General features: G+C 34.7%; 2 protein-coding genes and 2 pseudogenes across 2 annotated transcripts; 1 reads left to right on the forward strand and 3 right to left on the reverse strand.

Annotated features, from left to right (window-relative positions):
- Nucleotides 1-954: 954 nt before the first annotated feature.
- Nucleotides 955-2,154, reverse strand: LOC128156912 (uncharacterized; annotated as a pseudogene).
- A 42-nt stretch (nucleotides 2,155-2,196) lies between these two features.
- On the reverse strand, nucleotides 2,197-3,341 carry LOC128156870 (uncharacterized). Its single transcript, XM_052819193.1, has 2 exons — nucleotides 2,834-3,341; nucleotides 2,197-2,368 (listed from the first exon to the last, which is right to left on the reverse strand). Exons 1-2 carry the CDS (start codon nucleotides 3,339-3,341, stop codon nucleotides 2,283-2,285), a joined length of 594 nt encoding a protein of 197 aa, XP_052675153.1. The 3' UTR covers nucleotides 2,197-2,282.
- A 25,259-nt stretch (nucleotides 3,342-28,600) lies between these two features.
- LOC128191696 (uncharacterized) lies at nucleotides 28,601-34,021 on the forward strand (annotated as a pseudogene).
- Nucleotides 34,022-34,318: 297 nt separating this feature from the next.
- LOC128191206 (uncharacterized) lies at nucleotides 34,319-40,248 on the reverse strand. The gene is made up of 2 exons (XM_052863293.1): nucleotides 39,283-40,248; nucleotides 34,319-36,965 (listed from the first exon to the last, which is right to left on the reverse strand). Exons 1-2 carry the CDS (start codon nucleotides 39,770-39,772, stop codon nucleotides 35,917-35,919), a joined length of 1,539 nt encoding a protein of 512 aa, XP_052719253.1. The 5' UTR covers nucleotides 39,773-40,248; the 3' UTR covers nucleotides 34,319-35,916.
- Between the last annotated feature and the right edge of the window lie 31,841 nt (nucleotides 40,249-72,089).

Raw genomic sequence — 72,089 nt, forward strand, 5'->3', positions numbered from 1 at the left:
CATAACTCCAACAAAAAGTATCGACCAATGCTGATTTTCGAACTTGACGAAGGTAATAGTAGTATAAACATTTGGTATAAAGAACTATATATGAAATGAGTTGAATTTGGCCCCCATAATTTGCCATTTTTTAAAGTGTTTCGGGAACTATAAAATGTTGTGTTAATTTTTAGAAGAGTTGATATGAAATATATTTTTCGCCTATTTGTTTGATTTATTTGCACTCACTTGCAATATATGACGTCAGAAGTGACGCTATTGCTATAATTCAACCAAAATCAGTCAAAAATTGACATTTTTTCCATCTTTTAACCAATGGGAAAGATAGGGCACATGCCTGAACAAGGAAAATGTTTTGTCATTTATTAGTCTTGGGTAGTTACATCTCTGATTAAAATATTTGTTTGTTCAAGCATGAGCTCTATGTTTTCTGAAAGAAAAACTGCTTGAAAACAAGCCGTTTTATGCTAAAATTGGCAAAATGGAGGGAAAAGGTTGTCTTTATGATATCATATTTCTAAATTGTGGGCACTTGAATCAAAATGAACATAATGTAAAAACATCACATATATATCTGTATAAAGTGAACAAATATTTACAATAAAATGATGTTCATTTAAGGGGGCCATTTTAGGCCCATATCATATATAGTCCTTTCATGTAAATCTGTCAAAATTTGTAGGCATGAGAGCGCTTACAAGGTCAATTTTTGAATAAACGGAGTCATTATTGTGGACAAAGTCCCATTACTCCAACAAAACGTATCGACCAATGCTGATTTTCGAACTTGACGAAGGTAATAGTGGTATAAACATTTGGTATAAATTTAATGAAAATCTGTCAAAATTTGTAGGCATGAGAGCGCTTACAAAAAAGTGTGACGGACGGACGCACGGATGGACGCCCAGCATTTCCATGTCCCCGCTCCGCGTTGCGGCGGGGGACAATAAAAACTGACAAAGTTTACTTACAACCGCTTTGGTGCTTTACTGGAGACCATTAAGTTGAAATTCTCATTTAGCTGTGTGGATCCTATGTGTGAGAGTTCACTGGCTTTCTTTGAATACTTCTCAAAAAGGTCCTCTAAAGCAGTACGAAGAACAGTACAGGACAAAGGTTTACCATATGGCAGATGTTTGGGTTTGTAACCTGTTTTTTGACTTTTGCACCATTGACCACAAGACTGATGCTCTCCTATAAAAAATACATAAATTGTAGAATTGTTAAGAATTCTAATGAAAGAAATTAATCAATGTATAAAAGTTACATTTGTAGTAAAATTCTCTAACCATATAAGTGAGGAACAATATTTCTAAGATCAGTCTCAATCTGAGAAGGGTTGTCCTTATTCTGCTGAATGCAGTACATAAAGCATCGTTCCATGTGCCCCCTGACTTTGACATTTCTTAAAACTTTGTGGGCACTACTTAGCTCCACCAAGGTACCAGTAAATCCCTTCTTAGTGTGATTACTATCGGAACGTTTGGATATGTTTGGCAAGTACCCTGGCAATTGTTGTAGAGTCATTGTCCATTATCAAAGTATCTACCTAAAAAGAGATGCAATATGCCCTACACATTAAGCAAAATGTTAATAAAACTGTAAAATAAAATTCTCTGTTTTCATTATGTTTATTTTATGTCTGCTTTTAATAAATTGATAGAAATATATTGCAATTACCTTTCCCCCTGACGTCTCTACCTTCTCGAGCATCTCACATGCCATGGCCGGCTCTATTGCTTTCGCTGATCCGGTCCAATTTTTACAGCACTGGTGTACACGGGGAGGATTACCTTTGGATTCGGCAGCAGCACATATCCTGCATTTTTTCCCTTTTACAGAGAAACTTATGATTTTCTTTGACTTTTCTCCAAACAGAGATGCATGCCCTACATATGAATCAAACATAAGCAATGTACATCACTCACAAGAACACTTTGAACAAGATAAACATTATTGTATTTATATACAATGAATTATATTCATATATCTTCATGCATGATGCAGAACTCACCGGTAAGACTATTATAGGCTCGTCCAGTACCCCGTTTTCGCCATGGCACCATCAAAGCTGGCTGATAGACTCTCTCCACTCCTAAATTAATAGTATTTTGAATTTTAATTTTAAAATTCAAGTTCTGAATAAACTAAATGAAAGTATACATTTTTGTGGTAAAAAAAATTAATAATATATTCCAATCTTATTTTCTCTTGCAGACTTTTTTGGCATGTTTCTTCTGCCATTTCTCCAACTTGCTGTCCAACCTCCCTCTCTCTATTCTTTAAGTTTTCTGCGACACACATGGTATATTCAAGGCAGCCAGGAGGGTATTTACATGGGTTTCACCATATCCTCCATTAACCATACCTATTAATCAGAATTTATTTATATTAAAATTACAACCAAAATTTAAAAGTATCTAAGACAAATTTTCAGTCCTTGACTTTGTATAATTTCTTTGATACATTAACAATGAAAAGTGATAATCCAAATTAGAAAAAGTCTGAAGATTAATAATTGAGTCAGTGCGTGCATGTGTAGTGGGTTAGGTGTAAGGGTTGTCGTGTTGTGAAGGGAAGGGCTTTTTCATAAAATTTGATAACGTTAATTTGTCTATTTATGACTTCTTATAAAAAAAAAACCCAAACACCCCAATTTACATATATGTTGTTAATTTTAATAAAAATTTTTACATGTTTTATTAATGGATCCATGAAAACTAATGCCTGTCCACATCTTCAAGAGAATAGAATCTAATACTGTATAAAACATGATATTTATATAGGCCTATCTGTTCATATGTGAATAAAACTGTTAACAAAATTACATTACCTACTGCTAATTTTGTATTGACATCCCACATAGTTCTACCATTTCCAGCTTTGTGTTTACTGCCTGTTGGCACTTCGTTTAGTACCCCACAGTCACTAAAATTGCACCTGATGAGCAACACATGTGCGAGGCCATATTTCTGCTCCCCTTCACAACTCGACAATTGGAGTGGCTGTCCGCATAATTTGCAGCCCTTTAGTCCATCGGCGAGTGTCCCTAGCTCGACAACACGTCTTCCCACACGCCACTGATTTCTTGCACTTTCTTCTTCGACCGACACCGTCTGCTCTTCTCTCATAACTCCCTGAACTTTATCTCCATCGGCATCACTCACGTAACTGTGGTCTAGTTCACAAGTGGTTACCGGAATAATACGTTTGTCCTGGGGTGGTGATGACTTATCTTTTTCTTTCGTTGCGCGATTCAATCTTCCTTTTTTTAAACCTTCAATTCCTTTTAACAAAGAACTTCTAACAAATTTGCCCTTGTATGTCTCGGCGCTAAACATCGTTGTGATTGTACATAATAGGAAATGGCGAGCGCAATGAAAAATTAGAACCAAAAACGGTAAATCCGAACAATTATCGTGTTCGATTTTAAAGCTTATTATATCCACTAAATTGATGACGCGTCTGAGTAGGGACCTACCTTAACATAACTGTTTTATTTCAAATGATTGTATTCAGTTTCCTTAATCAATTCCAATATGTCTAGTGGTGCGATTTAATTTTAATATATTTCTTATCGATTTGAAAATATAATTTTGAATAAATTGAAAAGATTTGTATGTATTATAGTTTAAGAACGACGTTCTGTTCCCGTTCACTTGGTGGCTATTTTACATGCACAACAGTCACCACGCTCCGTTGAAGCAATTGGCACAAGCAAATCCTACGTTATTTGAATTGCGCTGTAGGAATATTTCTTCACTTCTTTCGCATGCATGATGTGCGGGGATCAGACTTGCTTTCGCCATGGTCGCTCGTATTGATCAACCACGTATTTTAAAACCTAACGCGATGGACTGTAATAAAAGGCTAGCATTTTAAATGCTAAAACATTAGAAAACTAGTGGGTATGGTTTTTTTTTTTTTTTTACAAAAAAACACGTCTCCCCTTCTCCCCAAGGATTGTTATATGGGGCAAATTTAACAATTGAAAAAGAATGATGTCAGCTATATGTTACCCAGACCCAGATAAAATTTTATTATCTTTTTCTTAATTTGACCTTGGGTAAAACACGGTCAAGGTCATATATAAATCAATAGTACACCTAAGTGTATTATTATTGCTCTTTGTTTAAAGATTGAATTTCTTCTGTCAAAGTATATTCAGGAGTTGAACAATGAAGTTTTTTCTAATTTGACCTTGTAAATTTTTTTTAGGTCAAGGTCAAAAATTTTGGTAAGGTTCAACTAGGTTATATACCATCTATCCATGATACAAGTTAAAAGTCTGTATAATAAAGGAGTCTTGTGTTATGGTCCGGACAATATTTTTTATGAAAATCTTGACCTTGAAGAACAAAATAGGTCAAGGTCAAAACTTTTGGTGGCGTGCACTCCTTTTCAATACCATCTACCTATGTTCCAAGTTTAAAGTCTTAATGTTAATGGTATTAAAGTTATGACCCAGACACAATTTTATTATTTATTTCTTAATTTGACCTTGAGTAAAACAACGTCAAGGTCAAATATTATTCAATAGTACACCTAAAGTGTATTATTATTGTTCTTTGTTTAAAGTTTGAAGTCCTTCTGTCAAAGTATATTCAGAAGTTAAAAAATGAAGTTTTTTCTAATATGACCTTGAAATAAAAATTCTAGGTCAAGGTCAAAAAGTTTGAAAAGGTTCAACTAAGTTATATACCATCTATGACATAGACAAGATCACATAAAACGCCTTTTTCAATGAACAACATTTGCAGCGCACAAATACCCCGTTTTTTCCAAATAAAATAAAAATACGTGGTAACAACCTTATTACACTCATATTAAGCAATACCCGAACAAAAAATGATTGTTAGGAAATTTATAAGATCATTATGAACAACATTTGCAGCGACAGCAATATCTAAATCTTAACCGTTTTGGGGTTATAAAGTGAAAACTTTCAAGGGTTCTAGGTCGCTAATTTAAATGACCAGCCCTTTTTCTTGATGTCAAACAAAAGATCTTGTAAATAAAAGTATTTCAAAAAATGTCTCAACAAAATAATTGCGAGAAAAGAGATACACTAAGAAAAGCATGCAAAATTACACCGCTTTTTTATCTCAATTTTCGTTCCCCATCAAGCTCCGTAATTCTTACGTAATTCTTGTGCTAGGCAAATATGAATGCTTTTGTACAAATTAACAATCTTTTATTAATCATCCTTAAAATTTTGAAATCGATATCATAAGTAGGTCATGAGAACATTCTTGCACAAACCAACACTCTGAAATTCCTTAAAATGTCAATATCTCAAAAACGGAAATGATGTCATCAACCAAAATATAAATTCCGTTAAGGTTCAGAACATCGTTAGTTAGATCTGAAAATGTCATAAATTTCGGTTAAAAAAAATATCGGCACCCGGGGCTTGAACACGGGTCGCCAGGGCACATGTCCACGACTCTAACGACTAAGCTATTCGGACTCTCGCTTCAAAACTTTGATGCTAGATATCTCGAGAATGCGTCGTTCAATTTTAAAACAAATTACATATTCTGAATCAGTGAAAGGGTCACTATCAACCCTACATAAAAATATCAACAACAAAAAAGTTGAAAAAATCGATTTTTTGTCTTTCCTTCCGGTGACGATCGGAAGTGACGGACGTTAATCATTTAACCTAAGGGCATCCTTCCAAAGGTAGATCTATCATCGCTGAAAATTTGAAGTTTCTATCTTCAACCATTTTTTAAATATTTGCTGGACAAAATGAATTTTTGAAAAAAGTAAATAGAACGATGTTGACGAACGGAAGTGACGTCATATTCGAAAAGATGCGTATGCATAGCTTTAGGTACTCCCTTCTATCTGTGAAAATTTCGTATAAATCCGTCAAATTGTTTTTAATATATATGGTTTTGAAAAATTTGGTGTAGGAAAAAAAACAAGAAAAACTAGACACGATCTCGTTGCGAGCAACGAGGAGGTCTTCCGTCCGATTTTTAGAAGAGGAAATGACCCTGCCTTTCATCTTCATCAACGAAACATATCAAGAAATGCTGATGTGATCTAAAAGAGCGATGGGTGAAGGATTATACACCCCATTGGATCACTACTGAGGGACCAACCCCATTTTATTTGATATCAAATAAGAGGTCTTTTGAATTCAATACATTTTGTGTAAAAAGTTTAGAAATTTGTTACCGTTCTTGATTTATCTGGAAGAGATCATGGGAATGGATAACAAACAAGTTTTGGTTGCAGATTGTTAACCTCATTTTTTTAGCGTGTTTTGTTCAATATTTCTTCTTAAAATTTATTTATTTATTTTTATTTTGGGACGTTGATAATAAGTTCGGACTAAAGTTATGGTTACATATTGTTGAATACTGCTTTTCAATTTTTTTTTTATTTTGAGATATTGAAGATCAAAATGTTGGACTATTGGTCCCTTAAAATCCCTAATTAAGGAACATAGGTGTAAACAATTTTCGTGTATAGGTACATCACATTTCGATTAACATAATTGCCTCTGTAATGTATTACTAAATATTTCATAATTAAAAGTTATGGTTAAAAGACTTTAGAGCCTTAACGGCCCCTAATCGAAGGACCAGCCCCTTTTCTTGATGTGAAAAGAAAGCTCTACTCATTTTACACACATTTTGTTCAACAAGTGTTTAGAAAGTATGTACCGTTCAAGAGAAATCTGGAGAAGATCATTTTAGGGGCCAACCTTTATAACTCCTTTACGGAAGTTATTAACAAATAAAGTTATGGTTACATATTATTGAATACTGCTTTTCAAATTTTTTTTTATTTTGAGATATTGAAGATCAAAATGTCGGACTTCTGGTCCCTTAAAATCCCTAATTAAGGAACATAGGAGTAAACAATTTTCATGTATAAGTACATAACATTTCGATTAACATAATTGCTTCTGTAATGTATTACAAAATATTTCACAATTATTAGTTATGATTAAAAGACTTTAGAACTCTATCGGCCCCTAATTTGAAGGACCAGCCCCTTTTTCTTGGTCTGAAAAGGAAGCTCTTGTCATTTCAAACACATTTTTTTCAACAAGTATGTAGAAATTATATACCATTCTAGAGATATCTGGAAGAGATCGTTTTAGGGGCCGACCCTATATCTCCTGTTAGGGACCGAATAACATACAAATTATGGCTGCAAATTGTTAACGACATTATTTGGAGCATCTTTTCTTCAACATTGCTTTTCAAAATTTCTCTCCATTTTCAGATATATAAGATCAAAATTTCGGACTGCCGGCCCCTTAAAATCCGTAATTACGTAACAAAAGAGTAAACAATTGTCATGTATAAGTACATAACATTACGATGAACATAATTGCTTCTATAAAGTATTACAAAATATTTCACAGTAAAAAGATATTATTAGAATACTTTAGAGCCCTTTTGGCCCTTAATTTAAAGAGCCAGCCCCTTTTCCATGATGTCAAATGAAAGCTCTTGACTTTTTAGAGTTTTTTTGTTCTACAAGTCTTCACAAAATACTTTTGAGAAAAAAGATATTCAAAGAAAACCACAAAAAAATCATGACGCTTTTTATCTCAATTTTTAGGCTCAGGCGAGCTTCGGTGTTTTTTGTCACAAAACAATGAAAATGCTTCTGTCATATCTACAATCATAGGTCTACAAACCCTGAAAATTTGAATCAAATATCTGTTTTCGTTTAGGAGAAAATCACCGGACAAGCCAACCCTTTAAATATCGTAAAAACGTCAATATCTTTAAAACGGAAATGACGTCATTAATATAAAAAATTTCCAATAAGGTTCAGATCAATATGTGTTAGTTCTGAAAGTTTCATTAAAATCAGTCAAGCCGTTCCCGAGAACTCGCGTGCACAAAAATGCGTAAGAAAAAAAAAAGAAGAATAACTAGATTCGATCTCGTTGCGAGCAACGAGTGGGTCTTCCGTCCAATTTTTGAAAAGATAAGTTTAAACTTATCAATTCAAAGATAAAATCATAGATCTTAGCGAAAAAAAGAGAATTTTTTTTTGCGGCACTCGAGGCTTGAACCCGGGTCGCCTGGGCCATGTCCACGACTATAACGACTGAGCTACTCGGACTCTCGCTTCAGGACTTTGACGCTTAATTTCTCGAGAATGCCTTGATCGATTTTAAAACAAAATACATATTCTGAATCAGTGAAAGGGTCACTATCAGTTGTAAAAATTTCAAAGAAAAATATTAAAAAATAAAAAAGTCGAAAAATTCAATTTTTCAAAATTTCTTCCGGTGACGACCGGAAGTGACGGCGGACATTCTCTATACCGAGGTGCACCAGGAAATTGACAGATCTATCATCTCTGAAATTCTCAGCTCTCTATCTTTGCTCGTTTTTGAAAAACCTGAGAGACAAAATTGACTTTTTAAAATCGTAAACGGACGATAACTTCCGACCGGAAGTGAATTTTCAAAATCTGTTTCAGCGGTATAAATTTCAGATAACGAGGCTTTAGTCCTGAAAATTTGAGAGAAATCGATCGTCCCATCTCTGAGAAATCGCCTGCACAAAATTTGTAAGACAAAAAAAGAATAATAATAATAACTAGATTCGATCTCGTTGCGAGCAACGAGTGGGTCTTCCGTCCAATTTTTGAATAGATTAGATTAAACTTATCAATTCAAAGATAAAATCGTTGATCTAAGCGAAAAAAATGAAAAAAAATTTTGCGGCACTCGAGGCTTGAACCCGGGTCGCCTGGGCCATGTCCACGACTATATCGACTGAGCTACTCGGACTCTCGCTTCAGGACTTTGACGCTAAATTTCTCGAGAATGCCTCAATCGATTTTAAAACAAAGTACATATTCTGAATCAGTGAAAGGGTCACTATAAGGTGTGAAAATTTCAAAGAAAAATAATAAAAAATAAAAAAGTCGAAAAATTCAATTTTTCAAAATTCCTTCCGGTGACGACCGGAATGGACGGCAGACATCCTCTATACCGAGGTGCACTAGGAAATCGATAGATCTATCATCTCTGAAATTCTCAGCTCTCTATCTTTGCTCGTTTTTGAAAAACCTGAGCGACAAAATTGACTTTTTAAAATCGTAAACGGACGATAACTTCCGACCGGAAGTGAATTTTCAAAATCTGTTTCAGCGGTATAAATTTCAGATAACGAGGCTTAAGTCCAGAAAATTTGAGAGAAAGCGATCGTCCCATCTCTGAGAAATCGCCTGCACAAAATTTGTAAGACAAAAAAAGAATAATAATAATAATAATAATAATAATAAGAAAAGTGAAAAAGAAACCGAAGAATAATAGAAGGGTCTTCCGCTGAAGACGGAAGACCCTAACTAGATTCGATCTCGTTGCGAGCAACGAGTGGGTCTTCCGTCCAATTTTTGAATAGATCAGATTAAACTTATCAATTCAAAGATAAAATCGTAGATCTAAGCGAAAAAAAAAAAAATTGCCGCACTCGAGGCTTGAACCCGGGTCGCCTGGGCCATGTCCACGACTATAACGACTGAGCTACTCGGACTCCGCTTCAGAACTTTGACGCTTAATTTCTCGAGAATGCCTAGATCGATTTTAAAACTAATTACATATTCTTAATCAGTAAAAGGGTCACTATAAGGTGAAAAAATTTCAAAGAAAAATATTAAAAAATAAAAAAGTCGAAAAATTCAATTTTTGAAATTTCCTTCCGGTGACGACCGGAAGTGACGGCGGACATTCTCTATACCGAGGTACATTAGAAAAACGGTAGATCTATCATCTCTGAAAATTTCAGCCTTTTATCTTTACTCGTTTTTGAGAAACCCGACAGACAAAATTGACTTTTTAAAATCGTAAACGGACGATAACTTCTGACCGGAAGTGTTTTATCAAAAATGAAAAAAAATGTATCAGCTTTAGATAAAATCACGTTTATATTGAAAATTTGAGCGAAATCGACCCAGCCATCTCCGAGAAATCGTCTGCACAAAATCGGTAAGAAAAAAAAAGAATAATAAGAAGAAAAGTGAAAAAGAAACAATAGAATAATAGAAGGGTCTTCCGCTGAAGACGGAAGACCCTAATAACTAGATTCGATCTCGTTGCGAGCAACGAGTGGGTCTTCCGTACGATTTTTGAATAGATTAGATTAAACTTATCAATTCAAAGATAAAATCGTAGATCTAAGCGAAAAAAAAAACAGAAAAAAATTTGCGGCACTCGGGGCTTGAACCCGGGTCGCCTGGGCCATGTCCACGACTATATCGACTGAGCTACTCGGACTCTCGCTTCAGGACTTTGACGCTTAATTTCTCGAGAATGCCTTGATCGATTTTAAAACAAATTACATATTCTAAATCAGTAAGAGGGTCTCTATAAGGTGTAAAAATTTCAAAAAAAAATATTAGAAAATAAAAAAGTCGAAAAATTCAATTTTTCAAAATTCCCTCTGGAGAAGACTGGAAGTGACGGCGGACATTTTTTAGACAATAGTGCACCAGAAAAACGTTAAATTTATCATCTCTAAAAATTTCAGCTCTATATCTTCAGTCGTTCTTGAGAAACGTCGCAGACAAATTTGACTTTAAAAAAATCGTTTAATGACGATAACTTCCGACCGGAAGTGAAATTTTAAAAACCGTTCCGGCGGTACAAACTTCAGTTGACAAGGCACCATCCCTGAAAATTTGACTGAAATCGAGCAAGCCATCTCCGAGAAATCGCCTGCACAAAATCGGTAAGAAAAAAAAAAGAATAAGAATAATAAGAAAAGTGAAAAAGAAACATTACAATAATAGAAGGGTCTTCCGCTGAAGACGGAAGACCCTAATAATAACTAGATTCGATCTCGTTGCGAGCAACGAGTGGGTCTTCCGTCCAATTTTTGAATAGATAGGATTAAACTTATCAATTCAAAGATAAAATCATAGATCTAAGCGAAAAAAAAGAGAAAAAAATTTTGCGGCACTCGAGGCTTGAACCCGGGTCGCCTGGGCCATGTCCACGACTATAACGACTGAGCTACTCGGACTCTCGCTTCAGGACTTTGACGCTTAATTTCTCGAGAATGCCTTGATCGATTTTAAAACTAATTACATATTCTTAATCAGTAAAAGGGTCACTATAAGGTGTAAAAATTTCAAAGAAAAATATCAAAAAATAAAAAAGTCGAAAAATTCAATTTTTCAAAATTTCTTCCGGTCACGACCGGACGTGACAGCGGACATTCTCTATACCGAGGTGCACCAGGAAATCGATAGATCTATCATCTCTGAAAATTTCAGCTCTCTATCTTTGCTCGTTTTTGAAATACCTGAGAGACAAAATTGACTTTTTAAAATCGTAAACGGACGATAACTTCCGACCGGAAGTGAATTTTCAAAATCTGTTTCAGCGGTATAAATTTCAGATAACGAGGCTTTAGTCCTTAAAATTTGAGAGAAATCGATCGTCCCATCTCTGAGAAATCGCCTGCACAAAATTTGTAAGACAAAAAAAGAATAATAATAATAACTAGACACGATCTCGTTGCGAGCAACGAGGAGGTCTTCCGTTCGATTTTTAGATGGAAATATGACATCATCGACTTTGATTTTCGACAACAAAACATGTTATGATAAAAAGGAGTGAAGTACTAATGCTTTATTGTATCGCTTTTTATAATTTCTCTTGCTTTTTTAAATACTTGCATTTCTTTCAATTAAGATAGAAAAGATCAAACTTGTTTACCTCTGGTCCCTCAAAAACCCTAATTGGGTAACGCAAGAGAAAATCATTATATTGTTGGGATATATAAACGTATTTTACCTAACCTAGCTTTAATAACCTTTCACAAAATATCCCTCAATAAAGGGCTATAGATAAAAGATTTTAGAGCTCTTTGATCCCCTAGTTTAAGGGGCCAGCCCCTTTTTCTTGGATTCAAATGAAAGGACATTTAATTCTGAACACATTTTGTCAACAAGTGTTTAGAAATTCGTTACCGTTCTGGAGATATATGAGAAAGAAGGTTTTAGGGGCTGATCCCATAACTCTTTATAGGGACCGTTTAACGAAATTTTGAAGGTTGCATTTTGTTGAGAACATCATTTTGAACAACTTTTCTTCTGTATTGCATTTCAAAATATATTTCCTTTCTGAGATATGGGTGATCAAAATTTTGGGGTTTTGGCCCCTAAAAACCTTAATTACGTAACACATGATAAAATCATTACATTGCTTGAATACATAACTATAAGATAAACACATTTGCTTCTATAACATTTCACAAAATATTTCTCAGTAAAGAGCTACAGATTAAAGACTTTAGAGCCCTTTGGTCCCCTGATTTTAGGGGCCAGCCCCTTTTTCCTGATATCAAATAAAAGGTCATTTAATTCTACACAAATTTTGTTCAACAAGTGCTTAGAAATTCGTTACCGTTCTAGAGATATATGTGAAAGAAGGTTTTAGGGGCCGGTCCCTTATCTCCTTTTAGGGGGCGTTTAACGAAATTCTGACGGTTGCATGTTGTTAAGAACATCATTTTAAACAACTTTTCTTCTGTACTGCATTACAAAATATTTTTCCTTTCTGAGATATGGGTGATCGAAATTTTGGACTTTTGGCCCCTAAAAACCCTTAATTATGTAACACATCATAAATTCATTACATTGCTTGAATACATAACTGTAAGATTAACATATTTGCTTCTATAATCTATAACAAAATATCCCTCGGTAAAGAGTTATGGGTAAAAGGCTTTAGAGCCCTTTAGGTCCCTTATATTAGGGGCCAGCCCCTTTTTCTTGGTATCAAATGAAAGGTCATTTGATTATAAAGACATTTTGTTCAAGAAGTGTTCAGAAATTCGTTACCATTCTTGAGATATCTGAGACAGAATGTTTTAGGGGCCGGTCCCTTATCTCCTTTTTGGGGCCGCTGAACCAAATTTTTTAGGTTGCATGTTGTTAAGTGCATCATTTTGAGCATATTTTCTTTTATGCTGCATTTCAAAATATTTTTCCTTTTTGAGATATAGGTGATCAAAGTTTTGGACTTTTGACCCCTAAAAACCCCTAATTACGTAACATATGAGAAAATCGTTATACTGCTTGGCTTCATAATTATAAGATAAACATATTTGCTTCTATAATTTATTACAAAATATCTCTCGGTAAAGAGTTATGGGTAAAAGACTTTAGAGCATTCTAGGTCCCTAATTTGAGGGACCAGCCCCTTTTTTTTGATATCAGCAGAAAGGTCTTGTAAAAATAAACTTTTTTTACATTACATATTTTAACAAAATATTTTCCAGAAAAGAGATAAAGAGAGAAAAGCACAAAAATTCACGACGCTTTTTTAATGTCAATTTTCGAGCCATAGCGAGCTTTGGCGCCAGTAGTGCTAAACATACAAAACAACAATCATGCAAAACTTCAATCTTTCCTTTACCTACCGTAAAAATTTGAGCTTAATATCTCTTATAGTTTAGGAGAACAACAGAAGACAAAATACCCATATAAAAATTAGAAAAATCTCAATATCTCAAAAACGGATATGACGTCATCAATACAAAAAATTTCCAATCAAGTTCAGACCACTATCTATCACGTCCTAAAATTTGATTGAAATCGGCCGAGCCATTTCTGAGAAATCGCGTGCACAAAAAAAGGCAGAAAAATAATAATAATAATAGGGAAAAAGAAACAAAGCAATAACAATAAGGTCTTCCGTTGGAAACGGAAGACCTTAATAACTAGAAACGATCTCGTTGCGAGCAACGAGGAGGTCTTCCGTTCGATTTTTAGAATGAAATATGACATCATCGACTTTGATTTTCGACAACAAAACATGTTATGGAAAAAGGAGTGAAGTACTTATGCTTTATTGTATTGCTTTTCATAAGTTCTCTTGCTTTTTTAAATACTTGCATTTCTTTCAATTAAGATAGAAAAGATTAAACTTGTTTACCTCTGGTCCCTAAAAACCCTGATTGGGTAACGCAAGAGAAAATCATTATATTGTTAGGATATATAAACGTATTATACCTAATCTAGCTTTAATAACCTTTCACAAAATGGCTCTCATTAAAGGGCTATAGATAAAAGATTTTAGAGCTCTTTGATCCCCTAATTTAAGGGGCAATCCCTTTTTCTTGGATTCAAATGAAAGGACATTTAATTCTGAACACATTTTGTCAACAAGTGTTTAGAAATTCGTTACCGTTCTGGAGATATATGAGAAAGTAGGTTTTAGGGGCCGATCCCTTATATCCTTATAAGGGCCGTTTAACGAAATTCTGAAGGTTGCATTTTGTTGAGAACATCATTTTAAACAACTTTTCTTCTGTACTGCATTACAAAATATTTTTCCTTTCTGAGATATGGGTGATCAAAGTTTTGGACTTCTGGCTCCTGAAAACCCTTAATTACGTAACACATGATAAAATCATTACATTGCTTGGATACACAACTATAAGATAAACACATTTGTTTCTATAACATTTCACAAAATATCCCTCAATAAAGGGTTATAGATAAAAGACTTTAGAGCCCTTTGGTCCCCTAATTTTAGGGAAAAGCCCCTTTTTTATTGATTCAAATGAAAAGACATTTAATTCTGAACACATTTTGTCAACAAGTGTTTAGAAATTCGTTACCGTTCTAGAGATATATGAGAAAGAAGGCTTTATAGGGGCCGTTTAACGAAATTTTGAATGTTGTATATTGTTAAGAACATCAATTTGAACAAATTTTCTTCTGTACTGCATTTCAAAATATTTTTCCTTTCTGAGATATGGGTGATCAAAATTTTGGACTTTTGGCCCCTAAAAACCTTTAATTACAAAACACATGACAAAACCAATACATTGCTTTGATACATAACTGCAGGATAAACACATTTGCTTCTATAACATTTCACAAAATACCCCTCAAAAAAGGGTTATAGATAACAGACCTTAGAGCCCTTTGGTCCCCTAATTTTAGGGGCCAGTCTTTTTTTCTTGATACATGTATTAAATGAAAGGATATTTAATTCTGAACACATTTTGTTCAACAAGTGTTTAGAAATTCGTTACCGTTCTGGAGATATATGAGAAAGAAGGTTTTAGGGGCCGATCCCATAACTCCTTATAGGGGCCGTTTAACGTATTTTTGAAGGTTGCATTTTGTTGAGAACATTATTTTGAACAACTTTTCTTCTGTACTGCATTACAAAATATTTTTCCTTTCTGAGATATGGGTGATCAATATTTTGGACTTTTGGCCCCTAAAAACCCTTAATTACGTAACACATGATAAAATCATTACATTGCTTGAATACATAAGTATAAGATAAACATATTTGCTTCTATATCATTTCACAAAATATCTCTCAATAAAGGGCTACAGATTAAAGACTTTAGAGCCCTTTGGTCCCCTAATTTGAGGGGCCAGCCCCTTTTTCTTGTTATCAAATAAAAGGTCATTTAATTTTACACAAAAATTGTTAAAAAAATGTTTAGAAATTCGTTACCGTTCTGGAGATATCTGAGAAAGAAGGTTTTAAGGGCCGGTCCCTTATCTCCTTTTAGGGGCCGTTTAACGAAATTTTGACGGTTGCATTTTGTTGAAAACATCATTTTGAACAACTTTTCTTCTGTACTGCGTTACAAAATATTTTTTCTTTCTGAGATATGGGTGATCGAAATTTTGGACTTTTGGCCCCTAAAAACCCTTAATTACGTAACACATAATAAAATCATTACATTGCTTGAATACATAGCATTAAAATAAACATATTTGCTTCTATAATCTATTAAAAAATATCCCTCGGTAAAGAGTTACGGTCAAAAGATTTTAGAGCCCTCTAGGTCCCTAATTTGAGGGGCCAGCCCCTTTTTCTTGATATCAGCTGAAAGATCTTGTAAATATAAACTTTTTTTACATTACATGTTTTAACAAAATATTTTCCAGAAAAGAGATAAAGAGAGAAAAGCACAAAAATTTACGACACTTTTTTAATGTCAATTTTCGAGCCCTAGCGAGCTTTGGCGCCAATAGTGCTAAACATACAAAACAACAATCATGCAAAACTTCAATCTTTCCTTCACCAACCGTAGAAATTTGAGCTCAAAATCTCTTATAGTTTAGCAGAACGGCCGCAGACAAAATACCCATATAAAAATTAGAAAAATCTCAATATCTCAAAAACGGATGTGACGTCATCAATGCAAAAAATTTGCTATCAGGTTCAGACCACTATCTATCACATCTGAAAATTTAAAGGAGATCGGTTGAGCCGTTTCTGAGAAATCGCGTGCACAAAAATGGGAAGAAAAAAAAAGAATAAAAATAATAGGGAAAAAGAAACCGAAGAATAACAATAAGGTCTTCCGTTGGAAACGGAAGACCTTAATAATAATAATAAGAAAAGTGAAAAAGAAACCGAAGAATAATAGAAGGGTCTTCCGCTGAAGACGGAAGACCCTAATAAGAAAAGTGAAAAAGAAACCGAAGAATAATAGAAAGGTCTTCCGCTGAAGACGGAAGACCCTAACTAGACACGATCTCGTTGCGAGCAACGAGGAGGTCTTCCGTCCGATTTTTAGAAGAGGTAATGACTTTGCCTTTTATCTTCATCAACGAAACATATCAGGAAATGCAGATGTGATCTAAAAGAGCGATGGATGAAGGATTATACACCCCGTTGGATCCCTAATTTAGGGACGAGCCACATTTTATTTCATATCAAATAAGAGGTCTTTTGATTTCGATACATTTTGTGTAAAAAGTTATTTGTAACCATTCTTGATTTATCTGGAAGAGATCGTGGGAACTGATAACAAACAAGTTTTGGTTGCAGATTGTTAATCACATTTTTAGCGTATTTTGTTCAATAATGCTCCTTAAAATTGCTTTTTTTTAATTTTGGGACGTTGATGATAAGTTCGGACTTTTGACCCCTTAAAATCCCTTATTACATAACATAGGAGTGAACAATTTTCATGTATAGGTACATAACATTTCGATTAACATAATTGCTTCCGTAATGTATTACAAAATATTTCACAATTAAAGGTTATGATTAAAAGACTTTAGAACTCTATCGGATCCTAATTTGAATAGCCAGCCCCTTTTTCGTGATATAAAAATAAAGCTCTTGTCATTTTAAACACATTTTGTTCAACAAGTATGTAGAAATTATGTACCGTTCTCGAGATGTCTGGAAGAGATCGTTTTAAGGGCCGACCCTATAACTCCTTTTAGGGACCGGATAACAAAAAAATTATGGTTGCAAATTGTTAACGACATTATTTGGAGCATCTTTTGTTCAACGTTGCTTTTCAAAATTTCTCTCCATTTTCAGATATATAAGATCAAAATTTCGGACTGCTGGCCCCTTAAAATCCCTAAATACGTAACAAAGGAGTAAACAACTGTTATGTGTAGGTACATAACGTTACGATGAACATAATTGCTTCTATAAAGTATAACAAAATATTTCACATTAAAAGATATTATTAGAATACTTTAGAGCCCCTTTCGGTCCTTAATTTAAAGGGTCAGCCCCTTTTCCCTAATGTCAAATGAAAGTTCTTGACTTTTTAAAGTTTTTTTGTTCTATAAGTCTTAACAAAATACTGTTGAGAAAAAAGATATTCAAAGAAAACCACAAAAAAATCATGACGCTTTTTATCTCAATTTTTAAGCGCAGGCGAGCTTCGGTGTTTTTCGTCACAGAACAATGAAAATGCTTCTGTCATATCCACAAACATAGGTCTACAAACCCTGAAAATTTGAATCAAATATCTGTTTTCGTTTAGGAGAAAAACACCGGACAAGCCGACCCTCTAAAAATCGTAAAAACGTCAATATCTCTAAAACGGAAATGACGTCATCAATGTAAAAAATTTCCAATAAGGTTCAGATCAATATGTGTTAGTTCTGAAAGTTTCATTAAAATCAGCCAAGCCGTTCCCGAGAACTTGCGTGCACAAAAATGCGTAAGAAAAAAAAAGAATAATAACTAGACACGATCTCGTTGCGAGCAACGAGGAGGTCTTCCGTCCGATTTTTAGAAGAGGAAATGACTTTGCCTTTTATCTTCATCAACGAAACATATCAGGAAATGCAGATGTGATCTAAAAAAGCAATGGATGAAGGATTATACACCCCGTTGGATCCCCAATATAGGGACCAGCCACATTTTATTTCATATCAAATAAGAGGTCTTTTGATTTTGATACATTTTGTGTAAAAAGTTATTTGTAACCGTTCTTGATTTATCTGGAAGAGATCGTGGGAACTGATAACAAACAAGTTTTGGTTGCAAATTGTTAATCACATTTTTTAGCGTATTTTGTTCAATATTGCTCCTTAAAATTGCTTTTTTTTAATTTTGGGACGTTGATGATAAGTTCGGACTTTTGACCCCTTAAAATCCCTTATTACATAACATAGGAGTAAACAATTTTCATGTATAGGTACATAACATTTCGATTAACATAATTGCTTCCGTAATGTATTACAAAATATTTCACAATTAAAGGTTATGATTAAAAGACTTTAGAACTCTATCGGCTCCTAATTTGAATAGCCAGCCCCTTTTCGTGATATAAAAAGAAAGCTCTTGTCATTTTAAACACATTTTGTTCAACAAGTATGTAGAAATTATGTACCGTTCTCGAGATGTCTGGAAGAGATCGTTTTAAGGGCCGACCCTATAACTCCTTTTTGGGACCGGATAACAAAAAAATTATGGTTGCAAATTGTTAACGACATTATTTGGAGCATCTTTTGTTCAACATTGCTTTTCAAAAATTCTCTCCATTTTCAGATATATAAGATCAAAATTTCGGACTGCTGGCCCCTTAAAATCCCTAAATACGTAACAAAGGAGTAAACAACTGTCATGTATAGGTACATAACGTTACGATAAACATAATTGCTTCTATAAAGTATAACAAAATATTTCACATTAAAAAGATATTATTAGAATACTTTAGAGCCCTTTCGGCCCTTAATTTAAAGGGCCAGCCCCTTTTCCCTAATGTCAAATGAAAGATCTTGACTTTTTGAAGTTTTTTTGTTCTATAAGTCTTAACAAAATACTTTTTAGAAAAAAGATATTCAAAGAAAACCACAAAAAAATCATGACGCTTTTTATCTCAATTTTTAAGCGCAGACGATCTTCGGTGTTTTTCGTCACAGAACAATGAAAATGCTTCTGTCATATCCACAAACATAGGCCTACAAACCCTGAAAATTTGAATCAAATATCTGTTTTCGTTTAGGAGAAAAACACCGGACAAGCCGACCCTCTAAAAATCGTAAAAACGTCAATATCTCTAAAACGGAAATGACATCATCAATGTAAAAAATTTCCAATAAGGTTCAGATCAATATCTGTTAGTTATGAAAGTTTCATTAAAATCAGCCAAGCCGTTCCCGAGAACTCGCGTGCACAAAAATGCGTAAGAAAAAAAAAGAATAATAATAAGGGAAACAGAAACAAAGCAATAACAAGAAGGTCTTCCGTTGGAAACGGAAGACCTTAATAAGGGAAACAGAAACAAAGCAATAACAAGAAGGTCTTCCGTTGGAAACGGAAGACCTTAATAATAAGGGAAACAGAAACAAAGCAATAACAAGAAGGTCTTCCGTTGGAAACGGAAGACCTTAATAATAGGTCAAAAGAAACCTAACGAAAACAATAAGGTCTTCCGTTGGAAACGGAAGACCTTAATAAGAAGAATAATAAGAAGAAGAATAAGAAAGTCGACAAAAACAATATGTCTCCCCTTTGAAAGGGGAGACATAACTAGACATCATTGAGATGTTGACCATCTCAAAGGGCCCGCTTAAATAATGGAAAATAAATAAACCTTTCAGATGATTTTGCCTTGACATTGACCTTTGACTTAGAAATGTTTGGGTTGGCATAGAACTGTAAGTCAATTTCATTATCCCTTCCCAATAGGCTTTCTCTGGGTTTAGTATGTGCAAGTTTATGTTCGCTACACTCTTTATCCGAAGCTCTGTTAAGTGCATGGTCTGCGCTGGCCTTGACCTATAAACGTCATTCAATGTCATTGCACACCCATAACCAATGGCACTCTGTGGGTGAAGAATAAGCCACATTAGAGGAAGGGTAAAGGATATATGATCCGGACAAGGATTTTACAGTTTATTCTGCTATGACCTTAACCTTAGATCTAGAAAATTGGTTCAAGGTCTATGTACACCGTTTACCTAAAGAACTGTGTAGGTAAAATATGATCCACATTGCATCAAGGGGAGAGACAGACGAATGAAGAACGGACGGACAGACTTATCAATATAGAATACCCGTAGAGCGGTTTTCTAATTAATACTTAGGTTAACTCTTTAAATATAATGCATATATAGTATATATAATAATCATGTTTCTTTCGTTTGCACACTAGTCTGTTTACTGTAGGTGAAGAAACAATCGTGAAGCTGAGAACATACAATCGGTTCATGCATAATTTTAACAATTTTATACTTTTTTAGATTTTAATTCACATCTGTATACAGAAGAGTTTCAAATATTTTAAAGTAAAACAATAACAAATCAAAGTTTACCACCATCTGTAAAGTAAACATTTATTCTTTTAAAAAAATTTATTAAAGCTGACATGAATTCATAATACGTATAATTTCCCTTTTATCTCCGACTACTGCCATATTAGTTGTAGATTTCTATTGTTCTGCTCAACGCTACACACCCCAATATAAGACCGATGGCACTATTAATGCTTCATCGCATTTAGGTATCTCATTTACCCAAACACGTTACATTAGAAGAAGACTTGACACGATTTGAACAAAAATAATATAGGACAACCACTGCACTGGAAAGGAATATTCAATCCAACGACGAACCAAGACAGACTGAAATCCAGGCACAAATGTTCCAAAAATAATCGATCATTGTAAGACATTCTCCTGTGTCATAACATCGCACATATGCAAACCTAACACAGTGACAGATCGAACAATGACAATGACCTGCATGGATTTTAAACGGTGTGATTTTTTAGAAACCGATGGAAACAATGATATGTTGTTCCTTTCTTGGATTTACGTGTTTCGATGTGCATGCGAAATAAGGCAGCACTGTCTCTGCAAAATAATACAAAAACCTTGGAAATTCTTTCAAAGAATAAATATATTTTGTGCTTTATTGATTGAAGTTTTCTTCATTTAATTTTACAAACATTTTACCACAGTTCATGCATTTAGAAGTCCGTGCAATCTGAATGCCTCGATCTAACCTAACTTTTTTGACCAGTGTGTGTGTGTGTATATATATATATATATATATATATATATATATATATATATATATATATATATATATATATATATATATATATATGTATATATATATATATATATATATATATATATATATATATATATATATATATATATATATAAAAACCAGCGGCAGTTGAGGAGCGATCGAAACTAATTTGGCGTCCAAATGCTTTTATAAATTCATGTCAGCTTGAAACAAGTATTCCTTTTAAAGGAATGATCGGCAATAAGGATATATAGATAGCTAGAAGCAATCAACATGATCTGTTTGATGTAAAATAATTTAAAAAGTACTGTATTTTTACAAAATATAGAATATTTTGAATTTGTACACCATAATTTCATCATTATAAACCGTCAACAAATTTAATTTTGAAATAAATTTGGGGAAAGCCGTTCGTAAACTCCTTGTCTAGTTTTATATTTTTGACGTGATTATTAAATGTTAATATATCTTCTTCTTCAGAATACCGAGTAAGGCACTTCAAAGAGCACCGACACGTATACAAAGAAAGAGTTGTATTAAAATAATTTAATGCGACTGAAAAACATTGAATGCCATCATAACGCATTATAACGTAACCTTGTTTATAAATCAAGCCGTCTTCCTAGCTACTATTATGCAACATCAATAGATCGAGGTCATTTCATGGAGCATCTTCTTATGATCGAGGTCAGTTCATCGAGGTTAACTGCGTTACTGAATGAATCTTTCGATCGAAATTCTTACGCGTGAGACAATATGTGCATTCTTGAATTAACAGGTCGAACTGTATTTAATGTATGTTTGCATCTCTTAAGGTAAATGGATTGAAATAAAACTGAGTAAAATGTTATATAAATACTAAACCAAAGCTTCAAGTTTTTATAAGAACTACTTATGCAAGCGGAATGTGTGCGCACGTGGAAGCATTTGCCGGATGCCTCATATGGACACAACAGTGATCGGCCGAAACCGATCACAAAAAACCGAGTTGAAATTTTGTTGTATGCTATGAGATTTAAAGGATATGGTGCGAGATTTAAATGCTATGGTGTAAGTTATAAAAGAGATGTTTGAACTGACTGTACTATATATCTTATACACTGGTTTACCATTTTTAAATGCAATTTACAGCAACTGTGCATGTTTTTTAAAAGTAAAACTATACCAATTCTACAGCGAGACTGATGTCTCTTGAGCAGACGAAAAGGAAATAAAAAAAGAAAGAAAAGAGGTAGATGTGGTTGCAGAATCAGACAATGATGATTTAATGATAAACATTTTCAGGCAGAATAATTACTTCTATGCCGACTCTGATTTCAGATAACCAAACGTGGGCGTTAGTTAAAAAAAAACTTTAGCAAAGCTCTATAAAAAGAATCAGGCCAAGCAGCGAAAAAAATAACACTCGGGAGCCAGTGGCAACTGAGAAACGTAGCCTTCCTCAACCAGCAAATAGTTCTAAATTAAGGACACTGGTTTGTTAAACTCACGATTATGTATTGCTAAAGATTTAATCTAGTCAATTTGTCTTACATTGGAAATGTCAGCATTTTACCTCTCTTATTTATTATCAATTACATACCAGTAATGATTCGCCCTTCTGGGAAAATATATTTTATAATAGGGGGTCGGCAAATTGCATAATAAATCGACATTAGAAAGTAGTTTGTCGTTTTTTCTAGTCTATGTTGACCCCCTTGATAATATTTGTTTTACTTAACATTTGTTCATTTCTATTGGGTTTTTTTTAATTAAGTGAAGTGTTAGCTCTGGATAACAAAAGCCAGATCAAGCTTTCTTTATAAGATTCTGCGCAAGGGAATAAGTAAGAGACAGTGCTACTTGAAGAAAATACACAGAGCCATACCGTATCAGGATCATTGAAATCAGAACTGTGTGTTCTGCATTTGTGTTGCCATCCCAACGTGGTAACAAGATATAGAGAAAGGTTGAAGAAGCGTTGTTCGTGTGTTTTCCAGACCCCATGCCTCTCAAACAAAGGTCGAAATGGCATGGGGCCATTATTGCCATTAATAAATGTCATTATTAATTTTAAGTTGTTATTGTAGGTGTAATATTTTTGACCTGGTGGCCAGCTAGTCCTACCAGACTAAAGCAAGCAGCCATGGAGCCCGTAGAAGCTAAAAGCCATTAAGGAAACTCACCACAGTACTGAGAGTACTCGAACAGAAAATTATATTTTACTTCACATTGGCATACTTTAATTAATATCAAGAACATTAATAACTTAATACTTTGTAGGAGCAACGAAAACTTCGGAGGCGGTAAAGCTCACCTTGTTTAAAGTTATAAATGCGTCTGTGGTAAATAAAAATCAAATCAATATTGATAAGTGTTCATACAGTCGTATTTATTTATTTATGAAAATAATTGTTATCTAAAGTGTAGTCTTATTAAACATGGAAAATGTTAACGCATTGTATAAAGTAATATGAAAAGGTATGATAATATATAAGATATGATAAACATGATAAAGTAATTTAAAAGGCGTATGGGATACTACTTGTAGCTTTTACAACAATATTCGCTATTATAATATTTATTTACCAAATCACAAATTATAGGTACACATGTATGGACAAAACCATGTTTTGATACTCATCAACGAACACAATCGACACTGGGTATTGTATTGTCATTGAAAAACATATGCATCGTCTATCTTGATCGGCTCGGATGATTTAATGATGAAATTTTATTTAAGATGTTTCGTTTCCTAAGAATTCAACTTTTTCTTCACACAGGAAAGCAAATGAATTGCGATGAATCGATAATTAAGGATACAGCTTCGTCCAATTATCCTTCTACACCGAACGACAGTGGCCGTTGTGTAGTGTCTGTATGCCTGTACAATGCTACATTGTTTCATAAGAAAAGCTGTATCAGATGAGAAGATCTATAGACAATACTTATACCACCCCTCAACGCGTTTTACTTTAATTATGGCAGAATACGTATTTCAAACAGAATCATCCATTTGGACGAAGAGACATGTTTTTATTCAAGATTCTTGATGAAATAATTTTATCTATTACATCGGCTAAAGAAAATAGTGTTGGGGAAGTTTGAAAAACACAAAACCTTTTTGCGTGATCCAACATATTTCTACTTCTATACCTGGTAAACTTTGGTGATGATTTTTTCAATGAGAAACTATCGACAAAGAATCCGATCTATAAGAAAAATGTTGAGGAAAGCAGATGGTTTCAACAGAAAGTGATTCTAAGGTACCTGCCAATGCAATAAATTGTAAGCCGTAAACTGGTCATGTGCCACCAGTTGCATTAGAGCTTTTTTGTTAAAGAAATGCTGATTAAGATACCTGATAAATATCGCTCAAAACTACAAAACAACAAACGACCTATGTGTAAAGTCTGAGATGCCATTCATCGATGAGAAAAGGAAAACGGTAAAAAAGAGAGAGGGAAAAATGAGAGAAAAAAGACGAGATATCACGGTAAAAAAAGAGAGAAAACGGGGAAGCACGTAAGAGACAGGGAGAGGGCTTTAGATATATGACCATCTTTCTTTCAGTGCTCATGACTCATGAAGTATTTTCATATAATATGCTAATTATAATTTTTTCTTTCTTCAGCTTCGGCAATAGCGAGATCAGCACACATCGTCAACTCTAATCAATTTTCTGATCCATGGCGGATCTATATTAAAGGTGCTGCATTTCCTGAAAAAAAAAAACAACTTTTAAGAGAAAAAAATCACTACCTGCGACGGTCTTCTACTTAATCCCAGTGTTTCTAAGTTGTTATGATCATCATCAACAAAATTTTAACCCCCGGAATGAGCCCAATTCCTGGGGACCCCCTGGTTGTATCCCTAAAGCCCAAATAAACACTCTTTTGACTGGTAGATTCATGACGAGACAGAAACATTAATGGTGGGGATGATTTCGGTGTGTCTGCAAAAACTCGAGAATTTACTACAAAATTTACTACAAAAGATGCGTTAGACCCGGTAACGACTTTACAAATCTTCATGCAGAAAACAGACATCGAATATTCCACATTTATTATTTAACAAAAACTGATTGACGTTATTAAAACTTACCGAAGAATTAATTTAAAAAACCATCATACAGTTTTTGTCTTTCGTGAAGTGAAAGTGGCACGTGCTTAAGACTGTACGTGTAATTAATACATTGTCATTTACACGAATACGCCGTAAGTATGTTACTTTTAAACAAAAAGTTTAAATATATTATATTTCTTTAATACCACTTGTTTAAAAACGTTATTTGAAATGTAAAGAAAAACGATTACGAGTCACCTTGGGAAATGCCAACCTCGGATATAACGAGTATCGGTTAAAACGAGAAATAAAACTATGTCCCAAACATCTCGTTATATCTGGAGGCCACTATATACATGTTTGCATTAAATCTTCTAATTCTAGACATTCAACAAACAAAGTACAAGGCAAAAATAAACCAAAAAACCTCTTACAAAATTGTGAAAGAACTAGGTACGGTTGTAAATAGTACACAGGCCTAAAAATTTGGACAATTTTTATGTTGCTTACAAGAAGAAAACTCTTATATAATAACAATAAAGAAGTCAAGTGCAAACTTTTTATCCGTATAAATTACCTTGCGAGCCGTTGCTAAGCAACGGTAACTTTACCTATATGCACCTTATTTACCGGAAATTCACATTTTCCTAATAAATTTGAGCATAAAACTTCAAATAAAATACAGAGCGCAGGCCTCGAGCAAAACCAAACATGATTTAAACAAATATACTAATAAAGAGAAACAAATTAAACATATATTGATTTTGCTCGAGGCCTGCGCTGGTAGTACAATTTCCCGTTTTGTGACGAGTTTTTGGGGCGGATTCAGTCGGGGTGTACCACGAGATGCAGTTTTATTAGCCAAGTAATGATATATCGAGGAAGAAATCTTATCCAGGTAAGATAAATGTATCTCCAGTATTTTTCACAAGTTTTTATAACATTTTTTGCAAAAATAAACATGTATATAATCATTTAAATATAACATTAACACTGATTAATATGCACGTCTTGATAACATATAATAATACTGCAACTTATACTATAGCAAACATGAATTGATTAAAACTTTTTTAATAAGCGTGTTCGAAGTACATGAATACATCCTATTAATTAAGGTGTAAATATGTAGCAATGATAGACTCTTTTGCAGGCAAAATATGTGCAGCTTTCAGAAAATAATTAATCGTCTGTACCGATTGATGGTTTTGTCATTTACGGATATCAAATTGGAAGTTTATACATAGAAATCTATAAATATATTATAACTATGGTGCTTTATTCCTAAAAATTATAAAATTGGTGAAAAATAAGCAGCGTGTGGCCGTCTGCTTAGCCGTATAATGTTTTGTTTATTTATAACTTCGGTTTGACTGGTTCCCATTTTTACATTGCGAACCTACACAACCAGTTTAAGAAAAGACAAATAAAGCTTACATATATCTCCCTAGTCCCTATCAAATTACATAAAACCACACAATTCCTCAAGTATCGATCTAATTTAAAATGTATGGTATGAAAAAAAAATGAATTTCTATTGTAACCTAAAAATTGGGGGGGTGGGGGGGGGGGGTTACCGTAACATCGCTTGATAATAAATGAAGAAATCTCCCAATATAATGCTTTTCATTAGAATATTGTTAATACTTAATACTTAAAGCACAATTTAAAAGTATTGACTTACTAAGCTTACCTCACAGAAGTAGCTAGGTCATTTAGTCCACAGCAGAATCCTTGTTTTTATGTATGTGTACACGACACAAGTACAACACATTATTTCAACACCACAAATCATTGTAAACGGCATAAAAACAACAAACTGTTACTTCAACATCATAAATCAGATATCCTTTCACCAAACTTCTCAGATAATATTGCATTTTTTTTTAAAATGCATGTGCTTGAAAAGTTTGTTAGCATGACGTCACATATGTCGAGTAAGGCGGAGCAAACTTGTCAGTAATGTTAAGAATTTAGTGCTGTTATGGAATTCAATCAAGTAATGAATTCAATTTCATTTTTGCGTAAAATGTAAAATAATGTATTAAGGCATTTTATATCCATATATTACCGTACACATATGCAGAGAGAGAGAGAGAGAGAGAGAGAGAGAGAGAGAGAGAGAGAGAGAGAGAGAGAGAGAGAGAGATATGTTATGGAGTTCAATCAAGGAAATAATTCAATTTAGATTTCAATTCACAGAGAGAGACACAGAGAGAGAGAGAGAGAGAGAGAGAGAGAGAGAGAGAGAGAGAGAGAGAGATGTTATGGAGTCCAATCAAGGAAAGAATTCAATTTAGATTTCAATTCAGAGAGAGAGAGAGAGAGAGAGAGAGAGTATCTACACTGACTGTCTAGTATATTATCATTAAATATTATTATAAAGAAAATAAGAGAGAGAGAGAGAGAGAGAAAGAGAGAGAATTTCCCTTATATGTCTTGATTTTAAACTTTTTCTTTAATACACATGACTGTATTGATTTCTCTAATGCTGAATTATTTCAGAATGAATGAATCCAAACATTATAGTTGTGTACTGTGCAAAAGACGTCATACCCAAAAGGAAAGGAGAAAAGTTAATGATGAAACAAGAAGGTTCTTATACCAGCAATAATTTTAAAAATAATAAAATTTAAAATTTAATTTATTTTGCAATTTTTGATATCTCGGAATCAGCAGTGATATGTAACAAATGCTCCCATCTTTGCTACAAGAAGAAGCAAAATATAAACACAATAGCACAAAGTCAAAGATCTGTCTCAGATGTTTATAATCCGCCCGTGAAGGTACCAAGGCCTCAGAATCCAGACAGAAGTCCACCGTCTCTGACACTAGCCATTCCGAGCACAAGTACAAGTCATTCATACTGTTTTGATTGTAAGAAGCCTGGACCGAAGTTAATTGTTGCTTCAACATATGCTAGATTTAGGGCCTATATTCAATGTGAATTATTTGTCCAATCCGGGTCAAGATGCTGTCCATGTCATATTGAAGATGGAATTCTTTCAAGAGATGCCTTGGAAAAAGTAAAAGCCACCAAAAGTTCTTGTCATTTGAACAGCACATCGATACTCGAGCTTCTACAGCAGGCTAGAGAGGAAGTCCTTAAAAAGGAGGGTAAGCGAGTTGACTTCGATGATCCCACATGTTTGAGTGACTCTGACTACCACAACTTAACTGGACTCACTAAGGAGCAGTTTGATGACGTCCTCACTCATGTGAACAACATTAGGCCCACAAAGACGAGGTCAATCCATACCTGCTTAGCCATCATTCTGACAAAACTACGCTGTGGAATGGACAACCAAATGCTCGGAACTATCTTTAATATGACAAAATATCAGGTTAACATTTCAATAAAGATATACATGTATTTGCAAATGGTGATATTTTCTCACAATACTGAGTATACAAATAATGAAAATATGATTTGTATTAATTAAGATATATTTTGCAGATTCGCAGGGCAGTACAGTCTGCAAGGAAGGCTCTTATGTCAGACTTCGTCCCGAGGAACATTGGATTTCCCCACATCACCAGAGAGGAGATTATTAAGACCCATACAAGGCCACTTGCACAACATCTACTTTCAGACATAACAACTGCCCCCGCAATACTGGTGCTGGACGGAACTTATATATATATATCCAAAAAAGTGGAAATTACACCTTCTCCAGACGTTCCTTCAGTATGCATAAGCGCCGGCCGCTTTTGAAGCCGATGATGATTGTTTCAACGACAGGATATATCGTCAGTGTCCTTGGCCCATACCTAGCGGATCCAAAGAATAACGACTCCTCTATTCTGAACCATTCCATTCTTTTGAATACCGAGGAAATACAGAGATGGATCAAGGAGGACGACATCTTTGTGGTAGATAGAGGATTCCGTGACTCAGAATCAGTTTTAAACGACCTTGGTATTCGGATGGAGATGCCTGCGTTTATCCCGAAAGGCCAAAAGCAACTATCAACGGAAGAGGCAAACAACTCCAGGCTCGTTACAAAAGTAAATGAATGAGTAGTCTTAATGTTTTATTACTATCATTATTATTTTATCTTTTACTATCACTATTATAATATTATACAAATACTTACAATGTACATACCGGGTATGTTGAAAGATGATATCGATATGAGCATAAGCTTTTGTTTCACAGGGAAAAAAATTGAAATGCTTAACTAGAGTTTGTTTATTATAGGTCAGATGGGTTGTTGAATCTGTTAACGGTCGGGTGAAAACATGGAAATATCTTGGCAAGACGCTTCCAAACAGTCAAATTCCATATATCGGAGACTATGTCAGGATTGTTTGCAGTTTTTGCAATAAATATCGGCCTCCGATCACCTCAGGAACATTTGACGCTGATATTGCAGTCGCTTCTAAAATGACAATGTTGGCCAAGAAAACAAACGAACTCCAACAGTTTGTTCTTGAAAATGGTATGTTGAAATATATATATATATATATATATATATATATATACAGTACAGGCAACGCGGATCCCGTATTGGCCCGCGTTACCGTCACGGTATTTTTATCGTTCCCGCGATACACCATCGCGGTTTTTGATCGCGGTATGGATTGCGACCGTGATGACACCACGACGGTGTGATTTACCGTTATTCCTGCTGCTGCTTGTTCTTGTTACTTTACCTGTACTGTACATTACAGGCAATGCGGGTCGCGTAAATCCACGTCAAATATGCGACTTCAGATTTAAGCATAACAGCTGCATTGTAAATAAATTGTGGTTCATATTAATATAAAATTAATAAATAATATTTATGAAATAGAATTTCGTGAAATTGGAAACTACATTTGAATTACAACATAACACAACATTACGCAAATAAATTATGTGATGTGTAAATAAGAACACACATCTTTGTATTTGACGTGCTTATTTCAGTTATTATTTTTATTAGTTGTTAATCCTGTTTTTAGAACACTCTTAAAATTAAATATTTCATCGTATCAATGCAGAGCAATTTCATCTTCTCATTTTATAAGTTGACACGCATAGCGCCGTAAACTGTCAGTACATGTGTATGTTTTAAATTGAGAAATGAACAAATGTCGGGAATCAACTATCAAATATTTTTTTCCATTCAATAATAAAATTATCATTCAAATATAAAGTTGGTGCTGCTTTAAAGCGCCTTGAATAATAACGTGTCAGTATGCGTTCTTGTGTATACATATAAAGTTTAAGTCACGGTCATTTTCTGTGTATACATGTAGTGATTAACAAACTAAAGGGTAGAAGACGACATGCCCTTGAGGGTTTTCACACCTATTCACGACAAAAGAAAAAGTTTAAATCGCGTACGGCTTCGTCTAATCGCTCAACACCTTACAGAAGAGGGGAGAGAGAGAGAGAGGGGGGTAGAGAGGTGGGGCGTTTAGGAGTAATTTAACGTACACTTATGTGAAATATAGTAATATCCAATTCTAAATATTCATAAAATTAGTATTCATAAAAGAATATGGTACACTGTGATTGAATCCATCATGCAATTTCAGATTTGAGTCCATGTGCTGCACCTGTCAATCAAATCAGCCCGCTAGTTCTACCACGTGTTCCCTCCATGACAAAGTTTCGTTCTATTAGTTTTATTTTTAATAAAGAAAATAAGAAGTATATCTAACAGTTAAGTTTTTACAATGTTCGTGATGCTTGATTTACTGTGTTTAGAAAGTTTAATTCGTTGTGTTTTTTCTCTCTCTCGTTTACTTAATAATGGAGGTTTTTTGCGGGAAGGAACATCTTAAACACGTTTAACTGTTAAAGAACGCAGTAAAATGAATCAATTATTTAATGTAACTATTGTAAAATTGTTTGATATACATGTAGAATTCTTCTTGGTCAATCGTTACACAGATTATCTACCTGCCTCATTCCTGTGTATTCTGTGCGTTCAAGCGTAGAGTGATTTCCTGTCAGTGCGATAGTTTCACACCTTTGTGTAAAACAATAGGGACTAAAGTCAAATAAAGTTAACTTTGACAGACATAAAACTTTGAGGTGAGTGGGGGGGGGGGGGGGGGGGAGAGAGAGGTTAGGTTACGAAAACGGGTTTACATATGTGTAGTAGCTTTATATACAATAAAATTACAAGCACACATAAAATGATATCAATACATTTACTGAAATGTTTAAATGTTTTTTTATCGGCATGAAATATCAACAGCAAAACTTTCAATACATGTTCCTAATTCGTTTGAAATGTGTAAGAACATAGGAATACGGTTTAACAACATTTCATTCTCAAAATAAATTATCTAGTTATTCTGTCGAGAGAGAGAGAGAGAGAGAGAGAGAGAGAGAGAGGGGGGGGGCTCGGTCGCGAGCGAACGCTAACCTCCGTCACGGCGGGTAGCTGGTACACCATCACGACAACATGACAAGGGATACCCACAATATCTTTCGATTACATAATTTTATGCAACTCTGGGTATCTCTAATGCTCCGTACTCTCTATTTGTTAGAGATACACGTTCATTTGATTTTTCGCATTACGATGGGGCGTATTCGACACGATTTGAAGCTGGAGATAGTTAGAATGCATCGGAGCGGTACTTCTGTAGCTGGGATTCGTGGACGACTTATCTCCATGGGACACATTAAATATTCAAGTCAGACTGAGTATTGAAGAACACACGGCTTCGCACTTGAAGATTGTCGTCGCAAACGTAACGCACTAGAAAGTGGGAATCCTCGTGCAATGACAAACGTCGAGCCAAACTTAAAGTAACGCAACACAAAATCACTAAAACGTGAATACACAAAAAATGTTCTTTACACGTAGAAGACCTTGAAAGAAATGAACCGAACGTGCTAAAAATACCGGGTTGCTAATCATAGGAAGCCCTGATTTTGAATCACTTGCTCATCATTAGTTGACACGCATGGACTTCAACAACAAACAATACAAATGTAAGCGGACCATTTAATTGTTAAGAAAACACAATCACACTGCGTACACATTCATAATTTTAAAATCATTTCATGATAATTTTTATTTTAACGACCTTCTTGAAATATGATAATGGAATCGAAAATATTTTATTTGCGACTGCTGCACAAGTATTAAATTAAATACTATAATAATATATTTAATAGCTATGAAATAAAAAAAAATTATTAAAAAAGATTACAAGTATTTTGATTATAATCTCTGTCAAAATCTGGTGAAATATCGTCATTAAATATAAATTAACATGCAATTTATTTGTCATTCGGGGAGATAACTCCCGCTTGTATACGATACTTTTCCATCGATAATTTTACCGTGACGGGGACAGGTAGATGATCAGTTTACCGTGATGGGAACGCGGGATACCTGTCTCACCTGGCCGATCACCTCGATGTGTTTATACCGTGACGGGGCGCGGGAAACACGGGATCCGCGTTGCCTGTACTGTATATATATATATATATATATATATATATATATATGTGCGGGTTTTTTTCTTATACTTGCAAATACTTATTTATAAGACATGTATACATGTATATACTATATACAGATATGTTCATATGCGTTTTGAAGATCGAAACATTTGAATACTGTAGGGCTGGATAAAAGATCCATGAAATGGACTTCCATCGATGCCGACAGCAACATCGTAAAGGATTTCCCCAGACTTGCTGAAGAGGACATTTGAGAACTCACCATCGGCGTGTATCAGTTAAAAACGGCGATGTCTTATGCAGCAGAGCACCTCACAGATGATGGAATGTTTGAAATTCTGGTGAGCAATGACGTTCCAAATATCGTTTGTGCTAAAATTCAAAGCCGCCACACATCAGCCAAAAAGTACTCACTGTGGATTAAATACTGTGAAACTATCGTGTCCTGGTACTGTACTTGTTAAAATGGAGCACGAGTCGTTGGAATGTGTGGGCACATATCCTGCATTATTTGGTACCTGGCCTTTGCCAGACATCTTAGTAATGCAGGAGATGAGTCTCTTGGTATTCGGGATTGGACAGAGGATGTGGATGATGCAGCTCGAGCCATTGACAGCTCCGAAGATGAAGACGCTCTGGATAATCAGGGTCAGGAAGAGTAGCTAGCAGACTTACACGTAGTTTGTGCGGTATATGTAATGTTTACAGTATGAACCTGAACAGATTTATGAAAGAAAATACGTTTCCATCAATTAAACTTAATTTTATAATTCAACTAAAAATGTAAATGCATGATTTAGATGATTTGATTTTGCTGATTTATTGATGTTGTGTTTATTAAAGACTTGTTTGTTTGTTGAATTAGAATGGATTTCCTTATTAATCATTTCAGAAAAAATACGAAATATTAGGACTTTTATGTACTTTGAATATAAACTAGTATACATATATACATGATTAAATGACATAAATGCCACAATTTTACCTCATTTGGTCTTTAGGTTATTTTTAAAGCTCAATGCAGCCATGGATTACAATTAATAAGTTATACATGTATATAATTCTTTTTTTAAAAACCACAAATGACGTTGCACTGACTCAAACGACGTCACTGAAACGTTATTAAAAGGACCCTACGTTGGAGTAGTGGTACAGATAAAAATAATGGTCTCATTATCAAAACCATTCTATTTTATGAAATTACATAGTTATGTCTACCTTTTGGTACAATATTGTTTAATTTGGGGATAGGGCCGTTTTTGGTGTTTACCGTACCTAGTTCTTTGCCCAAGGATCAGGGATTCTGTTAAATTAAAAAGGGGGCTCTATAGGTTATGTTATGAAATTTACCAATAGACCAGGGGTTCTGGTAAAAGAACGGGGCACTATGGGTTGTATAGTGAGCAGGCATTGGTATGAGTATTTGAATTTTAATCTATTAATGATCAAATACATAGTGGAATTTTGTGTAATCGGTTATTAATCGATTACTCTCGATTTTGTCCTTGTAATCCGTAACATTATAACATGCGATCGATTAATAGTCGGTTTATACATATATCAAGAGCAAATCAAAGTATGTTGAACAATTTATTAAACCTACACATGAAAATACTTTACAATTATTAAACACCAACAAAAGCACAACAAATAAATCTACTGACAAAGCATAGATTAAAAATCACACAAAATACAACATATTTGGCCTTCTCGGGGGCTACTCACATATAAAACTGAAAAACTCCTGGGTTGACACCATCAGGAAATTATTAGCTGTAACTTAAGAAACCCGGGTTGACACCGTCGGGTAAATAATGGTTCCCGGGTTGACACCATCGGGATTTAAAGAGTATTTCCCGGGTTGACACCATCGGGATTTAAGGAATGGTTCCCGGGTTGACACCATCGGGATTTAAGGGATGGAACCTGGGTTGACACCATCAGGTTTAAATGCAGGGACCCGGGTTGACACCAGCGGGTAGATATAACTAATTACATAATGCATAGAAATTTATCTGAATTGGGGGTAACCAGGCCCAGGCCAGTTTAAAAAAAGAAAAGAAAAAAAAAAACTTAAAAATTTTTTACAATTAATTTTGAGAGCCCCAACGACTGCATTGAGAACAAATTAAAATACAAATGTCTTATCTAAAGCATACAAAAGGTGAAGCATGGGGATGGTGGGTGGGATAATTAAAAACACAATGCGTCTGCTTAGCTAGAGTCCGGACAAAGGAATGATGCTACAAGTAGTTACTGAAACTTAATACTGCTAAGATAAGAGAATCACGTGGTGGCTGACCACCAGAGATGTAGCTGCCCATTATGCAATGCATTACCTAATTTGGACATGGAATTTAGGTATCTGCAATAATTAGGGACCCACTGCCTGGTCTAAAAATAACTACTACAGAGTGACCAAGCTTGTTTGCATATAAAGTATAAAACAAATCCTACATTGTTGACTATAAAATAATATCCAGCAAATGACTGTTTAAACCTAAATACATGTAGACCACACATTACATGAAGAATGAAAATATACACATGAAAATTATTGTTTTATATGTATAAACAAAATTTTTTATACATAAAAAATAACATTTTATACATATATCAAGAGCAAATCAAAGTATGTTGAACAATTTATTAAACCTACACATGAAAATACTTTACAATTATTAAACACCAACAAAAGCACAACAAATAAATCTACTGACAAAGCATAGATTAAAAATCACACAAAATACAACATATTTGGCCTTCTCGGGGGCTACTCACATATAAAACTGAAAAACTCCTGGGTTGACACCATCAGGAAATTATTAGCTGTAACTTAAGAAACCCGGGTTGACACCGTCGGGTAAATAATGGTTCCCGGGTTGACACCATCGGGATTTAAAGAGTATTTCCCGGGTTGACACCATCGGGATTTAAGGAATGGTTCCCGGGTTGACACCATCGGGATTTAAGGGATGGAACCTGGGTTGACACCATCAGGTTTAAATGCAGGGACCCGGGTTGACACCAGCGGGTAGATATAACTAATTACATAATGCATAGAAATTTATCTGAATTGGGGGTAACCAGGCCAAAACGAATAAACATCATATTGTAGTGGATACCAATAATTGATGTGAGTGAGTGCCCCCAAGAAGATAAAATTTACAGTAATTTACAGTGAGCACATTTTTGTTTGTGCAGACTTGATGGTATTTTGATTGATTCTAATGTACCTTGTATAACAGTCTGAATTCCAGCGACCTAATGACTGAATTAAGTGATCTTGAATACCAACTGCAGCAGCAGAAGTGGCTGCACCAATTCTGAAGGAATGCCCAGAATATCTTGTCTCATCAAAACCTAATCTACAGAGGATTTGTTTCACATGAAATAAGAAAAATTGCCTTGACATTGGGTAACCTTTGTCATCAATAAATAAAGCAGCATGATCTTGAGTGTGACAAAGGTTCAAGCGTCTATCGAGATACCTTTTCATAGTTTTTACTGGATTTAAGTAAGAATTCTCAAAAATTTTAATGTCAATGCCATGTCGAAAGGGATCTGTTTTTGATGAATTTAACCTCAAGATATAAAAAGACTCGTCCTCTGAAAATGTGACATCTTGTATAGTTAAAAAATCTTTCTGCTTGTGAAAATTTGTTGTAAATTCTCCACATCTTAGGAAACCAAAAAAGGCCATTTTACAGATACAGTCAAACATAAGATCTAACATTGGTGAAAAAATACCTTTGTTCAGACAATCACACATTTGAGACAAAATTGAAAAGGTGATCGGTAATCTCTTTGATCTAAGGTTGCATTGTTGCTTTTTGACACCACGCAAGACACAATGAAGCCTCTCAAAATCTTTAAACATAAGACATTGGCCATCTTTCAGGTAGAAAAAACGTACACCAGCAAGATAAGTTTTGATTGTTTCATACCTCAATTTTAACATAAGTTGACAATGGGATACGAAATACACAAGGATATCTTCATTTATGACAGGTAATTTATCAAAGGCTGAGCACATTCGAGACATCAATATAAACCTTAAAAAACAGTCTAGTCCTGCTCTGTATGTAGCTGCAGTGCTGGACTCAATGGAGGCATCGATTAAATGTTCGGCATGGTTCTTCAGATCGCGATGAGGCTCGAATATGCTGGGCATGGCTTCGGTACAGGGTCGGCTTGTGGGGCCAGATGTCGGAAGCGGTCCATCTGAAATCGAGACAAGGCATCAGCAATACAGTTCTTGACACCACTTATATGTTGAGCAAGGATAATAAAATTGTTTTTTGCTGAACATAGAGTTAGTTTCCGCATAAACTTCATAATTAAGGGTATTTTCGAACGCCCTTTGTTAATGATGTGAACTGTCGCTTCATTGTCACAGTTGAATACAATTCTTAAACCTGACCACTGTGCCCCCCAGAGCACCGATGCGACGACGATTGGATAGAGTTCGAATAAAGCCATTGACAGGGATTGGTCTTCTGAGGTCAGTTCTTTCGGAAAATAACCTTGAAACCACTGATTTTTAAAAAATCCTCCAAAAGCCGTATCTGTGGCGTCTGTGAACAGATGTAGATCGGTGGCATCTGTGGTAGCATTGTCCAAGAAAAACGATCTTCCGTTCCATCCTTCCAGGAATTTGGACCACATGTGCAGGTCAAGTCTACACTCCGAATTCAAGGCAACGTAATGGTGTAATTCCCGAGCTTTGGTGGAAAGCGAAATAAGATAGGACACAAATGATCTGCCAGGAAGGACCACACGACTGGCAAAATTAAGATGGCCGAGAAGACTGAGTAATTCACGTTTCGTGCAGGATTTCCTTGTAGAAAACTGCTGTACCAGTTGAGATATTCGAACCAATTTTTCTTCTGGTAACCTCGCCTCCATCCTGTTGGTATCCAAGATAATTCCCAGGTATTCTAGTACTGTAGATGGTCCCATTGTTTTCTTATCTGATAATGGGATACCAAGTTTAGCAAAAACATGATGAACCAAGGCCATAGTTCGTGTTGCTTCAAAGTCTGGTGAATCAATTGTTAAGAAATCATCCAGTAAATGAAGAATGTTTGAAATTCCATAATTTTCCCGCAAAATCCAACACAACACAGATGATAGGTAGTCAAATATTTTTGGGCTTGAACGGCTACCGAAGACTAGTCTAGTGAAAAAATAATATTTGTTGTTGTTTTTAATCCCATGATATGGCCACAATGCAGGGTGAATTGGAATAAGTTTAAAAGCGTCCATGATATCAGCTTTACATAGCCAGCTTCCTTTACCCAAAGATTGGATTATTCGCACTGCATGATCTATAGTCACATATTGTAATGAAAAATCCTCTTTGTTAATGAGTTCGTTTAGGCTTGGATGATCCTGGTTATTGTGTGGAGCTGACATATCCACTATCAAACGCTTCTTTTTAGAGTATTTACTTTGTGCTAGTCCTAAGGGGTTGATGCGGTAAATTTCAAAAGGTATCTCCTCAAACGGTCCAATGAGATAACCCTTATTAAGTTCATCGTCTATTAACTGAGTAATTGTGTCTGGATCTTGCCTTGCCGATAAAAGATTTTTACATTCTAAAGGTATGGTGGGTAGGGGGTTAATTCCTGTGTGGAATCCTTCTGTCAAACTTTTGATGAGAAAATTTACAAATGATTGGTCGGGATAATGTTTCAGTTCCTCTTGCAGCACAGATACTTTTAAAGATGATGACACACTTGACTGAAAATTAACCCCGCTTAATGTTTGGAGCGGGGTGTCTGGCCGTTTTTTGAGTCATTGCATTTTTTGACTGAATGATCTCCTTGGCACCGCAAACAAACATGGGCATTTCCACATCTAGCATTTTCACAACCTTTAAATGAGTTGAAGTTATTGCAAATTTCCCTGTCTTGGTATGCTACACGAGGACGTCCTTGACTGTCTGATTCTTGACCTTTCCTTTGAGTCCGTATAGTGGAGTTGTTCTTAGATGTTGTCATAGGGCAAAATCCAGCAGTATGGCTGATGCTATTACATATGTAGCATGCAGAAGGACGCAAGTTTGCAAATATGTTGCAGAAAAGAGTGTTATCCCTAACAGACCAGTCTACAGGTATGTTTGAGTACTTCAAATGTGCTGCTGCTCGTGCTGAAAAGGTTTTATGGTATTCATAAAAGCCCTTACCGCCATAGCGATTAGACATGTCTACAATGTCTCTCTCATACAAGTCCAGCTCTTCTCTTCTCTGCGGGTAAGTTTGGCACATGATATTTTTGTAAATGCCAAACGCATAGATGAATTCTGAGATTGACAGGCTTCTATAAAGTCTTGGATCTTTTTCCGGTTTCTCTTCTCCGTATTTCGTTTCTTTGTCCCTGAGAGAAATGGCGTTGGTCGTTGGTATCAGGAGCTGTGCTAGGTTTACGTCTTTACCTTCAATAATGGCCTTACGAATCGAAGGGGACACAGTTTCCACAAAGGGCAATGATTCTATAGCATAACCAAACTTCGTTTTTTGAAGAAAGCTTGACCTACCCTCGACACTTTGGCTTGGATTCCGTAGGGCGGATTGTAGAGTGAAGCCATCGTGATGATCGTCCCCGGGCCTCTGCTGTTCCTGTGCGATCAACCGTCCCGTATCCACTGCATCAGAACTCGTTGCTTGATCGCTGTGCACTTTACTTGAAACGATTCTTAGTTCATCTTGCAACTTTGACACTGTTTCCGTAAGAGTCGAGATCGTTTGCATTAGTTGGCGATGGTCGCCGCCATCTTGGAATCCGTTTCTGTTACTCGAGCCCGATGCTAACTGTACGGGGCGCTCTTCATGATCCACGCGACTACGACTAGAAGTCAAGTCTTTAACCTTCTTCAATAGCACACTCTTTTTGTCGGACTGACGAAAACTAACGTTGTTCTTTCTTAACTCCTCTCTGAGTTTCTCGACTGTCCAATTCTCAGGTCTGTTGAGATCGTACGGGGCACCTGCACTAGATCTCGCTCGTGCACTGCGGCGGTCTGCCATGTTAAATCCCGTGAAATTAAAGAAAACGTTAATGGTTTGTAAAGCTGGTCGAAAGTTTGAAAAAATAATAATTAAAAACACAATGCGTCTGCTTAGCTAGAGTCCGGACAAAGGAATGATGCTACAAGTAGTTACTGAAACTTAATACTGCTAAGATAAGAGAATCACGTGGTGGCTGACCACCAGAGATGTAGCTGCCCATTATGCAATGCATTACCTAATTTGGACATGGAATTTAGGTATCTGCAATAATTAGGGACCCACTGCCTGGTCTAAAAATAACTACTACAGAGTGACCAAGCTTGTTTGCATATAAAGTATAAAACAAATCCTACATTGTTGACTATAAAATAATATCCAGCAAATGACTGTTTAAACCTAAATACATGTAGACCACACATTACATGAAGAATGAAAATATACACATGAAAATTATTGTTTTATATGTATAAACAAAATTTTTTATACATAAAAAATAACATTTATATTTGTCTCCATTCAAATGTGAATGATACCTCTTCTGAATATATTGTATATATTTGGTTTTGAGCTGAAAGGGTATTTTTATTATGAATTATATGGAAATTTGAATCTTTATAATTCAATTTTAAAAAGACATTTTTCTAAATAAATTCCTATGCATATACAAAATCAATTTTCAAATTATAAGTATTAAAGCGAGATCAGTTTTAAAAAAAATTTAAACGAAGTGTTTTTGTTGGAAATTTACAAGTTTGGGCGAAATCTTAAACCAAATGTTTATAAATTTCAACAACTCTTTAATACTACTAATAAAAAGTTGTTGATTAATCTGTGTAAATTCATTAAAGTCATAATTGAGAGAGTTAGCTCTCTAGGTTAATTGCTAATCATACTTTTTTCCTTTTTCTTTTTTTTCACTTTTGTATTGTCACTCCGATGCATGCATGCAATGTATGTTTTATATGTATTTTTGTTTAAATTTTTTTTATTTTTCTCAACACTGTAATTTATGCAGTTCAGAGAATAAAGAAATTGTCAATTAAAAATTAGAACTTGATAAAAATTGGATAATTAATTATATAATTTATCATCGGTAATATGCACAGAACTTTGAGGGAACCTTGCTCCGTGATTTGAATGAATAATTATTGTTTTTATAGCTTGTAATGTTCTATTTTGATAGATCCTTATTGGGGCTATTTCAAATGTTATCGAAACACTAGGGTGGCCACACCTCATTAACTGCATTGTTGATTAAGTCTTTAACTGACCAGGACAAACACACTTTGTGACACTTATACACCCTTTTGTCTCTTTCTCTGGCAAGTAGACACAATATTTGACTACCTCTGTTTCTTTCTCTCTAAAATAATCACTCATTAGGTAGCTGTAGTATTTGTAAGACACATTAGGTTGAATAATTAATGATCAGGAAGACATTGTGAAAAACAGAGTGAACAACTGATTATGAACCATGATATTAACCAATATTTACATTTTAAATGAAAGGAAGTAAAAAATTATTAGTAATAAATGAATATAAATAATTTTATTCCTTAATCAGATTATAAGTAACACTTGAAAATTATTTTTTATACTTTAAAATATTTACGTTAAGAGTATCGAAAAAAATCTAAGCTGTATTCAACTATATTACGATTACTCTTCAATTACAGATTACCGTCAATAAACTCAGAACAAAAGGTAATGATAACTCGATTACGATTACCCCAAGCCTAATAGTGAGCTTGGATAAACTATAAATAGACTTTCAGAATACATTTACTTTTACCAGGAAAAGCAGGGTTTTTTTTGCATGATCGTATAATTAATAAGTTGCCATGTTATAGATGCTTGAAAGGGCTGCATCTCATAAATGATTCCTAAAGTACAATATTAATTATACTTTACTAGGAAAAATCTAATACTTCTTTGAATTAAACAATAAAAAAACAAATATGAACTACTTATGCACACACATTGCTTGTTTCAGTTGTCTAAAATATACGCCATGTGATTCCACCTGTCTTATAGCAGTTATTGTGGCATAATTTTAAATGCGATTCCTTATAATAAAAGAACAAAAGATGTCGATATCTGTTTTCATTTTTGCACAAATTATTGTGTTTGCCTTACCCTCTAGGATTATCTTATTACAAATTCCACAAGGTAAGGTTATTCCTAATTATGATTAAAATTTAGAAGCATTTTTCCTTCCTATTCAACGCCTGATTAATCATCCACAATACCAACTTTTCGAGATTTTACAATTGTTCACTAGCTATAATATTTAAATTCATTGTTATCTGTTAAAGGACTCCAATTACCTAGCGACTAGGCCAATTTTGAAATGGAAAATGGCTGTGCATTATTATAACATTACACATTACTTCTGTCCAAGTATAGTTAACTTCATTTAAATTTGTGCCTTGTTTTCTAGTAGTAAAAGTTGAATTTTAGAATGTGTCTTCAGTGAATATTTCACAAAGCAATAATCCATATTATTAGCTTAAAACGTTAGATTATTGGTACAAGTAACCGAGGAAACTGAAACGCAAGGTTACGCCATATTTGTTTAAAAACGTGTTGGGATAAAGCCCTGTCAACACAAGACGACAGTCATTTGCAATGTGGTAAATTAAAAAAAAAGATCTTTTATGATTAAATTTGATCAACCCATGCACATGGTTTTACCAAAACGATAAATTTCGGAGATCCATTATGAACATGTGCAGGGATTTATAGTATAAGTTGAGTGGAGTTTCTTAGTAATGTACCCCCTCTACTAAAACATCATTAGTTGGATATACAGTTTGATCAATTTCAGATTATAAATACTTATACAACTGTATGATTAGTTTTGCAGTTTAATACTTGCAAAGCGAAAGTAGGTTTTATCTCTAACACCATTAGTTGCATATAAACCAAAAAAAATCAAGCAGTGCTCTTTTTTCATTTTCAGAGAAACCATTTCCAGGCCAATTGGTTTTTTTGCGTCAACAACCATTTCGTTCATTAGAAAGTTTTGCACCGTCCAGGAATGCAATTCCAAACAAATCTTTTGCTGAACTTCAAATTTTCTGTCGAAGTTGTCAAATGATTACGTCGGAGAAATCCATGGAATGTAAAACTTACTGTTTCGAGATTTTAAAAAGTAAAAAGTCAGCTATTAAATCTGGTAGGAAAGGTTTACGCACTTCCCGCGCAATGTACATATTATTTTGAAATAACAGTTGCTTCAAATAATTTTTTTTCTATTTCAGGTTCTGGTTCTACGTATAAAACTTCAACACTTGAAGATGCTTTATGTGCCTTTTGCCAGAAATACAGGATATATCAAATATCAAACATATGCATGAAAAAATTATGTTCTAACTCATCTTCACAAAGAGTATAAACACAACATTAATCTATTCGTAATGATATGCAACACATTCTGTAATCTAATTTTAATAATAAAAAATCTAGAAACTGTTTTTTTATCTATGAATGGTGTATATATTGAAAGGAGCGTGCCTTTTTGTAGAGGCTTTACTGTTTCGATTATTCTCCGTCCAAAATGACAGGGGTCATTTTTCGTCGTTGCAATTGAAATCGTTGAGTTTCATGATTCGTAGTAATATTTGTATAGCCTTTATGACCGTTCTGATGATTTTCAAAACATACCAGTGATCGATCGTGACATCCACAATATTGATGTTACTTATAATTTCTCCATATAATTTTTTTTGTCGTTGCTAAACGTATTAATCCGTAAAAGTATCAAAGAAGAAAGTTTAACCAAAATTAGACTTACAAAATCGCTTCTGCATGTAAGATACGCTTGACAAGAAGTTTTATGGGGTCACCTCAGAACGACCTTAAAACCAGCCAATGAAATGGTTTTTTTTTTTTAAATCCCACAACCCTAAACGCCCGATGTGTCTCGTGTAGTAATAAAAGTCTCGGCAAGGTACACGTACATGTGTCGATGATGATGTTGTTTACTAACGTGATTCATCAAAGGTTAATCCGATCGGATGGGTCTACTGGGTACTCGGTATAAGCAGGGAAATTAGGTTTCAGAATTGTAACATAAAGCTATTGCTCTATTTTAAGACTTTTTTTTTTACAGATGCTTGAATCTGATTTTCTTGCATTTTAGTTAACGTCTTCCTTGGAAGATGCTTCACATAGTTAAAATAAATCACAGTCGTTTAGTCATTACAGTCATTAAATTACATTTAATTGTTGTGCCTTTCCTATTTTTTTTCTAATTGGTAAAAAATGATGTAAACAATTGATTGAAAAGGCGCAAGGGAGATAATTTGAAGATGATCTTATTTGCGTACGACTTCACAATTATCCGATATTTCAAATCTTAAAAGGCGAGAAACGAAATATATTATAATTAAATTGCTACAAATGAAATGAGGCTTTGATATTTCTGTTTATACAAGTTTAAAGCATTATTCTTTGTAATCTGAAGAACAAATCTGTCCTTTTCATAATGCAAACATTTAATCTATATTGTTTGATTTCGTAAGACATAAGTAGCTGTATATATTTTGATAATATCATAGTAATAAGACCAACTTAAGATAAATTAAATCTTTATGTTTTTAAAAATTATATCCAGTACTCACTGTCAAACATGCAATATGCATGTACATTAATGTTTCATATAAACTATTTTATTTAAATTTTTGGCATGCGAAGTTAAAATTGCGTTTAAAAAAGATAATATCAATAGAAACGTCATAAAGTATTTTTTTTAAATTTAGATTTATATCGACATTTAACCTCGTTTATTAGTCCCCTACCGGTTTTCACCGGAGGGGACTATAGCTTTCCTCTGCGTCCGTCAGTCCGTCTGTCTGTCCCACTTCAGTTTTCCACACTTTTTCCTTTATGCGTTTGAGGAATAATATGAAATTTGCTGAACAGCTTCAAAATGTCAAACTACAGATCAAGTTTACACTTTTGTAGCGTCTGGTTGTCATATTTTCGAGAAATTTAATTTTTTATATTCCAATTTTTTAATGTTCGAGTTCGATATTCTGCATAACAGTGCATTGTTTTCACAATTTCTACAAACTGGTAGGGGACGTGTATTGCTTATGCAATACTCTCAGAATGCTTGTTATATTTTAGGTTACCTGAATCAATAAGGTGACCTATTGCTATGTTTTCCCCTGTCGTCGTTGGTCGGTCGTAAAAATTTGAACATTTGCAGTTTCTTCTCAAGAACAACTGAGCTAATTTAATTGGTAAAGGGAAATAAAATTTGTAAAATGCATGGTCTCTGTCCCCTAAGGCTTGGGGCCTGAGGGATCGGGCTAAAATCATCGAAATTAATGCACACTCAAAAAGATCTTTTTTGCTACTGGACACCAAACAATCAAACTGTTTGCATTATTGTAATAAACATTGAGCCCTCTACCAAAATTGTTAAATTCATGGCCCCAGGGATAGGGGCTCTGATGCCAGGGCGAGGATTTAATGATTTTGTAATTCTTTAAAAAGCTTCTTCTGTGCTTCTAATTATATTTAGCCAATAAACTAAGCACATAGTTATGATAGGAAAAAATGCCTCTTTCAAAATTGTAAATTTCATGGCCCATAGGTCAGGGGTTCAGGTGTTAAGGCTATGCTCTAATGATTAGTACACAGTAAAATAGAGAAAATGCGTTTATTTAATTCTTTAAAAGTCTTTTCTTCTGCTCCATGATATAAAGCACAAGAACTTAGTACAAAGTAATGATGATGAATAATGCCTCTTCCAAAATTATGAATTTTATTGTTCCTGGGTCAGAGATTCTGGTGTTAGGGGCGGGGCTCTATTGAACGTATAGTGAAAATACATTTATTCCTTAACTATTATCTCGTCTGCTCCCATAAACTTGGTTCATAGTTATGATGAGGAAGAGTGCCTCTCTGTTTTTTGGGTTTTTTTTTTCACTACCCTTAAGTCAGGGGTTCTGGTGTTAGGGTGGAATTTGATTATGAATAATGAAAATGCATTAATTTTTCAAAAATCTTCTCTGCTCCTGGATATTAAATCGGTAAACTAAGTACATAGTTAACATAGTTATGATGACGAAGAATGCCTCTTCCAAAATTGTGAATTCCATTGCCCCAGGGTCAGGGGTCCTTGAGTAAGCGTAGGGCACTAATGAGTATGTAGTGAAAATGCATTAATTCTTTGAAAATCTTCCCATTTGCTCCTGAATACTATAGTGTTTCTCAGTCACTATCGCTGATACATGTAATATCCGTGGGTTGCGCTGGACTAGCCTGTCGCCTCGCCTAGCACATGTCCTACGTCCTCTCTAGCTGGCTGCAGACGGTAGAATCCTCGCTGTGCAGATTCCCGCGTAGTGACGTCACAGACTATTAGATAGCCCGTACGGGGAACGAGTCCACAAACACTACACTTCCCTCCGTTTTCCTTGAGGGGAGTAGGTCCACGTCTGGTACCAACGGGACCACCGAATAACAAGGGGCGTGGGAACGCCATCCCAGCAACAGCCGGGATAACTTCCAGGGAACTGAATCTCACCTGCGGTAACACCAGTCCCAGCAACAGCCGGGATACTAAATCACTAGAGCAGGGCCCGTCCAAATGACAAGGGTCTCACACACTTAAAGAATAATCCAGGGACAGTCCAAGTCATTCTTCCAGGTTGCGGGTCCAGTCCGGAAAGGGCAGCTCTACTACGTCTGATCCACGAGGCATGCCCTGCACAATCCAGAAGGCGACGACGGCATCTCCCGTGCATCCGTCACCCTAGTCTGGATACCTGAATGGAGATACTCCAAGTCTGGTGCTGCTCTTAAAGGCTGTCCTCTTCAATCTGACTCCCTAAACCTAAAAAGGGAGTTCCTAGTTGCAGGAGCATGGGCATCCTCCACCGCTGTCTCAAGACTGCTTCCTGGTATCTTCAGCTTGGGTGTACTGGCAGTCCGAGCTGCCATGACAAACAGATCATCCGAGACGGTCGCATGGGTTGGGGGCCAAGAGTCTCCCACTATGTCATCCTTGCCCTTGGCCTCAGGGCACTTGGATTCCGTAGGAATCACCTTGCTGTGCAGCACTTGCAGCCGACAATTACTGTCCACTGGAGTAACTTCCTCTTCAGGGACATCAGGCTCCGTGAAGAAGTACTTCAGAAGTTTAGTCTCCTGCGTTGCCCCCTTCGCCTACCATGCTTCCTCCTTCGCCTTATGCTAGGACAAGGGATGTCCTTGTCCACAACACACGAATCACCTGCAGGGTGCATAAGTAGTTTCCGGAACAAAGTCCCTTACACCAACTGGCGAACTTAAACCCTTGGCCGACAAACGAACAGGATCTCTAGTATCACCCCTCCCCCTCTCAAATCTTTCATGAGTCTCAACCCAAACATAGGGAGGACCTATGTTATCACTGTGGGGTGCTCTCTCAACATAGCCTACCCTAACATGCCCTGTAGTGTCCAAGTATGTGGGTTGCTTAACAATACTTACGGGATCTGGCCCGTACACACAGCCGGGCCTCATACCCCGTGTCAACTCATCCCTACCATGAGCCATAGACATAAATCGGGGCGATCTCTCATCTAACCCCAAAGCAAACAGAGTCTCTTCATATGACATAATGATAAATCAAAACAAGTAGCACAAACAAAGCTAAACTGGCTCAATGTTTACAAAAACTAACAGGAAAGCTGACCACGCGGTGGCCCCCACAATGGCGGCCTCAACGCGATTTACTCAAACTCCCTAAACAAAATGATACAGGCTTACGTACTATACGGGAAAAAATTTCCACGAAATAACTGGCAGGTCCAAGGCCTCGAGTTGGGCGCCAATATAGTTTTTCTCAGTCACTATCACTGATAATATCCGTGGGTTGCCGCTGGACTTGCCTGTCGCCTCGTCTAGCACATGTCCTACGTCCTCTCTCGCTGGCTGCAGACGGTAGAATCCTCGCTGTGCAGATTCCCGCGTAGTGACGTCACAGACTATTAGATAGCCCGTATGGGAACGAATCCACAAAATCCTACAATACTAACCAGAAGATACAAACGAGGGTTGTTTGGAAATTATTGAGACATTTTCTCTTACTCCCTTAAGAAAAAAAGCTAAATCATTCTTGATATTTAAGTTCCTTTGTTTTCATTCAAATTAAAAGATCAGTTAATAAAGCTTTTGACCACTTTACGTCGCATAGTTTTTGTAAAACTAATTTCTTGGCCAGAAAATGTCTTATTGAGAAATTCACCCCCAATTTCCTGAATTTTGCGGCGCCGCATTCACGTCAAAACTCAGTAAACCGTAGTATTCATATAATAATTGCTTAGTACGTTTTTGAGTACTTCCTTCGTATTTCAAATCAAACACTATATAGTGAAAACTTGCACAATTGTTAGTCACAATAAATAGCAGAATGAACATATATAATTTGTTTTCTTTGATTATAAATTGTATGTCTAAAAACATTAAAAAAGTAGATGTTTAATAAGTTGTTTTAATCCGAGTGTTGGACTGCGCAGAGTACCCCGACCACTGACTTGTTTATGTACCGTCGTAAACAAATAATTTATTATTTTGTAATATAATATTGCTCAATTATTTGTTTAGGTTTCTTTAATTTTTATGTAAATTTCATTAAAATTTGTCTCTCAGAAAAGAAAATATTTGTGATCTGAATAATTTTTGGAACAACCATCGTAAGTACATAATTATGATGGAGTGCCTCTTACAAATTATAAAGTTCAAGTCCTCTGGGCCAGGGGTTCTGGTGTTGGGGGGGGGGGGTGGCAAATGAATGCAGTAATTCTATGAAATCTTTTCCTCTGCAACTGTGTGGTAATCCGATGAATTAAATATATAGTTATGAAGAGGAAGAGTGGCTCTTCCAAAATTATGAATTTCATGGCCCCTAGGTCAGGGGTTCTGGTGTTAGGGCATGGCTTTAATGATTATATATCGTAGGGTGGTGTAATTTCGACCGATTATTATTTTTTTGTACTTAAGATTTGATCAGTTATGCCACTATATGTTATGCTTTAATTTTTTAGAAGTCACACTGCTGTTAATCAAAAGACCAATAAATCTCATGGGCCTCATGATTTAAAATACTTGATGATAATGAGGCTTAGACTATTTAATATTCTTGACATTAGCTTCGTATAAATAATTTTATTTCTAATTATAAACTAGGAAGCCCTTTAAAATCTTTCATAGGATTTTCTCCATACCTGTTTAGCACATAAGACGACAGACGTTTTGAAATCGGGATGCTGGTAATGTGTTGCTTATAAAAGTGTGTCTAGTGCTTTATGGATACAAGTGTATTGTAATAAATTACAGTTTTACTTCTCATTATCAACACTATTGTGAGGGGTTTCTTTTTTTCAATTCGACAACATAGTAATTAAATTTTAAAACGTATACTATTGGTAGTTTTCGAATGATGTATGTGATAAACCTTTAAGGTATTTGCAAAAAAAAAAAATCGGTTGTTATTCGAAATTGATTTTTTTATTCATTTATTTTAATTTTAAGAACTAATACAGTCAAATAGTTCTTTATTCAAAAGTTATGGCTAAATAATTAGTTTAATTACGTACGTTATTGGATTTCAGAAACTTCATGCTCACAAAACAACGAAATGTCTCATATCAATACTCATATTTTAACGTCCATTGCTGCACCTGTTGTTAGATATTATGCTCAGATGTCACGCTTTTATGTTAATTGTGCATGACGCGTACATATCGTGTAATTTTTCTCGATTCAAATAAATTCCTCTATATGACCGCAAGGGTAATTCATATATAACAAACATGCTTATTAACATCCTCTTTCATATATAAATATACCATATAACTGGTATTGCAATATAAGATCTAGTATCAGTTTAAAATCTCTGTGCACACAGGACATATCTCACCAATGGAGGTTATTCTTTGTTTCAGTCTATTTTAAATGATTTGTTTAGGGTTTGGGTTTCCAAATTCATTTTCAGATAACGGACAATTAACTTTTCAAGGTATGTACAATTTCCAAAAGGTATTTTCATTGCCGTTTAAAAATATAGTAAACTATTGAGTATAAATGTGTCGAAACCTAGTAAATGGTCATTTTCAATAAAGTTTTGTATAGCCTGTCCTCATTAAATGTATATAGTTTTCATGTATTACTATCATGTTTGTCCTTTATCGTACAAGTAATGTCTACAATTTCTACATAAGATTTTCTGAATTTAATTTGTGTGCAATTTTTTTATACCCTACACATCCATGAGCTAGACTAGAAATATCGAAGATTTAAAATCGCTTCTTTAAAAACTTGGATTATAGTGATCTAACTAAATAAATAGAGAAGTTCGCTATTTTACTGCAGTGTTGTTTTAGCCTTCATGGGTACATTGTAAGATACTACTGATGATCATTAAAATTTGGGTTTTTTCTGATGTTCTAGAGTCAAATTCTACCACATGAATAAATAAAGAAAAAAATAATTTTCTAGTATTTAACTAGTTTAATTTTAGAATTTATAACATTAAGTAATTGTAATATTTGTTCCTTTACAGCACCCCCGACACCTAGAGGTCCCGATACACCACCATTTGTTGTAGCTGATAATTTATGTGCATTCTGTGATAATTATATACTTCTAACACTTAGTGCAACATCCTGTCAATCAACGTTATGTGCTGGTATTTCAAATCTTGGACAAAAGAAAAGGACCATTTTAAATTGATTCAAGTTTAAATTAAAGTATTTGCCAGTATTCTGTTGATATTTTATTAATAGTATTTGTTTTAATGGTCCCTTATATTCGTCAAATGCTGGAGATAACAACGAAACTTTTAAATTGTTGATACATTATTAAGATTAGTAGTGAATTCTTTACAACAATTTCCAAGAACAACACACAGACATTGACTAAACTTCGAACATTCCAAATACTGAAAGTTTAATTTAGGCAAAATTCTAAATTCTCTCTCCCATATATATATATATATATATATATATATATATATATATATATATATAATTATAGACTTGAATTTTTGTGCCGGTAAATTGAGACAGACGTATGTTTTGTTCTAAATAGTATAACAGGTCGAGACCACTAGATTTTGTGACGTCAGCATAAATTTGCATACAATATTAGCTATCTGTTAACATTTATTGACAAACCAATCCGGTGAATGAGTTGCAACGCACTGTTGGCTACTACAAGTTTCAGTGTATACAAAGCGCATTGGAAATACATACCAATTTGAATTGTTCTTTGGAAACTCATTTTTTTTTCAGAATTATGAAAACATGGAAAATCATGTCTGATACATTTCTATGCTCACATTTGAAAAATATTGCCTACGAGGCCTTATAACAACCTTTTTAAATACCCCATTGTCAAAGTTAGAAAGAGAGGTACGTCCTATTATATTAGAAGCAGTGAGTACGTTTTTCACGTGATACTCAGGTTTGGGACAGCATTATTAGAATTTTGAAATTTTCTTCAGGGACTCATAAGAATGCTTAGTGTACAAAATACTTAATGATCCATAACGTGTACTTCTGTATTTGTATATTTGTGCATTTCTACTACCGTGGCTATTGACGCATGTTAAAAATAAACAATTATCTGCATTTATTAATGGTGTACACTAATTAAGTCACCAATAAACAATTATGCAGTTTTTTCCTTACCAAACTTTGCTTGCAACTGTATGCGTATGTAAGCCAGTCTATTGATACTGATCGATTTTTGAGGCAACAATTAATAAATTAAAACAACAGTATTTTTCAATGCAAGCATGGAACAATTTAAGTCTACGGTATCCTTTCCTTTTTTACCTTTAAAGTAAAAACCAAGCTGTACGAATTTTCCGGCAAGCAATTAAATATTATTTATAAAACAGACATAAACTACGTGCAAGTGTTGAAAAGTAAACACGTTGTACACCGTCGTGCTTTGCGACTTATTCAATCGATTTGAGAACTTGTGTGCCGTTTATATTGTCTTAATATACTAATAAGGTAGTGTACCCTGACCTGTATAAACATTGTACCTCACTGAATAGTACTAATTTGTTTCTCTATTACTATTAATTAATTTTTAATATCAAAAATAAAAAAATCCAGGATTAAAGCCGTTATGTAGTCAAACATTGTAATGTCCTTGGTGTTTCTTTTGCTAATTAGAGCGGATTCACTTTTGTATTTTGTTCTTTTATCTATTCATTGATGCAATGAAAATCAAAAGAATTTAATGAACTTTACAAAACAATCCTCAAGAAGACCACGTATATAAGTAAAACTGCACACACGTAATTATGTGAAGATTTTTGAAAATAAACTTAATTTACTTAATGGACCTTCAATGCCACAATGATCATGTTATATAATTTGAACATCTAAAACTTTAGTTGGAATTTTAATTGCACAGGTATCAATGTATATGTTTATTAACTGTTCTTGTTGTTCGTCAAACATATTTTTAGACACTGGCGCTGAAACTGTTGGACACTATTCTAACAACGTAAATGCTTTCTAAAGCCCCTTTCACAATTGGCGCACGACCACTTTACACCACTTTGCGATCGAAATATTTGAGCTTCGCGCGAGATCTCGCAGATGTTGCACGAGCCCTCGCTTACGTTGCACGAGCTCTCGCATTCGTTGCATACGAATTACTATTTGCATCAAGTCTCCTCTGAAAGCACTAATATAAAGCCCCTTTCACAATTGGCGCACGAGCAGAAGCGACTGAATATTCGTGCGACCGTTAAAATTAGATGTGAATCGTAAACTGTTGCCGAAATAATCACATTTGATAAAAGTATTCGTACGAAATTCGAACGATCTAAGCGAGCGTTGTGCGATGTAAACGCATTAAATCTTGCGATATATCTTGCGTCTATATACGACTGTTGTACAAAAGCGACTGTTGAACGTGCGCCAATGCGATTGGACTTGCGATCATTCGACCCATGGTACGAATGCTCGTGCGAGTCAGAGGGGGTATACATGTATATACCGCCCATTTCCGACGCTTTAGTAGACACAGTTGAAAGCGAGAGAACATGCCGCCCGGTAAGAAACAGAGATGCAGCAGCATATATTATTATACCTCAATATGATTATTCTATTATATTTAATTGGTCTAGAAAGTCAGGTGACAGGGCGATTTCATAGGAATGAAAAAGCCGATATGAGCATATGATGTAGACAAGTACGATCAAATAAAAAATACTCAATTGTTATGATTCTCTTTGTATCACAAGACCAACTTAACTATCTGTGGTTCGAAATTATGAAAGAAAAGGGAGACAGTAACAGAGGAAATCAAACAATCAAGACGTTATTGCCTTTAAAAAGTCAAACAATTTTTAGAAATCAACGTATTTTGTATAATCATATGTTGTTCGGAATTATAAAACGTTTATTGCATTAATGTTTAAGGAATATGAAGATTTATTACCCCAGAAAAACGAATTCCCCTCGGGCGATGCCCTCGGGAAATTTGATTTTTCTTGGAGAAATAAATCTTCATATATCCCTCACCATCATGCAATAAATGTATATTGTTGAACTGAGATCTGAAACAGAGATGCTTATACATGGTATATAAACTAGTGGCAAAGCATGGCATATTACTGATAAGTCGTGCAATGATAGTAAAACGTTGCAAGATAACTTGAGACATGTTGAGCAACAGTCTCATGGTCGCACAATACGCGCTTAAACAACTGCGATTCTTCTTGCGACCTTTAAAAATCGTGCATCACTCTTGCGAGTACACAAAACATTGTAGAACGTTCGTACTAATGTTCGTGCGTTGCACTGCGATAATTTGGATCGCGTTCGGTCGCGTCTGAATTGTGTGCATGTCCACTATTCAGAGGAGACTTGATGCGACCAGTAAAACGTATGCAACGAATGCGAGAGCTGGTGCAACGTAAGCGAGGGCTCGTGCAACGTATTCGAGAGCTCGTGCGAAGCTAAAAAATTTCGTTCGCAAAGTGTTGTAAAGTGCTCGTGCGTCAATTGTGAAAGGGGCTTAATATATAGCATAATACATGCACACTAATCAGACACGACCGAACGCAATCCAAATTATCGCAGTGCAACGCACGAACATAATTACGAACGTTTTACAACGTTTTGTGTACTCGCAAGAGTGATACACGATTTATAAAGATCGTAAGATAAATCGCTGGTGTTTATGCGTCTGTTTTGCGACCGTGAGACTGTTGCTCAACGTGTCTAATGTAATCTTGCAACGTTTACTATCACTGCACGACTTATCACCCTCAATATGCCATGTTTTGCTACTAGTATATATACCCTGTATAAGTATATTGTTTCCAGACAAAATTTACAATATACATTTATTGCATGATGGAGAGGGAAATACTTGTATGAAGATTTATTCCCTCAAGAAAAATCATATATCCCATTGGCTTCGCCCGAGAGAAATTTGCTTTTTCTGGGGAATAAATCTTTATATTCCCTGAACATTAATGCAATAAACGTTTTATTATACCAAGCAACATATGATTACACAAAATACGTTGATTTCTTATAATGTATGACTTTTCAACAGTCGCAACATTAACGTCGAGATTGTTTGATTTCCCATGTAACTGTCTAACTTTTCTTTCATAAATCATAAATAGTTAAGTTGGTTCTGAGATATAAAGAGAATTGTAATGATTAAAATTTTTTGATTTAATCATATTTGTCTACATCGTATGCTCATATCGGCTTTTACATTCCAATGACATCGTCCTGTCACGTGACTTTCTAGACCAATCAGATATAATGGAATAATCATATTGAGGTATAATAATAAATGCTGCTACATATTTGTAACTTCTTTGGCGGCATCTTTTCTCGCTTTCAACTATGTCTACTAAATATGGGCGCTGTATATACCCCCTCTGATCTGCACGATCATTCGTACCATGGAACGCATAATCGCACGTCCAATCACATTTGCGCACGTTCAATCGTCCGATCACCTAGTCTCTCGCGCGTTCATATCGTATTGTCTTTCAACAGTTGTTTTCATTGTACAACAGTCGCATACAGACGCAACATATATCGCAAGATTCATTAGATAGCACAAATTTTTTGAGTGCCGTAAATTGCGGTTTTTTACTAAGGGAGGCACTGTAGCTCCCAGGTCGTCCATCCGATTTTTTTTTCAGACCGTGAGCTACAGAACTGCAGCTAGTTCAAATGCCAAATTACTTACATAATGGTCCGATATACTCAGTATATTCATTAAAGATAAGGTGTCTTGGGTCAAAGTTTGTCGATGTTCAAGATTTGTCGTTTTTGTTGCTAGCATTACACGTCGAATGCACATACAATAAATAAAAAATAATCACACGTAGATCTTTTTAGATCCACTGAGTTACTCAGGTGATCTATTGCATTGGTCATCGTCCGTCGTCGTGCGGTGTGCGATAACGATTTTACATTTTTACCTTCCTCTTGAAGACTACAAGACCAATTGTTACTTATTTGGTGTGAAGCATCTCTAAAGTGCACGTGAGAAAATCTAAATTGTAAAATTAATTGCTCTTCCATCGCCGCGGCGCCACAGGCAGGGCCAAATATGCCCCCCCCCCAAAAAAAAAAATCCAAATTCACAAAATTCTTCCACTTTAATTAGGATTATAATGTCCATGAAGCCCAGTATTGTGCCCCCTGAGTTAGGGGTTCAGGCTAGTGAGGCCAATAAGACCATGTATTAACAAGATGCCAATAGGCCTTAACGGTCACCTGAGTACCATAGCCCATACACAGAATTGTCGAGGAGTCTTATAAATGCATTTAATTGAGTTTCATTATGTTGTTGAAGATTATAATATTGTTATATTACCCTGTACATGTATATTACCCTATATCACGACGACCAATTGCATGAGGTCATTAGTGACACAAGTGACCTAAAAATGTGTTAAATCTTAGAAAATCTTCTTCTCTACTGTAATATACATTTGATAAAAACTAAATCGATGGTTGTAATTGTTATGAACTCTTCTACCTAAATTGTGAAATGCATGACCGTTGGGACAGGGGTTTAAATTATGCCCTAAGGCGGGGCCAATATACTAAATGTTCGAAAGTCTTTTAATCTGTTTTTCACTCCACAACATGTGGAGAAATATACAATGCCTGGTTATGATAACCATAAACTCCTCTGCCTAAATTGTGAAATCCATGGTCCCTGGATCAGGGGTTCAGAATGTAGGGGGGGGGGGGGCAATATGGTCATATAGTGTTAATGCACATAATGTTTAAAAATCTTTTTCACTACTCTCGCACATCTGTAAGAAAAATTGACTTCATAATAATGCTCACCAGGAAGTTCTCTACTAAAATTGAAAATTTCATGTCTCTTGGCGTACGTGTTTTGACTCTAGGACGGGGCCAAAATTGATGCACAGTGTTAACGCATACAATGTTTAAAAATCAACTTCTCTATTCACACACACGTTAGAAAAACTGAATTCATAATCTTGTAGACCAGGAAGCCTTCTACCAAAATAAGAAATTTAATGTCCCCAAGGTAACGTTAGGGGTTTGACTTTAGGGCGGGGCCAAAATTGTCATATAGTGTTCATGCAATTAATTTTTATAAAAATCATCCTCTATACGTCTGCTGATACTATATAAAACCTGACTGCATACATAGAAAGAAAATAAAGACGTCTATCAAAATTTCATGTCCCCAATGTAGGGATTTTAATTTAGGGCGGGGCACAAACAATCATATATACCCATTATTGCCGAGTACCCATTATTGGCGATTGTTAAAGAAAGGCTAAATGTATTCAGCGCGTCGGCGCGCCCGCGCGTCCATCTCATCTCTAGGATTCCAAGTAAAATCTTCCCATAGTAAAACACTCAAACGACGTCGATTTTTCTTTATTTTGAAACATTATCGCTTACATTCATGTAAAGAAATTTCGACCCCGATAGTAATTACCTTGACACATAGTTTTGATTAATTTTTATAACGGTAGACGGTAAAGATTTTATAAATTGCAGATTTGTTCTTTAGTGACACAAACTAAAATTCTTCGCATTTAATTTTGAATTCATGATTTTACAATGGATATTGTCTATTTTGCTATAACTTTGAGCGGTTAGAGCTTTTGCTTCTAGTTTCTTTGGACATCAGCTAACATTTTTTTAAATCTTTAATATAACATTGATCCTGAAGTCCAGTCTAAAGCATTACATGCCAACAGAGACATAAACAACATTAACACAAATGTTTTTATGTCTCTGATGCTAAACAGGGTATCGGTGTTTTACAAACACATGCTGTCCGTATTTATTAATACCAACTTAGAATATATAATCGTCTAGAAATTGGACTCGTTGAGTCAATAGCCCAACTTGCCTAAACATTAAAAATGGGGTCGTCCAGTATGTAGATTTACATGTATTACAATACTAAGTGATATAATCGCAAGATTTCTCCATACTGTCTTTAGTGTGAATGATATCAAATATATGTTAACATACGGCTAATCGTCGTCTGAGCAATGATATCGTAAGGTTAATGACAAGAAGGCCCATGGCTTGTACAGACATTTTCTATAACTTTAAATTTTCTCCCGCACCTATTTCCCGATATATTGTTATTATTTTATAAAGCGAGAACTTCTTGCCAATTTAAATAATAATACAAGGTACTACGTACTATACATATGCGCACAGGATAACCAAATAATATGTTTCCCTCTCAGCTTTGAACCCGTACCTATTAAATGATCAATGAATACTTATCCAGGGCACGATTTCACCGCGTGGATGGTGGTCCAGAGCACAGATGTCTGACATTGAAATATTTATTTTAGAAATATGATAATTTTCTGTACTACAATAATAATTATTAAAGTTCAGAGAATTATCTCATTATCGCAAGAAATATGTTTAACATCATCCAGCTGCGTGTGCTTCCCTCTCCTCAATGCTCGCGAGAAAAAATAAAGCCGATTTCTAGTGGTATTTTACGGAAGCTTAATGAGACCAGCTTAGGAGAAAAAATAATTTCTTTTGCGTTTAGACGCAATAACTATTGCGTTTAATCGCAATCTTTTGCGTTAATCGCAATAAGTTTTGCGTTTAAACGCAAAAGATTGCGATTAAACGCAATAGCTATTGCGTTTAAACGCAAAGAACATTGCGTTTTAACGCGTTTTAAATGCAAAATTTTGCATTTAAACGCAAAAGTATTGCGTTTAAACGCAAAAAATTATTGCATTTAAACGCAAATGTAATATTGCGTTTAAACGCAATAATTTTTGCGAATAAACGCAAACGTTTTTGCGATTAAACGCAACAATTATGCGATTAAACGCAATAATCGTTGCGTTTAATCGCAAAAGGTATTGCGTTTTATTGCAAAACTGTCTGACTTTTTCTATTCAGACCAAGGAAGAGGTTTATGACATACTTATGTTATGTATAAGTAGGACATACTAATGTTATGCCACAACCATCCGTCAATCTGCCCATCGAACGTTATGTTAGACATTTCTCGCTTTTCTCGTCGTGCTCTCTCCTCTATTTCTAATGGTTTTTCATATTGTTTCTCATAAATCGAATCTTTATTCAATTAATAAAATCAAATAGTCCGCACATACACTGTATAACTGCCACCCATAGTGCTTTATTATATCATTGTCAAATGAAAGTGCTACTGTTTATTCAATATGACGAACTGGTTTGGCATTTATTGTAATTGTTATATCACTGATTTGAATTAGTGATATCACCTATTCAAAAAGTGATAGCATTTATTAGAATTGGTATTATTACCTATCAATCACTTATTTATCTTGTGATGTGAACAAGGGATATCCCACATTTGAAAAAAATTGATACATGTATCACTCTTTGAGTGTGAATAGATGCAATCACCTATTCAAATAGATGGTTTTATTTTTGAAAAGGTTATATTCAATTTTATTAATTTATTCAATTTGGTAATATCTTGGAGACAATAAATTTTCGTAGTATAGCCATCAATGCAACTGTTTGTTCAAGTTCCATTTGTTTTAATTTGTCACACGAATCGACATGCCTGTATTTATAAGGCCCCTTGGCATAATGCTCTTTGCGATGGAGTCTTTTCCGTTTTTTCAATCCAACTGTTTCTCACAGTCTAGATACAAAGTATCAGGCAAGCAAACATCACTGGTGCATCCATAAATAGCCATTTTGCATGTCATCTCTAAGGAAGAATTTGGAAACAAATATAAGCAAAGACTTATTTTTCTCTTGTATTTATTTATAACGCGATCCTTCTTTTCAGGATACGTTTGCTTAAAAGTGGCTAATGCTTTCAAGTTATGACAACTTACTATTTCATTATAAGTGAAAACCAGAAATTGAGTCTTTGTGATGTGTCAAGTAGTGTCATCAAATCACGGACTTGGTACATATACTAAGTGTATATATAAGCAAATGAAATAATTGCGATTAAACGCAAAAATCATTGCGTTTAATCGCAAAATCATTGCATTTAATCGCAAAATTATTGCATTTAATCGCAAAAATTATTGCGTTTAATCGCAAAAACGTTTGCGTTTATTCGCAAAATAAATTGCGTTTAAACGCAATAATAGCTTTGCATTTAAACGCAATATTTGTTTTGCGTTTAAACGCAATACTTTTGCGATTAAACGCAATACATCCCGTTTAAACGCAAAACTTTGCGTTTAAACGCAATCCACTTTGCGTTTAATCGCATAACTTTTTGCGTTTTATCGCAATCTTTTGCATTTAAACGCAAAATACATTGCGAATAAATGAAAAAGATTGCATTAAAACGCAATAACTATTGCGATTTAACGCAAAATAAATTAATTTATTCACTGATCTGGCATCAATAAGCTTCCGTAGTATTTAGCATTATATGAAAATAACATGAAGGTTGATGTCAAAAAACGTAAAAGTGTATTATAACGAACACATCAAACAAACAGAATTCACGTCAGTATTAAAACATTTTTAGATTTTTCTCTCATTCATTTATCACCTCTACATTCTCATATACTAAATGTTTCCAATTGATTTCTATTGAAAAAACACCAAGTGCCTCATTTAAATCAAACTCATTGATATCAGGATTATTTATTACTTTGTGCATCAATTACCATCGTTGTTCACTACTCATTCTGGCAGAGTGAAACATCGTGCCCGATGAAAATAATATCGTATAATCGATAATCTAATTTACAAACAAAATCTGTTGCGTGAGCGCGCGGACCCGACGAATACAGTTAGCCTATAGAAACAGAAAGATTTCCGCTATCTATTCGTTGTTTTTAGCTACAAACCAAATTGAATAAATAATAAAAAAAAATTAAGACACTATAAGAGTTCATAATAAAGAAAATTTACTTCAAACATCTCGGAACTCACCTTTGTGAAAGTATCACATTTATATCCGTGCGATGACACATGCCACTGAATGTTTGACTTCTAATCCACTTTGATGACAGGCATATTTTGTTTATGTCCAGATTTGAAGAATATTTACCTCCGTGTTATGATATTTAACAAAAATAAGCAAGATATCATTTCTTCTACACAAAATTTAGGAAAGAAAACGAGCGTCTGCTTGCCTGTTAGACGCCATTTTGTTTCCAACTTGAGGCGGATGAAAGATTTATCCACATGCACCTGCGGTGTAAATCAGAGGCGTTGCTATTAACTTTCACACACATTATTTCTTTTATTTGACATACTAAAATTTATATTAAAAAAGGCTTTTTATTAAATAAACAATGCATTTATGGATCTCAAAAAAACAGACAGACCTTATCCTTTTGGACTTCTCCAAAGCCTTCGATAAAGTCCCCCACGAGAGATTACTCTACAAGGCAAAAAGGTCCAAATTTCAATGCATATGGATCAGGGACTTCCTCAGTGGAAGGAACCAGCGTGTATTGTATGATGGGAAGAGCTCCAACAATGCCCCCGTCCAGTCAAGAGTCTCTCAAGGGACCGTTCTTGGTCCGCTGATGTTCGGCCTCTTCATTAATGACCATTCGGAATATGTCCATCACCCCAATGTGCGACTTTTCGCTGACGTTTGCGTACTTTATCATAACATACATGTATGTACCAACACAGAAACTGTTAAACTACAAGAAGACCTCAATAGTTTATTACAGTGTGAAACAGACTAGCAGATGGAGTTCCATCCCAGCCAACTGCTGAGAGTTACCAACAAACGCAAACCTTAGACCAATTCTTACAACATCCGTGGACACCAGTTAGATGTTGTGGACTCTGCCAAATACCTCGGGGTTACCATCCACAAGAACCACAGATGGAATGAACATATCGACAACATCACGAAGAAAGCAAATTCCACCAGAGCTTTCATACAACGCAACTTGCAGCACTCCACGAGGTCCAGTCTACGTTAGAGTACCACCATCTTTTATCCAGTTTTAACCTCACATCCACTGTATATTCATGCACTTGTTGTCACACCGAGCACAAGCCGAAGTGCGATGATACTTCAATGAGTATACACATGGGAGTAGAGAAGAAGATTTTTGAAGATTAATTAAATACATTTTTTACTATTGGCCATATTGGCCCCACCCTTAAGCCTGAACTCCTGACACAGGGGTCATGAATTTCACAATTTTGGTAAAGGGCTTCATGGACTTCATAACCAGACATTTAATTTTTCACATATATATATATATATATATATATATATATATATATATATATATATATATATATATATATATATATATATATATATATATATTGGTGTAGAAAAGATTTTGTAAGATTTGATACATTCTAACAATATGGCCATATTGGTCCCACCCTAGAGCCTGAACCCCTGACCAAGGGGCCATGAATTTCACAATTTTGGTAGAGGGCTTCATGGACATGATATTCATGCATTCAGTTTTTAACAAATATATCCTAAGGTTTAACACATTTTAACTATATTGGCATATTGGCCCTACCCTAGAGCCATTTTAATGAAAGAAATGAGTTAATTCACACATTTAGAAAAGAGAATGAAAGAAAGAAGCTATCAAAGTTAAGATAATGTGAACGTTAATTTCCCTTGCTTCTTCATAATGGAGTAATTTTCCCTTGCTTCTTCATGAAAGAGAATATAATGAAATCAAATTAAGATGTTGTATGCTGAAAAGAGTTACACAAGTATTTTAAAACGAAACAGTTTTTTGAATTTTTAAAATAAACTCTTAATATTAAACTACATGTTAAAGTAGTTTGGTATAGATACCAAATAGTGATGAAGGGTATAGGGTATATGTAGTTTACATATTTAAAAGCTGGATCAGTAGTGAATAACTCATTATAGGTAAAAATTTTAAAAACTTTTTTTTGTTTAAATGCCCATAAGAAGAGTTTCTGTCTGTCCCTGGAGATGGGGGATGGGAGGTTGTTTTCTATACAACATGTATACTAGTCACATTGATTTAGTTTATTTATGAACACTGACACATAAAAGTTATCTTGAAAGTTAACAAAATATTTCTATCAGAACCTTATATTTTCTATAATATCAGGTCATGCACTCTATTATTATCTTTAAAAAAATAGCTAAAATTATAGGTTTCATAGTACTTTTTGAAAGATATTTGGCAAGAGCGTGGTCGTCATTACAATATTTTAATTTTTTTTTCATCCAGAATGAAACTTAATTAAATGCATATATGAGACTCCTCGACAAGTTTTTGTATATGGGTGATGTTACTCATGTGACCATTAAGGCCTACTGGCCTCTTGTTTATATCAGATCTTTATATTTTATTAAAATTTTATATTGCACAAAAAGCATTTATTCTGCTTGTGATCATTTTCATGAATCATACCTTCAAATAGTATTTTCGTTGACTTTTAGATAGGGGGTATACCATAAATAAACATCATACTCTGATTGACCATAATGAAAACTAGTAGGTATTGGTTTTTGGTTTGGGGGGGGGGGGGGGGGGGAGGGTACTACAAAAAAAATTGAACAATTTTCAAATTATGTTTAATTGATTAATACAATTCTCTGAACAAAAACTTGCGTCTTGCGTTGTAATATATTTGTTTCAGTTGTTTGAAATTATTATATATTAACCAAATAAATCAAATATGTTAATAAAATTTAAATATTATTATAAACATACAATCTTATTTATTGCACCTGGTTAGAATAAAAGAAAACTAGAAAATAAAAATATGGTGTACCATTTATAGTGACTAGGAAGTTAGTAACAAGTTCAAACCTTAAACAATAAACATTAACAATTTAAAATGTAACAAATTAATTTGAAATTCAGAGTTCAAATCTCATTTCAAAAATTGGATATGGAAATATTTCCTGAGTCATGTTATTGTTGGGATCTTGATTTGCGGCTTTGCCTCGTCCGTGAGACTTGCACATGGCGCCGCCATTTTGTTTAAACCTATTTTCTTTTTGATGTTTGAAAAAAGTCAAGCCGTACGACAAATTTTCGTAAATTACGTTTTGAACCCCAGCAAACGAAGTTGGGGGGGGGGGGGGGGTATATAGGAATCACCTTGTCCGTCTGTCCGTGCAAAATTCGTGTCTGGTCCAAAGTTTTCTTATGGAGAACCATTGGAGGTTCTTACTTTACACAGAGATTGCTTATGACGTAGAGGTGTGTCATGACCTTGACCCAAGGTCATTTTGTAAAGGTCACTGTCAGAAAAAGGGCAAATATGGAGTAGCATTGAAGGTTCTTACTTTAGGCAAAGATTGCTTATGACGTAAGGGTGTGTCATGACCTGGACTTAAGGTCATTTAGGCAATGTCAAGGTCACTGGCAGGAAAAGGGAAAAATTCGTGTACGGTCCATACTTGTATCTTTCTTATGGACAAATATTAGACGTTTTTAATTCACATTAAGTTTGCTTTTAACCTGAGGGTGTGTCATGACCTTGACCCAAGGTCAATTGAAGAAGTTTAGGGTCATTGTTTAAAAAAATGCCTAATTTCTGTCTGTGTCATGTATTGTATGAATGGAAATAATTAGAAGCTAACCTTTGACACAAAGCGTGCTTGTCTCAGGCCACATAAAATTATTGGTAAGATTCTCATCCCCTTCTATCTGAAAATGGCCTGCCCCGATGTATTGGGGGGGGGGGCAACAAATTGTTGGGGGAAAAAATTGGGCTCAGTATTGTTTATTTTAAATGGCTGCTTGACATGTTGATTTCGATTAATTCGAGTCATGTTTGTTAACATAAGGATGCACATGTCCTCATGCATTAACAGTTTACTTGAAATGAAATGGAATTTAAAGAATAGAAATTGGTTTGAGTACTCTTATAAGCATTAACGGTTTTAAAAAATTGAGCAGTTGTTTTTTTTATAAAATATTGGAACATGAAATAGATTCATCCAATATTTTCTATAATTACAGAAACAAAAATAGAATTCCTGGGTCCCCCGCCGGTCAAACAGTATACTAGTATCGAGTTTATCGACCAAGGCTGATTTAGGAACTTGACCAAGGTATTAGTGGTATAAACATTTGGTATAAATTTAATGAAAATCCGTCAAAATTTGTAGGCATGGGAGCGCTTACAAGGTCAATTTTTGGATAAAACGGAGTCATTATTGTGGTCAAAGTCCCATAACCCCAACAAAAAGTATCGACCAATGCTGATTTTCGAACTTGACCAAAGTATTGGTGGTAAAAACATTTGGTATAAATTTAATGAAAATCTGTCAAAATTTGTAGGCATGAGAGCGCTTACAAAAAAGTGTGATGGACAGAAACACGGACACACGGACGGAGGCGCGGCATTTCTATGTCCCCTCTCCGCTTTGCGGCGGGGGACAAAAATACATGAGTTATGATTTTTTTCTTGGCAAGGGTATCAATTGTGAGCTTGCTCACAGTACCTCTAGTTTTAAATTTTTTTTTTACATAATCGATTACGAAAATCTTAATCGATCATCGACATCGGGAGACATCTAGCGACCGATTTTCGATTGTCGGCGATAATCGTCCCATCACTAATATATATATATATATAGATATATATATATAAATATATATATATATATATATATATATATATATATATATATATATATATATATATATATATATAGTACAGCTCACGAGTATCCCGACACCCACCGTGTAAAAAACACGGTGGAAAATGGTCTGTGTCGCACCGTGCACACGGTGTGACACCGTGTATGTGTATTGGAAAATTCAAGAAAAAGCACCGTGTCGCAGCGTGGCCGCCTGTGTAACTCCGTGGCCACTGTGTTACTCCGTGGATATCGTTACCTGAGACGTTGATAGAAATAGAGTATGTTTCGAAATAAAGAAATTATGGCTAAACAAGAGTTGAAACATATATATCCTTTTCATATTTAAAAAAAAAAAAGAATATCGAATTAAGTTGCACGGACCCAGAAAATTGTCGAGGCTGTAAACGTAAGTTAATTTTTTGTGATCTGAAAACTCGACGTAAATGGGTACCTTTTAATTTATTTGTTCTTAAATAAATTGAAATAAATTCACCAAAAATATTTAATAATCAATTAATATATAATCAAAATTCAAATCAATTTAATTCATCTTGGTTTATTTTTTTCTAAACACACGTGATGTTGTAACTGACGATTCTATTAAAATGTTGGGAGCCTTAACGTCTTACTTCTGTTATCTGTAAACACTTTCTGATTTATTAATTAATTTACAGTCTTACTTTAAACCAATAAAAAATGAGAAATGAAAACATTTCAGATCATGTTTTTCTAAAAACATGTGCTGTTGATGTGCTGTAGTAAATAACAACCCCATATTACCGGTGACTCGAATAATTTGGACTTCAGCTATTTATGTAGCAATAAATTAACAAAAAATCACTTTTATATTATAGATTATAGATAAATACATGAACAAACTCTTGTTAAATTATTTTCAAGCATTGTACATGCATTAAAAATATACCCGCGTTTCATTAAATAATTTTCAACTTTATTTCCGTATAGCTGGTAATGGCCTCGTGATTTCACATGAAAAAAATCATTGGTGCGATGTACGGAAGCTGATCAGATACACAGCATTGTCTTTCATCTTGAGTTCTATACACAACAGGTGTTATTGTCTGTCTTGTTGGGTGTCATTGGAATTTACAACTAACTCTGTGTATATTTGGACGTCTGAACAGGTGTACTCGAGATGCCGTTATTCACACCTTTCCGCGAACACCTGTTTGGTAACTCATCACAACCCGTCGTGTGTATGGTCTGAATATATCTTACTTCTACTTTGTTAGTTCAATGATTTTTCCTGATCTCTAACAAACAAAAAAATTGTCTGTAGATATGTACACAAACATTTACACGTAAGACTATCGACACGTGGATCCGGGGAACAATTCAGCAACTCTATAAATGCGGGAATTTCAAAGTATTAACTTGCGAGAAGAAATTATTTACCGGGTACACATACATCATACATGTATGTACGAAAAAAACCCGATTGATTAAAAAGATGAATGAGATAATACCGGTAACTTTTTGCAAGCATTTAGAACAAACACAACTTTATTGATGTGAAATAGCGTCGAAATTTTAACGAAAAATCTTATTACATCGTGAACTTTACAAACTTTTAGTCATTGTGTCGAAATCGTTATTAAAACCATGGATCTAAAATAAATGAATTAAATTCATACAAATAGAACTCTGATAATTCTAAAATGATTGCACAAAAGTACAGAGAGAGAGAGAGATTTAACAACGTAATATTCCAACCCTCATACATGCAGTATAAGAATAAAGAAACTGAACATTTCAAACACTGAATACTTCATTGTTAAACATTTTTCTATTTTGCGGACTTAAAAAAACAATAGAACGGCTTTTTTCCATATCATGGAAGGAGCACGTGGTCTATCTCGCGGGCTGATTTGATTGACAGGGATAGCACGTGGACCCTGACTGCATATATTCTATCGCAATTTTAGGGAAAAGGGTTCAATATAATGGAAACTTTAAATCTAACTTATTACACTGAATTACAAGTAAAATGTACTTAAATTAACTCATACTGGTATTCTCTCTCTCTCTCTCTCTCTCTCTCTCTCTCTCTCTCTCTCTCATATATGATGATCATTAAACAATCAAACAGTAATTATTACAATACGGAGTAAACTGTAGTTTCTTGGAACACAAATAATTTCTAAACTCAAGTTGCTATAAAGATGAAATAAAAAAATATCAAGTACCGATCCACGGATCCTTAGCGCTATGAATATGTACCGTGCGGTACTACATGTACAAGTACATTACACATATGTATAAAAGAAAGAAAATCTGAAAATATATTAGATATAAAGCTGTATAATTATATTATTTAGAGAAAGTACATTTGTTTTCGACAACCCGTCGAAAAAGATTTGTTATCGTTGAATAGAGTATAAGTGAGAAAAGATCACAGTTATGATTTTATGCACTATTGAAACTGCCAAACTACAGTAACTACGATTACTACTACGTTTAAAAACGGACTGAAACAAAAACTTATGGAACCGTTTATTTGAATGCTAAAAATGAAAAGAAAGTGTTAGTGTTTTAATTGATCAAACCTTTATGTGGGCGATATCGATTTTTAATATCAACAAAAATCAACCATAACAATCGCATACGTCTGAAAATTGCGTGCCTAAAAATTGTATTTATTTCTATTTCTTTGTCTTATTCTTTGATTCTCTTACGTACATCAATAAATATTTTATTCTTTATAAGTTTTATTCCTAAATCCTCCTTTTTTCACAGGTAAATACCGCGTGTTACACCATGTTATTGTCCGTGTTGCATCGCGTTGCACCATGTCGCACCGTGTTTTTTCTCGTTCCGTGGCCGTAACAGAGAACAATAGATTAAAGTTACCGACACTTCCACGCTCAGCGTGGACTTTCAAACACGGTGGTCGGTGTTTTTGTCGGGATACTCGTGAGCTGTACTGACACGTCCTTATCTTAAAGGATTTTTGTGACTTTTATAATATTTTGCAAAAAAAATAATTTTTAGATTAAAAAGGTCAAGCAAGATGAAAACTTTGCTAAACTTCACTTTTCTATGTTTCATCTGTTGATGTTTTAGGTTTGAAGTCAAAGTGTTTTGAAATTATCTTCTGGACAATTAAAACAAAGGGTCGTGGTCAAAAAATTTAACAATAGTTCGTCTCAGTGTAATGATATTGTTCTTCGTTTTAAGAGCGAAGTCCTAAAAAAGCATATATAGGAAATGACTAGGAATGTTTATTTATAATTAACCTTAAAATCAAATTTGGTGAAGGTCAAATTTTATTGAAAAGGTTCAACAAAGTATTATACCATATATTTAGGGTACAGATTTTAAGTCTGTAAAAGTAAGGAATCTCATGTTATGGCCCCGACAACATTCTTTAGGAAATTATATAGTTTGACCTGAAATACATAGGTCAAAGTGTGGGTCATTTTCTTTTTAGATCATTGTTATTTGATTCAAGTTTGAAGTCCTTCTGTCAAAGTATATTCAAGGAATGACAATGTTAATTTCAAATCCGAAAAAATATTAAATAAATGTCTAATACTTTGGTAAAATTTTGCTAGGTTAATATTATATAAATAGTGCCTGTTTGGGAGGGTAACAGTTGAAATTGACACCCCGAGAAAACCATTGTCAACCGACGCGAAGCGGAGGTTGACAATGGTTTTCGAGGGGTGTCAATTTCAACTGTTATCCTCCCAAACAGGCACTATTTATTTTGTTATACTGAATGTCTTTTTTAAAATTTTTAAGAAAATTTTACTGCTTTTATATAGGAATTACGTGAATTCTACAGCGAACCGTACGCGCATAATTTTCGCGCATGTAACATTTTTTAATGTTACCCGTTGCCAAGTGCGTTGCTAACGCTGAGGGTAATAGTAAATATTATTAACTGCGTCTTAACCAATCAGATTTCAGTATTTAACATGAAAGTATAACAAAATATACTATCCGTTTATGATAGAAATTTAAAGTCTGTATGTTTAAAGAATCTCGTGCTAATATGGTCCGGACAATATTTTTCAGAAAATGATTGATCTTGAAATACAAGATAGATTAAGGCCAATAATATAGGTCGACAGTTTTAGTGGCGAGCACTCCTATTCAATAACATTTATCAATGTTTCAAGTTGAAGTCTTAATGTCAAAGGCTGTTTCGTCTCGAGATCGAAGTAGAAAAACCACGTTTTATCAGTCTTGCTGACACTGTTGATAAAAGCATCTTCACTATGTTCGTGACGTCTAAGAAAACTCCTTGAAAGTTGAATGTGCTGGACTTAATAATTTTCAGACAAGAATCTAGGAATCCACCGAGCCCTAACTCTGACCATGTACATTCAAAATTGTATGTACATACCCAGTGCTAACCCTAACAATTGTAGATATTTTCAGAATCGTTTGCGTCGGTCTATCATTAACGTTTTGAACGGTTTTGATAAGATTTTCATTAATCAATCTCTTTCTTCCTCTCCCAGAATCGTCTTGCACAGAGCTCCTGCCGCCTGAAAAAAATTGCCATTTGTAGACAAGAGTCTTTACACCGTTAGTTTTATACCCGTTTTGACAAGTATTTCACATTGTACTCAGTCTTAGCTGGCGATGTTTTGAGCGCAACACAAAATGTAATGAATTTTCGCTGCTTCGTCAAGCCACTTGGCGTCATGTTTTAATGTCGTTTTAAAAAAGAGCACACCGCATTAAAATAACGATTTCTCTGCTTTAACTTCAAATACATTGACGAGAATCTGTAATGTCATTAATTTATATTTCATACCCTTCTCCGTACATTCCGTTTGGCAATAAAATAAAAACAACGTTTAGAGAAATAATAAATTAAATCTCAAAATATCACTGGAATTGTCTTAAACCATCTGTAATTAAAGTATTTGTTTAATTTCAAAAGCATGTTCGCGTATAATAAGCGCAGTGACAAGTATTAGTTAATTTCAAATAGTTAGTGTCGGAGGAAATTTATACCATGAAGAGACGTATCAAAGACATGTATAAAATATGTGTATACCACGCTTCTTATCCACATGGAAATTACACACTGCAATATGCAGTAGGCCCCTTTATTCAAATTCCCTTCGCAAACATTTCATCCTATTTTCATTCTAATTTAATATTTTTTTCTGGACACTGTCTACAACTCAGTAATATCAAATTTATTTTTAAGAGACCATATCAGGAATACATGCAATTGTCATGACTTTTGATTAATTGCTTGAAAAGGGTTTTGTGCATCTACAGATGAGACATGTCATGGTATTCTCTCCCAATGAGTTCACGAACAAAAATTCACGTGAAACTTGCGTTGTATAAGCAGGCATGACAAATTACCAACATGTCTAACGGCATTGAGAAATATATTTTTAGATTGTGCTTTATTTGTTCCTGTTATGTAGTCCGACATATTTGACGATTTCCTGGCTGATATAACGATGTTGACATTTTACTTGCAAGGTAAACCGTCAGAACCGACGCCCTAACGAAAACTGGAAAGTCGGCGTTTCTGTCAAAAAGCGGCGTTCAAGTCTCAATTTTAACTAATATATATTTAAACTCACCAAAGTGTCGCTTAAAATAAAATTCTTTTCATATATTTTTAAGCACACCGATAAATAATTGCAGTATACCGTATACTCTCACGAGATTAAAAAGTGATTGAAATAAAAACAAATCAGAAAGCTCTTAAATTGTGTTCAACATTCAACATGTGTGTTTATGGTATGTTACATGTAGAACCCTTAAAAAGCGTTATTGTAAGTAACTTCGTACTATTAATTAGTTTCGATTTAAACATTTTATTCGACTCACAATTTTTTAAAATTTAGCCGAGAAAGCCGCCGCCTCCATTTTTCGCAATGGCGCCGGCTTGGAGGTTTTCTTGGCAAGTATATATCGAAATCGTTAAAATAGCCAGAAAAACGTCAGATGTTTTCTTTTAGGTTACAAAATGTTATTATACCCCCCCTCCGAAGGAGAGGGGGTATACTGTTTTACCCTTGTGTGTCTGTCTGTCTGTCCGTATCAAAAATTTCTGTCGCATTTATCTCGGCAACTATTTATCGCAGATGCTTGTAATTTTACACAGTGTTTGTTAAGGCATGCCATATCGTGGGATATTTTTTTGTCCCAATCGGACATCAACTTCCTGTTAAATGAGTACTTTGTTTATTTAAGCCAATAAATAAATTTTTCAAACAAATTTTCCTCAAAGATTTCTCAGCAGATATTTATCGCAGATGCTTGAAATTTTAACACACTATTTGTTTAGGTGTGCCATATTGTGGGATATATTTCTGTTCCAATCGGATGCCAGCTTTCTGTTAAATGTCGACTTTGCTTATTTTGCATATTCACATCAGAGCGGGGGTATCACTAGTGAGCATGATATCTTGTGTTTCGTCATTAACTGTTTTACTCTGCACATTATTCAATAATGTAATTTTACAAATGATGTATTGAATTTTAACAGGTATATCTCTTACGTTCATAAATGTGTCGCTTCAAAAATGTTGTTTAAACTGGAACAAAAAAAAATTCATTTAAATCCACATTCGAGAAAGTTTAGTTGTTGAATTAGTTATTTGTATATTGCATATAATAAGAAATCAATGCGTGTGACTCGAATACGTGTTGCTCTCCTATCGAAACCTTATTTCGAAACAGGGTTTATTTGATTATCTAACAACTTTTTGTCATGAACATCGTAATGGACATGCACGAAAATATATTAAAGGGGGATTTAAGTTGCTAATTAATCGTTATATATTACACCGCGTTGTGTTCTACCGGTGCACATAAAGGTATATAAAAAGAGAGAAAGCCGAATAGATAGTGTGTTGCAGGACTTTATTTTAAAGCAAAAGCAAATCAAGAAGAAAAATGAAGCTTTGCCTTACATTCCTCTTGTTATTTTTCATGTTTCTGACTGTGTTTGAAAAAGCAACAGGAAAACCAGCACGAAAGATTGCTAGAGTTTCCGCAGGTAACACTTTTATGAAATTTATATACATAAGATAGATTTATGCAGTATGCACAAAAATCGATATTTTTTTAAAGGTTTTGATGATTTTTTTGTGAATTGTTTGGAATTTAAATGATGGTGTTTTTATTCTGTTATTACAATAACTGACTCAGTTTAAAATATAGTAATTATTTTTTGCGAAATATATGCAGAAAACAAAATATGATGTTATGCTTAAAGTACTAATGCAGAATACCTTATTTAGTT

This window comes from Crassostrea angulata, chromosome 7 (genome assembly GCF_025612915.1).
Source record: "Crassostrea angulata isolate pt1a10 chromosome 7, ASM2561291v2, whole genome shotgun sequence".
Taxonomy (NCBI): Eukaryota; Metazoa; Mollusca; class Bivalvia; order Ostreida; family Ostreidae; genus Magallana; species Magallana angulata.

What these genes read in the sequence shown, in the direction of transcription:
- LOC128156870 (XM_052819193.1), bottom strand. Translation starts at nt 3,341, where the DNA reads ATGTTTAGCGCCGAGACATACAAGGGCAAATTTGTTAGAAGTTCTTTG. An exon ending in CAATACAAAATTAGCAGTAG is followed by an intron (nt 2,369 to 2,833) that starts GTAATGTAATTT and finishes TCTGATTAATAG; the next exon opens with GTATGGTTAATGGAGGATAT.
- LOC128191206 (XM_052863293.1), bottom strand. Translation starts at nt 39,772, where the DNA reads ATGGCAGACCGCCGCAGTGCACGAGCGAGATCTAGTGCAGGTGCCCCG. An exon ending in TCCAAGCCAAAGTGTCGAGG is followed by an intron (nt 36,966 to 39,282) that starts GTAGGTCAAGCT and finishes TCTCGATTTCAG; the next exon opens with ATGGACCGCTTCCGACATCT.